This window comes from Lepus europaeus, chromosome 2 (assembly GCF_033115175.1).
Source record: "Lepus europaeus isolate LE1 chromosome 2, mLepTim1.pri, whole genome shotgun sequence".
NCBI lineage: Eukaryota > Metazoa > Chordata > Mammalia > Lagomorpha > Leporidae > Lepus > Lepus europaeus.
Window position 1 is genome coordinate 127583516 of NC_084828.1, and position 72089 is coordinate 127655604.

The 72089-nt window shown below is 37.7% G+C and overlaps 1 pseudogene; it reads right to left on the minus strand.

The window, feature by feature from the left end:
- Positions 1 to 48150: 48150 nt before the first annotated feature.
- Positions 48151 to 49817, minus strand: LOC133749235 (poly(rC)-binding protein 2-like; annotated as a pseudogene).
- Positions 49818 to 72089: the final 22272 nt, after the last annotated feature.

A 72089-nucleotide genomic window follows, 5' to 3' on the forward strand; every position in this document is an offset into this window, starting at 1 on the left:
TTCCCTTTTGTATTTCAATTTTATTACAATAGTCCACACTCCTGAAATGACAATGCTAATTTTTCACATAATTCTTTCATGTGTTTTTTCCATTTTTTCCAAATAAATATTCACTAAATTTTGCCTATGGTTCATTAACCCTCAATTGCATAGCTTTATTTTTTCCCTTTGAGAGCTATAGAATCAGGTATGCTGTATTTCTAAATAAAGCTCTTTTTGACTGCTCATTGTGCCCTTTCCCTGAAGTGTATAATTGGATTCTTCAGTCATATATCTCAAAATATGCACCACCAGCTGAGTTGGGAAAATGTAGCATTTCTAAGTTTAAATGTAACAATTCTGTGCATTCAAATAAAATATTATACTGAGAAGATGTATTATCTTAGTTTGCCAGAAAGCCACTTTAGCGTTTCACACAACAAATTGCTCATGGTACATTTTCTACTCCAACATATTCCAGATCTGAATAAAAATAAAAGATACAGTTTTGATTGCTATCACTTACAATTTGCTTCTTTTACGGCACATTTTAAGTCTTCTTTGTGTGGGTGATTTAATTTCACAAAGAAAGTACATTTTATCTTAGTGTCTATGTGTGCCTTACCTAACATGTTTTTCTGCAGTTATGGAAAATTGAACGGATGTGAAGTATAAAATCTCATATTTTTGAATCAGTGAATTATAATTCACGGCTCATTTTTTTTCAAGATTTATTTATTTGAAAGGCAGGATTTGCAAGAGGGGGAAGAAAAAGAGAGAGAGAGAGAGAGGAAGAAAGAGAGAGAGAGAGAGAGAGAATCTCCTATTTGCTGGTTCACTCCCAAATGGCCACAACAACTAGGGCTGGGCCAGGCCAATGCCAGGAGCTTGGAACTCCGTCAGGGTCTCTCACTTGGGTGGAAGGGGCCCAAGTATTCAGCCATCTTCTGCTGCTTTCCAAGGGGCTTTAGAAGGGAGCGGAATCAGAAGTGGAGCAGTTGGTTTGCCAGCATTGCTTGTTAAATCTTAATTAATGGGGCCTGCGCTGTGGTGCAGCGGGTTAACATCCTGGCCTGAAGCGCTGGCATCCCATATGGGCGCCGGTTCTGGTCCCGGCTGCTCCACTTCCCATCCAGCTCTCTACTATGGCCTGGGAAAGCAGTAGAAGATGGCCCAAGGACCCAGAGGGAGACTCAGAGGAAGCTCCTGGCTCCTGGCTTCGGAACAGTGCAGTTCTGGCTGTTGCGGCCAATTGGGGAGTGAACCATGGGATGGAAGACCCACCCCCCTGCCTCTCCTCTCTCTGTATATCTCTGACTTTCAAATAAATAAATCAGTCTTAAAAAAAAAGGCTTAATTAACGCACTACACCACATTGCTGGCCCCTAATTTACAGATCTTTAAATTGTGGAGATAGTGGTAAGAGCAGACACCTTAACATCAGACTGCTCCTGGGGTCTCATCTCAGCTTCGCTACTGGCTAGGCTTGGGAAAGTCATAGAGCCACCTTTGGCCTGTTCCCTTATTAGTAAAGTGGTGATAATCATATCACTCACCTCATAGGAATATGTTCAGCTTTACATAAGAAATATGTAGCAAATAGGAAGATCAAATACTGTATAAGCAATAGCTATTTCTATTTCTAAAAATTTATTTTATATCCAAAATACTTTTAAGAATTGTCAGTAATTGTCATCAAGATACAATGGTCATCTGCATCCTTTCCAGACGGTCTGAATTCTAAAACTGAATAAAAGGTAGGAGGTTATATATCTGACCACTTCTCACCAGCACCACTGCCACACCCTATTCTACCACTTCTAGCATCCAAACTGGCCGTGCTGTTTCTCCTTTTACCCCTACATTCTATTCTCAATTAAGTAGCCAGAAGAATTCATTTAAAAGATTGGTCTGATTGTATCACAGCTCTGCTCAAAACACATTGAGTGAAAGTTTAATTCCCGATGCTGCCTTACAACCCAGCCAGACTGACCTCCTCTCTATTTCTCTTGCTTCTTTATGCCTCATTCTGCTCCAACTATGATTGCCTCCTTGCTCAAAATATTAGGGGCTACTCAAGTTCAATTATTTTCTACACATGAAAAACAATAGTATGAATAGCAGTTCACAGTTCTTCCTTTAACTGAAAATAAGTACTTTAAGGCTAACACATTTGGATTGTAGCCCAAGAAGATGCAATGTAATACAGAAGAAAAATCACGTGCATGAAGCCATGTAGACCTTTTGGTGAGCTCCAACTATAACAACTTGGATTATGTGATGTGGGAGGAAGACTTTAGGTCCATTGATTTTCTTTTTTTTTTTCACTTTTAAAATAAGCAAAACAATTCCCATTCTATAATATTACTGAAAATATCACTGGTAGAATGAAAAGAAATGAAGTGTATACAGAAATGCAGTCAGCTCAGTAAGTAAGCCCTTAGTGCCGGTTAGGTGAGGACTTCGTCTGCATTTCACTGTCAGTCCTTTCACCAAGCCCATGGTGGTGACAGCAGGATTCTTTCTGTCTTGTGGAAGAGTAAGTTGGAGCTTAAGAAGGTTAAGAGAAACAAGCGCTCATTGACCTCCATTTCTCAAATTTTTATAACATTGCTTAGAAGTTGAATAACTTCAGCAGATTTCTAAGAATAGCCTATTGGTCTAATTTTCTCCAACAAAAATAAAATTTAAAGAAACTGTTAATGTAGTAGAAATCCAATCCACAAAATGTTCCATTTGGTTTTAATTTAGATCAATGTATATTTCATGTTATACTATTTGCTACTTTAGCTTTTCAACTTATACCTTCTTTGTAAATGGGTAGATTACTTTACAACTTGTGATTATCTCTGCTTTTGTAATTTGAAAATCACTTCACTCAAGGCGTCTTATGGACTCAAAACAGTTCAAAAGCCCCCCAATTTTTTTTTTTAAATAAGCATGAGAGAAGTGTTTTGTCCACTCTGGAAAAGACTCAGAAGTCAAGAAAATCACAGCAATGAATTGTTGAAAGTTTGTTTGTGTAAGGAAATTAACACAGCATTTGTGTAAATTCTTATTAATCAAGAAAGCAATATTTTTCTTACTTTACCTATTGTTTATGATACATGCAGGCGTGCTATGGAATGAGGGCAGATTTTTGTAATTTTGTCAGAATAACATTCTAATATTTGTTCCTGAAAGCACTTTGACATAATCTGGTGCAAACTTCTCATTTTATAAATGAGAGCTCTGGTTCCTAGGGAACTGAATCATTCCAAAGGCCATCAAATCAGTGACTGGCAGCTGTAGATGAAGCAATCACCTCTCCTGGCTGCTTTCCTACCCTGTGTAAACTTTCTGCAACACTTCTTAATTCTTGAGTTCAAGGCAGGCTTCTCATTGGTCAGGACAACAAAAGAGAAATATGATGATCAAAGTCAAACTTGTGAAATGTCAATAAAGGCCATTCTTCATTAAAAAGAAGGAGGGGGAATGGAAATAGCTACACTAGAGACTTCCAAATACTCTGAGAGGCCCCTCTTGACTCTTGTCAAATACAAATAAGACTCTCAAGCTTGGAAGACACAGAAAACACAGGACTTGGTGCATCAGAATTTCCCTAGAAGAGAAAGGCTCCAAAATGCTGGCCCTTAAAAAGAGTGAGCTAACTCAGGCTCAGATGTATAAAGATGCCCAAATAGAATAAAACACTTTATTTCACTCTTTTAGCCTGTGAATTCTTGAGGAAAAGGTCTATGATCTTTGTGTTCTAACACTCAAGGCCTTTCAAAATCTTTTCTTCTCAGAGAACCCAATCATTAATTATGCAATAAAGAGTGAGCCCATCCATTGCCTCTGACACAGATGGGCTGTGTGCAAGTTGTTCCAATAAATGATAATATCAATTTATTAAGACACTGCTTTATGCTTTTAGCCATCATGCCAGCTCCCCATTTGGTATTTTCCATTTAAGAAAAATTTGCCCTACAGTTTGGAGATTGCTCAGAAAACTGAAAACAGATCTACCACATGACCCAACAATCCTATTCCTGGAGATTAACCAAAGGAAATGAAATAAGCATATGAAAGAGTTATCTGCACTCCCATATTTATAATAGCTCAACTCACAATAGCTAAGATTTGGAATCAACACTCTTGTCCATCAACTATGTTGGATAAAGAAATTACAATGTATAAATACCAGATGGAATACTACTCAGCCATGAAAAAGAATGAAACCAGTCTTTTTCAATAAAATGGTTGCAATGGGATGCCATTATGCTTAGTGAAATGATTCAGTGCCAAAAAGTCACATATCATTTTTTCCTTGATTCTTGGTGACGAATATTCAGAGTACAAAAATGTAATATATATGAGTGAAATTGACATTTTGAGATTTGATTATTGTTTATAACTGTTGTCTATAAGAAAACCGTGGTTTCCCTTCTCACTCCTTGTTGAATTATTTATTTAGTGGAGACTTAAGCTTGTGATTATAAATTGAAAGAATGTTATTGTAAAAATTAAAACAAAAATAAGAAAGGAAAGAAGAGGGAGGATGGAAGAGAGGGAGAAAGAAAGGGTAGGGTAGAATGTATCATTATGCTCCAAAAGCTATATATGAAATACATGAAATTTATACTTTTTAGTAAATTGAAAATAGTACTTAAAAAGCCCAGTCCTAGAAACCATGAGTATAACTCGTCACTGAGGTGCTTGCAAGCTGTGGTAATTTTATCAGCCTTCAATTTCCCTCTGTGAGGAGTCCAAAAAAAATTCAGGCTCCTGATTCCACCAATCTGTAAATATTCTAGTTCAAAAAACTCCAGCATACCAAATTTCAAACTTTATAATAATAGATAAATTGTGGGTGTGTGTGAAAACTAATTATTTTTCCAGTATGCTTTCCAGGTGATTTCTTTAAAAATAAATTTGTTTAATGTGATGGAGTATGAATAACAATATGTAGTCCTCAGAGTTAAGGCTCAGGAGAACCCCTCCTCCACATTTTTAGTAAGCATCCTGGGGTCTCACAGCTATATTTTGTTAGTGTATTTATAATATGTGATCAAATATATGCATGAAGATACTTCATACAGAGAGTGGAAATATAATTTTAAAAGTTTACTTTAGCATAAAAATTCTTGAAATCCATACATTTTTCATAATATGTATTTTCCAGGAACTTTTTGAAGATATCTTATGTATTTTTTTTAAAGATTTATTTTACTTATTTGGAAGGAAGAATTACAGAGAGCAAGGGAGAGAGAGAGATCTTCCATCTGCTGGTTCATTTCCCAAACGGCAACAGCAGCCAGGGCTGGGCCAACCTGAAGCCAGAAGCCAGGAGCCAGGAGACTCTTCCAGGTCTCCCACATGGGTACAGGAGCCCAAGCAATTGGTCCATCTGCTGTTGCTTTTCCAGGTGCACTAGCAGAGAGCTTGCTCAGAAGCAGAGCAGCTGGGTCTTGAACTGGCGCCTGTATGGGATGCCAGTGCTGCAGAGAGCAGCTTTACCCTCTCTGCCACAGCACTGCCCCTCCTTCTGTATTCTTTAGCATTTATTTATTTATTTATTTATTTATTTATTTATTTGAGATACAGGGAGAAACCAGAGATAGAAAAAGAAAGCAGTGAAACGCCGGTTTACTCCCTAAATGTGTGTAATGGCAGGGATGGGTTTTGTCTGAAGCCAGGAACTGGAAAAGCAATCCAGGTCTCCTCTGTGAGTGGCGGGAACCCAATTACTTCAGCCATCACCACTGCCTCCTTTGGTCCTCATTAGCAGGAAGTGGGAGTAAGGAAAAAGAGCCAGAGCGAGGGGTTGAACCCAGGTACTCTGATGTGGGACATAGGCTTTCTAACCAGTTTCTAACCTGCACAACAAAATGCCCACATAACCTCTGTATGTTTATGGAGGCAGAAGTTGTATAAAGTACTTGTTTCTCTGCCGTCTGTAACATTAAATCTTCCTTTCTTCTGAAAAAGCAACAAGCTCTACAATCAAAGACAAGAAATCCATTGCTAACTGTTTGGTTTCAGAAAACAAAATGTACAAATTCAAGCTTAATTACATCAAGTAAGACAAAATTTGGATTAATGTTAGCATTAACATGGTTGTCAGAGAAAATTGACCTCAAAAGTCAAAGTATTACAAATGAAATCTGACAAATGGTCCCTTTAGAAAACCCAAGAGCAACAGAAGGAGAAACCTTGGACTTGTGTGGTCAAGTTGAAGTGAGACTTGCTGCATGTCAAAGCAATGAAGCTGGCTGTCACATTTTATTGCGAATAAACAGAGTTCAACCTGTATACTGCTAGAATGATAAAAAGTCTCTAGCCACTGAGTTCTTCTGGTCAAATTTGTGTGTCTATTCTGGTCAAATTTGTGTGTCTATAACTACAAACAACATAAGGGTTATTAATAAAAGACATATTATATATGCATAATCTGTCTTGAGTTTGAAGGAAATGCACTCTCATCAAAAGCAACCATTATCTGATACTGTTCCTGATATTGTTGTGATATTGCTAATTGTTTTTATATAATTCTGAAAACTGCTTTTTACATTTTTCAAAGGCATTTAAGATAATTTGGAAAAAAAATTGTCACACTATAATGTAATCTGCCATAACTAATAGCTTGTACTTCATGAATATAAAATATCACCCTCAAGGGAAATGGGAACAGGTGAAATAATACATCATCATTTTGAATTATTCAGGGGGGAAAAAGACATGAGAATTAATTCCAAGCTTTGTTGTTATTTGGCAGCAATAAAACACAAAAATTTCATGAGAAATAGAACAATGTAATTACATTAATCTTGAGCAATATCCTGTACAGAATTTTTCAAAATATAGTTTCTTAAACTCATTGCCTGTGTAGAAGGTACCAGAGAGCTCTCAGAGATGATTGGAGTCTTTTGTTTTTGTTTTTGTCTTCAATGTTACTGCAGTTTTAACAAGAGAAAAATGAGAGTTGAAAGCTATCTTGATTTCAACTTAAAATATTTATTACTCATACATCTGAGCATGACAAGAGATTGTGGCTGGTAATATAATTTGGTGGATACAAAGCTGATTAAGCAAGAAAAATTCAAAACTTAAAGTAATTAGCCAATGGCAGTTTGGAAGGAAGTTACTAGAAACAGTCCTTGCACTCTGACCTTGGCTTTTTCAAGAGTGGTATGATTATCTGATGGCAAATCACACACACACACACACACACAAAATAAAAGTGAATATCTCATCCATTCACATAGAGAATATATGAGTTCAACAGTCTTAAACAACAGGCAAGGTTAAATAACATATAACATAGAGTAGGGGCTGGCACTGTGGTGTAGCGGGCAAAGCCACTGCCTGCAGTGCCAGCATCCCCTGTGGGTGCCAGTTCAAGTCCCAGCTGCTCTACTTCCAATCCAGCTCTCTGCTATGACCTGGGAAAACAGTGGAACATGGCCCAACTCCTTGGGCCCCTGAACCCACGTGGGAGACCTGCAAGAAGCTCTTGATTTCTGGCTTCAGGTCAGCATAGCTCCAGCTGTTGCGGCCATCTGGGAAGTGAACCAGTGGATAGAAGACCAACCTCTCTCTCTCTCTCCCTCTACCTCTCTGTAACTCTGCCTTTCAAATAAAATAAACAAATCTAAAAAAAAAACAGAGTATACAAACATGAAGTTCAGTTTGAAGACAAAACCTGAAGATGAACAGAATGTAGATGATGTCTACCAACACAATTAGCAAAATGAGATTCACTCTGCAGTTTCTTCTAGCCAATGCTGCCTAGATCACATTATTAAGTAATTGCCTTCTTATATATCAAAATGTTTTAGAACTTTACCTATTTTACTTAACTCAGTGCTGGGCACTGGACCCCATGATGCAATTGTCAAACCTGAGTATATGCCAATAAGAATGACCAGGTGATAGGTGGAGTTCCAATTGTATCACACTATGAATTCTGGAAGAAACGTGGATGCTCAAGTGCAAAAGCTCGAGAATGATTCATAAATGTTGAATTAGACTTCCTTCAGTGTGTCCTAGTAGTGTACAGAAATAGGATTCAAGGGGAGAACTTGAAAAAAAAATAGATTTAATTTTGATGTAGGTAGAATTTTTAAATGCATTGAATAGAGTGATAGACAACTAACACGGTTCAGCAAAGTCCAAACTCAAAATAGTAGAGTCCATGGTACTGAAGTATCACATCAAGTAAGGTTGTGTACCTCTGGGGGAAGCAGAAGAGAGGATGAGCTGATTCAATAGAAATCTGGGGTCACAATACACTATGGGTTTGGTTTCCTTTTAAAAGTTGTGTTTCTCCCCCTAAGCTAAAATGTCCATTGTAAAGAGAAAAAAAAGTATTAGATAAGACAGTGATGTAAGTCAGTTCTATATTCTACATTTTCACAACAACTGAAATACATTTGAAATATGGTAAAGCTATCCACAAAAAATACCTACTCTTAACAGTTTCAGAAAATCCCATTCCCATATTGCATGTATGGACCCTCAACTAACACATACAGGATGAATGAATGTACTGATTTTAAGAATCCTCATCTCACAGGGTTAAACAATGACTTTGTCTGCTGATTTGTCTCACATATCCAGAACTCATAGTTCTGATCCCCTATTAGTTTTTAAAAAAGTATTTTTTCTCTTATAGTTTAAAAATTTAAATCATATGTGCAACTAAACTAAATATATCAAATGCCCAGTTATCTCTTCAAGGTCACTGAGGGCCTCAGGACTACAATTGTTAGTCTAGTTCTGCATCACCAGACGTAGAGTGATACTAAGGAGAGACTCAAGTGAGCCCAAAGCTCACAGGAATTTCTTTTAGATCATGATAATATGTGAGTATGCATTTTTGCAATTCAAAGCAGAATAGCATATTAAGTGTGTGTTTTATAATAATATCTATAACTCAGTGACAAATCACTTATTGTACAGTAGAATTATTTAAAACAGAACCAAGCAAGTGATAAATATATAAGTACTCAAAATGCATATTATTTCAACAAATTGTCATTAAACACTGTCTATGTGTCAGGCATAGTTCTAGGCCCAAAAGACAAAACAGTAAGCACTGACCTCATAAAGATAATGTTATCATGGAGATATTTAGATAACTTATAGATAAATCATTGTTGGGTTGTGATAAAGTGCTATTAAGAAAGATAAATAAGTGTCATTGTCTAGAGAGTAGTGAAGGCTGATATTTCATATGGGTGCAGCAAAAGGTTAAAGTTAAGTGCAAAAACAAACAGGACTACAATCAAGACACTTGTGCAGAAAACAATAGGTGGCCTATTTTCATAATATCCGTCATGTTTCAAAAGTTTAGGGAGAGCAATTCTCAACTACCTTCTCAGCTCATCTTTCCCCCGTTATTATCTTGTACTTTGTGGTTGGTGTGGTTTCTATTTGAGGTCCTTAAGGTGTTTAGCCATCTTCAGGACTGTGTTACTCACAACTTTTTTTGCAATTGACTGGGATTCTGCTAAAAATAGAGCTGTAACATAGTTTTACTTCTATTCTTTTTAATCAATTTTGTGTTTTCGCTTGAAACTTCTTTCTCATGTTACATGCAATTTTCCATTTACAAGCATTTACTCCAGGGCAGGCATATGACACAGTGAGTTAAGCCACTGCTTGTGACACCAGTTTTAATATAACTGACCACTGGTTGGAGTTCTAACTGCTTTGCTTCAATCCAGATCCTTGCTAATGTTCCTGGGAGAACAATGGATTATGGCCCAAGTACTGGGTCTTTGCCGTCCACAAGGGAAATCCATATGAGATTCTTAGCTCCTGGCTTTGGCCTGGCCCAGACCTGGCTGTTGTGGGTATCTGGAGACTGAACAGGTGGATGAAAGATTTCTCTGTCTCTCCCACTCTTTCTTTCATGCTACTTTGCAAACAAATACATAAATCTTTTAAAAAATTTATTCTCATGTTTTCATTTTTTAGTGCTGCATTAATGGTGTCACTGACATATGATTTTTCTTTCTCTTCCTAATATAGTAATGAATAGGTTGGTTGTTTCCTTATGAAAATACTAAAGATCAAATTTATTTTTTTCAAGTTTGATAAAAATTGTTTTTAAATGATAAATCCAAGAAATTTTGTGTTTTTCCTGAAAAAAGAAATCATTAATTTGATTTTTCTACTAATATCTCAAAATATATCACTGTACTAATTAGGAATTTATGTAGAGAATGAATGATTATATCTTTGGAAGACAGGTGCGTAAGCATTACAACAAACTGTATAAATGGTATCATTGATTATAAAACCAATTCTTGGTAAGATTTGTTTTAGATATGTGATGGAAAGCAAAGTTCATATACAAGTATACCAAACTTTTAAAGTGTGTCTATAATCAATCACTCTCTGTGTCTTCCAAAGCCTTCTCTTTTTTAAATACGCTAATTTTATTGATTTTTTTGTTTTTTATAAAGCTTTTATTTAATAAATATAAATTTCATAGGTACAGCTTTAGGAATATAGCAGTTCTTCCCCCATACCAGCCCTCCCACCCCCTACTCCCATCCCACCTCCTACTCGCTCTCCCATCCCATTCTTCATTAAAATTCATTTTTAATTATCTTTATATACAGAATATCAACTCTGTGCTAAGAAAATATTTCAACAGTTGCAGCCACATAGACACACAAAGTATCAAGTACTGTTTGAAGACAAGTTTTACCATTAATTCTTACAGTACAACACATGAAGGACCAAGGTCCTACATGTGGAGCAAGTACACCTTGACTCCTGTTGTTGATTTAACAATTGACACTTTTATTTATGATGTCAATGATCACCCAAGGCTCGTCTCCTGAGCTGCCAAGGCTATGGAAGCCTTTTGAGTCCACAAACTCTAACATTATTTAGACAAGGCCATAATCAAAGTGGAAGTTCTCTCCTCCCTTCAGAGAAAAGTACTTCCTTCTCTGATGACCCCTTCTTTCCACCAGGATCTCACAGAGATCTTTCATGTAGGTAATATTTTGCACAGTGTTTTTGAAACAGCTTTCCATGACTGAAATGCTCTCATGGACTTTTTAGCCAGTTATGAATACCATAAGGGCTAATTCTGAGGCAGAGTGCTGTTTAGGGTGTTTGTCATTCTTGTGGCCTGATTCCCATGTTGAATCATTCTCTCCTTTTTAATTCTATCAATTATTATTACCAGACACTTGGTCTTATTTATGTGATCCCTTTGACACTTAATCCTGTCTTTATGATCAGTTATGAACTTAAACTGATCACTTTAACTAGTAAAATGGCATAGGTACCTGGCAACCTAATGGGATTTAGAGTCCCATGGGGGCCGGCGCCCCGGCTCATTAGGCTAATCCTCTGCCTTGCGGCGCCAGCACACCGGGTTCTAGTCCCGGTCGGGGCACCGATCCTGTCCCGGTTGCCCCTCTTCCAGGCCAGCTCTCTGCTGTGGCCAGGGAGTGCAGTGGAGGATGGCCCAAGTGCTTGGGCCCTGCACCCCATGGGAGACCAGGAGAAGCACCTGGCTCCTGCCATCAGAACAGCGCAGTGTGCCGGCCGCAGCGCACTACCGCGGCGGCCATTGGAGGGTGAACCAACGGCAAAGGAAGACCTTTCTCTCTGTCTCTCTCTCACTGTCCACTCTGCCTGTCAAAAAAATAAAAAAATAAAAAAATAAATAGAGTCCCATGGGAAGTTTTTAGCTTTACACTAAGGGGTAAGTCCATGGGAATGTATGCCAAACTGAACATCTCCTCCATCTCTTTATTCCCACTCTTAATTTTTAAAGGAATCAATTTTCAATTGGATTTAAACACCTAAGAATTATTCTGTGTTAAGTAAAAAGTTCAACCAATGCTATTAAGTAGAAAAAGAAAACACTAAAGAGAATAAAATAGTAAGCTGCTCCTCGACAGTCAGGACAAGGGCTGATCAAGTCATTGCTTCTCATAGTGTCAGTTTCACTTCTACAGGTTTCCTTTTAGGTGCTCAGTTAGTCATCACAGATCAAGGAGAACATGATATTTGTCTCATTGGGACTGGCTTATTTCACACAGTGTGATGTTTTCAGATTCATCCATTTTTGGGTTTTTTTGCAAATGAATGGATTTAAATTTTTATAGCTGTGTAGTATTCCATAGAATGCATATCTGATAATTTCCTTATCCAATCTTATATTGACAGGCATTTAGGTTGATTCCATGTCTTTTCCAGGTTTACGAATTAAGGTGATATCAGCTTCATAGAAAGAATTTGGGAGGATTCCCTCTCCTTCGATTGTTTTAAATAATTTGAGAAGAACTAGCGTTAGTTCTTCTTTAAATGTTTGGTAAAATTCATCAGTGAATCCATCTAGTCCTGGGATTTTCTTTATTAGGAAGGCCTTTATTACTGATTCAATTTTTGTCTTGGTTATGGGTTTCTTTAAGTTTTCTATGTCTTCATGGTTCAGTTCAGGTAGGTTGTATGTGTCCAGGAATCTATCCATCACTGCTAGATTTCCCAGTTTGTAGGCATACAACTCTTTGCAATAATTTCTGATGAGTCTTTTTATTTCTGTGGTGTCTATGGTTACATTCCCTTTTTCATCTCTGATTTTATTAATTTGGGTCTTTCCCCCCACCCCGTTTTTGTTTTTGTTTTTGTTTTTGTTTTTGTTTTTTGGTTAGTTAGGCCAATGGGGTGTCAATTTTGTTTATTTTTTTCAAAAAACCAGCTCTTTGTTTTGCTGATCTTTTGTATTGTTTCTTTGGATTCAATTTTGTTGATTTATTCTCATTTTATTTTTTTCTTTTCTCCTACTAGATTTGGGTTTGGTTTGCTGCTGTTTTTCTAGATCCTTGAGATGCATTGATAGCTCATTTATATGGTACCTTTCCAATTTCTTGATGTAGGCACTTATTACCATAAACTTTCCTCTTAACACTACTTGTGCTGTATCCCATAAGTTTTGACATGTTTTGTTGTCATTTTCATTTGCTTCAGAAATTTTTTGATTTCCCTTTTGATTTCTTCTATGACACAGTGTTCATTCAGGAGCATGTCATTCAGTCTTCATGTGTTTGCATATGCTCTATAGATTCTTGAGTTGTGATTTCCAGCTTCATTCCATAGTGGTCTGAGAAGATGCATGGTATGATTTCGATTTTTTTGAATTTGTTGAGACTTGCTTTATGGCTTATTATGTCTCACATCCTTCTTTCTCCCTCCATGCCACCCTCTTTCTCTCTCCCTCCCTTATTTAGTGCTTTTGACTATAGTATGTCTATCTTGATTGCATAAGTTATTTTGATTATTAAGCATCTGGAAAAGATGAAGAGACAAAATGATAACATGCAAATTTTTCATAGTGTTCAAGGCCTTTGATAATGTTTTGAGCCATGGTCCCTGAATGTTTTACGCAGAATGAAGCTAAATATCTCCACTTGGTTATAATTTTTAAGAGTCTGATGAAATATTTTTGTCATTGTTTACTTACAACTGACACCTAAACATTTCAGTATAAAACCTAAACAATTTGAGGTTCATTGTCTGCATTATCATGATGATGACTTTTAAAGGTTAACATAGCAAAGCATATCTGTTATTAACAATATTTATGTTATAATTTGTGGTATAGACCGTGCATTCTCAAATAGCCCTCTAACATCTGTAGCCTTAAACCATTTGACTCTGATCTTTCCTACAACTGCATTTTGGTACAGGAAGTAGTCAGCATATGAAAAGACTTAAAATGCCATTTAAGCAGGTCATATATTGGGATGAAAAGTGCTCTGAAATATAAATAAAATAATAAAATCAAACAAAGCCTTCAGATTAGGCCTGCCAGTGCCATCATTATAATTCATTGCCATTCCAGGAAACTCATTTAAGACCGTTAGAGCACAGATCCTCATAAGTTTCAATCCAAGATGATAGTTGCCAATGCTTCAGAGACCAAGTAAATGTGGGAGTGGCCAGGGTCACACAAAAGGGGCAGGAATTGGTGAACTGGAGACTACCTGTCCTTTCTGAAGGCATTCAATTCAAACTGATGAAATGCACTGATAAGTGTACTGTACCATTCAGTGCTTTTGAGTTGGGTTCTCAGATAAAATCAACATGTATTTGTTAGATATATACAGTGTAAAACCCTGTTATGACTTCAGAAGGACAATACAAATGTGCATAAAGCTTCTGCCTTGGAAGCATACAATTCAATCATAAAAAGACAACATAAAGAGGCTTGTTGAAAAGACAGAAAAAAACCACACAAATTTTACGCAAATGTTTTTGCCCCCTGTGAAAAACACAGGGCTGTGTCACCAAGTGCTGCAATAATTTTATAAATGGCAATAGCTTCTAGCATGAGGAACTGTTGTAAACCTTCTCTGAAGAGGTGGAACTCAAGTTCACCTTTCAGGTGTTAAGGTCTGGACTGAAATAGAATGGGGTCACACAAAGGGAGTCTAGGCTTGTGGAGACCCAATGCAAGTGCTAGTAAGGATCTCACTTTTTTGTGTACTTCTTAATTTTTTAAGTTGAAGATTCTTCTTAAGGAAAATTAACAATACAATTGACACTTAGACTCTTCAGAGTGTTTTTTGTTGTATTCTGAAATCAGCCTAACATTTGGTTTTGTGATTGTGGTGTATACATTTTGGTGCTAGAGCTGGAAAGTTTAGCACAGCTTTTCTTACTGAGCAAATATTGTATTTGATCACAACAAAATAAATTTATCACCATTGTATTTGCATTTTTTTCTCTCAGGCATCTGTTTTCTGTACACTTTCATTTTTAGTTGTAATTTTTCCTCAGCAAAACATCTTTCACCAGTGTCTCCAAATGCTGGGTATAAATGTAGATGGTGAAGCAGGATGGATTCAGATGCATGGACAAATAACAACTAATATTGGTATCGTGCTTTTAGGTGCACAAGCATTTCAATATGCATGTTAAGTATTTGTTCCTTTTGACATTCAACAGTATAGACTTTATTATTCTTCAGTGTACAATGGAGAAAAGAAAGTGCAAAAAGATGTTATTTCCTGTTTATTAAGTACAGTTACAGTTACAGCACACAGTAGGATTGCCACAAAAATCATTATACTTAGACCTAGAAGATAGCAGTCTGTAGCTCTCATGTCATTCATTCATTTAGTAATTATTTATTGAGGAAGTACAATGTACAACATGCTGTTCTAAAATTACAAATATAGAGTAGTGAACCAAACAGACAAGGTAATTGCTTTCTATACTTTACAAAGGAGATCTACAAACCATCAGGCTACGTCACCAAGTGTTGCTGTCGTTATGGACACTGGTGGAAGATGTTTTACAGTCTAGAACCCAGACCTTCTTGTTTCTAAGCTGTGCTCTTTCCACTACTCTGATTCTGTAGCTACACTTGAGTTTGGTTGAATTCTTTTAATGATAATTCAGGAAGTAATTCTGATCCCTGGCAGATGGGAATTTAAAAAGTTCCTATAGTGAGAGCTGTGAAGCACATGTATAATGTAAGTAAAATCTCCAAGATATATTTATAAAAGAATAAACATGCAAGGCAATTCCAACTGCCTAGAATGGGTTTTATTTGCTTTGATAGTTGTGAACCAAAGAACTGCATACTTACTTGCATGTCCTTCTATGTCAAGCTCTTGTTATATTATACCTCTCTTTAATTTAGGAGTGCTATGTTACATAAAGAACACAGGAGGGGGCTGGCGCTGTGGCTCACTTGGTTAATCCTCCACCTGCGGTGCCGGCATCCCATATGAGTGCTGGGTTCTAGTCCTGGTTGCTCTTCTTCCAGTGCAGCTCTCTGCTGTGACCCAGGAGGGCAGTGGAGGATGGCCCGGGTGCTTTGGCCCCTGCACCCACATGGGAGACCAGGAATAAGCACCTGGCTCTTGGCTTTGGATTGGCGTAGCTCCAGCCATAGCAGCCACTTGGGGGTGAATCAACGGAAAGAAGACCTTTCTCTCTCTCTCTCTCTCTCTCTCTCTCTCTCTCTCTCACTGTCTAACTCTATATGTCAAATAAAAAAAAAAAGAAAAAGAAAATCAACTGATTTAAGTTTTAAGAAAAAAAAGAAAGAAAGAAAGAATGCAGGAGACTGTGAAGCAGGCAACATGAAAATATAAGAAATGAAGGGACTTCAGGGGCCTGTGTGTGGTACAGTAGGTTAATCATCTGCCTGCAGCACCAGCATCCCATATATGCGCTGGTTCTAGTCCTGGCTGCTTCTCTTCCAATCCAGCTCTCTGTTAGGGCCTGAGAAAGCAGTAGAAGATGGCACAAGTCCTTGGGCCCCTGCACCCATGTGGGAGACCAGGAAGAAGCACCTAGCTCCTGGCTTCGGATTGGCGTAGTCTGGCCGTTGGGGCCATCTAGGGATTGAACCAGAGATGGAAGACCTCTCTCTCTGTCTCTTTCTCTCTCACTGTCTATAACTCTACCTCTCAAATAAATAAAATCTTAAAAAAGAAATGAGAGAGAGAAATAAAGGGACTTCATGCATGCATATGCGTGTGTACCTGTGTGTGTATAAAACTGTCATAACAATGATTCTGGATCTATCCTTGTAGTTATTTCACTGAAATAATATAATGAAAGGTAAGTATTATTACTCAAAAACAAATGACAAAAATAAAAAATGTAAAGAAAACAGTTTAAATATAACTAAAGCTCACTCTGGGATTTTTTCTGCTGAATAAGCATATAGAAAAAGTATTTTGTTACTTCAATCACTACAGCAAGATCACACCTGGTGCTAGGTGCATGGTTCAAGAACTTCAGTGCATTAGTGTGACTGTTGAGTTATTAATCATGGATGTCAAGTTCTTTCTGCTAATTAACCTTAATTGAGCTCTCTCTTATGATAGCACCATTTTCAATGAAGCAACTTAGCAATGATACCAAAATAACAGAGCATGATAAAGCCTAAGATTAATGTTCCTTCATGTATTTGAATATCAATGCCTAATGCACTTAGCTGTAATAGAAAAATCTTACATGTTCTATAAAAGTTTAAAAATTCCATACAGCAAAAAAATTGGTAGACTATATATAAAATTTGCATAATAAAATAATTTAGGAAAGCATTTTGACAAAACATATGTCTCCTCATTTCATATTTACTTAAAAGCATCTAAAACATACCATTTATAGTAAAAATATGAATTTTAAAGATTCAAAAATTAAAGTCTCAAATTATCCATAGTTAACATGAGTCTGAACTTACTCATGCTTGAAAGTGAATCTTTGTTTCATTTATATTCAGTATTACTTCTAATAGTAGCACAAAATGTCCATTAGGATAGAATTCTGCTGAAATAGGTGGCTTTATTAATCTGCCTGGAGAAATGCAATGCAATTAATTTTAAATTTGATAGCCAGCAAACACTTCAATATTCAATAGGTTATTTATTAAAAAGCAAATCAAGAAGAAATAAGCTTTACTACCGATGAACATAATGCTTGGATTTTAAAATGTCCAGAAGGCTGCTGGTATTAATAAGTTTTGTCAAATTCATTTTCAGACATGCATGGAGGAGCTTGTGCTATTTTTCTGTTCATGTCACAGTTTCTGTCAAGAGGAGAGCTCATGTACCTTGGAGAAAGCCTCCCGGTGTGTGTGTATTTCAAAATAAAATGGCAAAGACAGACATTTGACCAATTCAGGAGGGAAAGGAAGCACCTGAAGAATCTTGAGAAAAACTTAAGCATTAACAATAAAAATAGAAAAAGCCCAAACCATTGAAATAAATTCAAGAGAAAAAAAATCACAAAATAAAAGTTTTAGTTACAAAAGTAAGAGAGGCACAATCCAAACTCAGCATGGATAAGGACTTACATTCTATGAACAGGAGAAACCAGCTATGAGGTCATGTGTCTCATGCACCATTCATTTGTGCTGCATTTACAGAGGCAGGAAGCAAATATATTGTAAATAAGCCCATTTAATTAGATTATAATACCTGCTCTCAGCACGCTTATTCATCAGCACTGAATGTAATATTATGTAAAGAACATGCATCTAAACAGAGGTTCCTCCACTCAACTACTGTGTAACCGTGGACAAATCCCTGAAGATACGTCATCAACAGACATTTCTGTGATGATGGACATATTCTCAGTCTAGAACATCAGGAAGTTATCCATTAACCATACATGGCTATTGAGCACTTGACATCTGAGCAACTGAAGAGCTAACTTTCCAATTGTAGTCTGTCTAGTAATTTTCATTTAAAATTAGCTAGTGGCAACCATATTGAACAGTGAAGTGCTGCCTTTGGTTTTTTTCCTCTTCTATGATTTCGGTAGAAAGAGAATTGAAACGAAGTTCAAAGTTTTAATAAAAGGAATGTATTAGCTTATTTTAACCGAAATGTTCAGATTTAGGGACTGTCAGGTATATTTCAATCAAAGCTTTCTATTTTTTTGTTTTGTTTTCAAAATTCTTGTTTTACTTTTTGTTGTGTCTGGACTTTGTCCTTATGCTAGTTTCTCTGATGCTCAAGGATCTGAATGCCAGAAACAGTTGTGATTCTCTTCATTTAAATCTAGCAGGAAAGGAAAAGAGGGGGGCGGGGAACAAGAGCATTGATTCCAACAACCATTTAAAACCCTGCTTTTCACTCTGATGGGATTAATCTGAAATGATCAGTAAGGCTAGGAGAAAGCTATGTACTGTTTGGTTTGTACCTTGTGTCCTGCCTATCCCCAGACTAATCACTCTGGCAAGTGAAAGAAGATTTTTGATGAATATTTGAATTTAGAATTAGAATGTTCCTCAAAGAAAAATCTGGAAGCTGTTAGGAAGTAGAATAGGAATGGGCACTGAGTAGGCAACCGATAATTTTTATCCATATTTGCTCAACAAATCATGAGAATAGTGGATGATGTAATGTACATAAATCATCTAACTGCCTGATATATTACAGCCCTTCTCAGTCTCTTCCCTCACTCTGTGTGTACCCTAGGCAACCAATTTAACTCTTTAATGCATTGGTCTTTTCATACGGTAACACATGAATGTTAAGCTTCCTGCCAGCACCAGAAGACTGTTCATGATCCCCACTGCTGATTTTAAGTAAACTCAAGCCATGAAATAGGTATATCAAAGGAAAATTAACATGTTTAAAGACAAAAGATGACTATAGCTAACAAAATGTCGTTGGCGCTTCCTTTAATTAACCTGCAGAAGTATCCTGATGCAAGTACTATAATGAATTCAGGAGAGTGTAATATATTGTGCCAATTTCTCAGCTCCAGCTTCCCCAGGACCCAGGCTCTCCCAAGATGACCCCTGCCACCCTAAAGCAGATGAGATAACATGATGGCATGGTAGACTTACCTGACCTAGCACTGGTAATTCATGTTTGAGTGTCCTAGGCTGGGACTTCAGCATACATTTTTTTAAATGAGATTTTAAGGGCAAGAATCTGATCTAGCAGTGGGGATGCTGGTTGAGACACCTGTACCATATGTCAGGGTGACTGAGATTTGTTGTATGACTCTGCACCTGGCTTTGCCATTGTACTGATGGTGACACTGGGAGGCAGCAGGTGATGGCTTAAGTGGTTGAGTCCCTGCCACCCACATGGGAGACCTGGATTGAGCTCCTAGTCTCTAGCTACAGGCTTTAACATGACCCAGCCCTGGACATGGCAGGCATTTGGGGAGTGAACCAACAGAAGGGAGAGTTCTTTCCTTCTCTCTCTCTGCTTCTCAAATATTTATATAATAATATACATAATAATTATATAATAATATATAAATGAATAATTTTGAAAGGTAGATTTAACATGTAGCTATGGTTGAAAACCACTACTCCAGTGATTTTCAAATAAACAAGAAATGAAATCAGAAAAAAAAACACTATTTTGTGTCACATAGCAAGTATAGCAGGACATATTAAAATGATGCAAAGATAATAAGATAGAAAAATAACCAATGTTAGTGCTATGTAAAAATCTTCAAAAAATAAATAAATAGTACAAAAATAAATAATTTTTTCATCTGGAAACAATATATTCAGGTAACTGCTTCTCACTCTTAAAATTTTAAAATAGCTTGAATCCTACGGGAAATAAAGATTGTATATTTCTTTAGCAGAGCTAAAGTAAGAAATTATGGCAGGAAATGACGTCATAGCAGATACCAAAACCAAGTTGGAAGTAAAAGAAAGCAGATTTCACAATTAGAAAGTGAAATCAGTAAAACAAAAGCATTTAAAAAATAGCAGCATGGGGTGGTGCAACAGGTTAAGTTGCTGCTTAGGGCACCCGCATCTCATCTCAAAGTGCCAGCTCAAGACCTTACTACTTCACTTCTGAGTATGCTCCCTGAAAATGTTATTTGGAAGCATCATACAACGGCTCAAGTACTTAGATCTCTGCCACCCTTGTAAGAGACCTGGATGGGATTCCTGGCTTCTGGATTCAGCCTGGTCCAGCCCTGACTTTTGCAGCCACTTGAGAAATGAGTCAAAATCAGTGGATGTTAAGATGTACCTCTCTCTCTCTCTCTCTCTCACTCTGCCTTTCAAATAAATCTTTTTAACAATAGAAAAAAAATAGCCCAATGAAAGTTACTACAAAGGATAAGAAATTGAGAAGACCAACAATGAAAAGCCACACAGGAAAGGAACAGGACATAGAGAATAAATAAATTACATTGGTTACAGTAGAAGATGATGTTCATGAAATGAAAAAAGTATATGTCTTTCGATTAAAATAGGCTCATCATGTACTGGAAAAACATAAATGATTTCAGAAACTGCAAATAATGAATTATACCTTGCAAATATATTATAATCAAGGATAGCAAAAATAATCTTCAAGCCCATAGATGCCTTTTCCCTATTATATTTCCATTTATCTAGGCTTCTAACTTTCAACAAATAGATTTCAGATAAGAAATTATTAAATAAACATATAATAACAAGATATTTTATTAAAGAAAAACAGGCTGAAATATTAGATCACTCTAACAATGGATGTTTAATTTGTTTTGTAGAAGGGTATAAATCATCTAGAAATTAATACAGGATTTTTTAAAAAATTTACTTATTTATTTGAAAAGCAGAGTGATACAGAGAGGAAAAAAGAACAGATATTCTATCTTCTGGTTCACTCCCCAAATAACTGAAACTGTGGAGCTGTACCAGGCAAAGCCAGCAGCCCAGAACTCCATCCAGATCTCCCACATGGGAGGCAAGTTCTCAAGTACTTGGGCCATCCTCTGCTGCCTTCCCCAGCACTTTAGTAGGGAGAAGGATTGGCAGAGGGGCAGCTGGGACTCAAACTGGCACTAAGCTAGAATTTTTAATCACCCATGTTTATTAACAAATAGTTTTTCGAATTGGTAAGAACTCTGTAATAGAGTTTATACAGTGAAATTGATTAGTTATCTGTATGTTCTATATGTAGTTAGATGACATGATTTTCTGTATATAAAGAGAATTGAAAATGAATCTTAATGTGAATGGAAGGGGAGAGCAAGCGGGAAAGCGGAGGGTTGCGGGTGAGAGGGAAGTTATGGGGGGGGGAAGCCATTGTATTCCATAAGCTGTACTTTGGAAATTTATATTCATTATATAAAAGATTAAAAAAAAAATAAGGTTTACAGCTATCAGCTATGCCTTAGCCATTTCAAGCTGATACTCAAAGTCAATCATCATGTTCTCACAAAGCAATCACTTATTCACATTTTTGTGTAAATGTTAAATATTTTCTAGAAGTTCCAAGTGTTATCCCTTTGATCTCACATAATCTACCCATTAATATCAAGCAGAAATGTGATCATCCTCTATTTACACCCATCATGGTTTATGTCATGTTTTTATTTGTTTATTTTCATTCATTCATTCAGAGTGGCAGAGAGACAAAGAGATGGAAGAATGAAAGATAGCTCCCAAATCCCAGTTCACTTTCCAAATGCTCACATTTGGGGCTGGGCCAGGTTGAAACCAAGAGACTGGAATTAATCCAGGTATTTCAAATGGGTGACTCATCTATTTGAATCATTATCTACTGCCTTCCAGGGTGTGCATTAGCAGGAAACTGAAATCAGAAACAAAGTTAGGACTCAAAAATATGTACTCTAATATGTAATGTGGATATCACAGTCTTCCCCACCTGTGTCTCAACTGCTAAACTAAATGCCCCCTACTTCACCTTATTGTTGATTTTTGAGAGATTTGTTTATTTATTTGAAACAGTGCCAGCTAGAGAGAGAAGGAGATATACAGAAACAATCATCTTCCATCTGCTGATTCACTTCCCAAATGCACACAAAAGTCAGGACTATGCTAGGTATAGCCCAGGAGCCAGGAACTCCATCCAGTTCTCCCACATGGATTACAGGAACCCAAGTACTCAGGCCATCATCCACTGGCTCTCAGGCACATTCTCAGGAAATTGGATTGAAAACAGAGCTGGGACTGGGCCCCAGACACTCCAAGGTGGGATGCGAACATACCAAGTGGCGGATTAACCCACCATGCAACAATGTTCATCTAACGCTATTGGTTTTAATCATGCCCAAATTGGATTTCTGTTAGCCAGAAGGAAGTATGGATCACAAGGTTACATCAAGATGTTTTTTAAAAGATGGAATTAAAAGATAAGCTTATTTTAAGATAACAGCAATACCTAGAACCAACCTTACAAATAATAAAATACATCCATATATTCAATCTCATGACATTTTGCATATATATTAGACAGGCCATATTATATACAGAGATGTATTATTTATGTATATATTTACATATGCATGTATATGCATATATCTGTATCTACATATATGTGTATGTATATATGTGTGTATATATGTGTGTGTATATATGTGTGTGTGTATATATGTGTGTGTATGTATATATATGTGTGTGTGTGTGTATGTATATATATATGAGAGAGAGAGAGAGAGAGAGAGAGAAAGTGAGGTCTTCCATCTGCTGTTTCACTCTCCAAATAGCCACAATGTCCAGAGCTGGGTCAATCCAAAGCCAGGAGCCAGGGGCCTCCTCCAGATCTCCCACATGAGTGTACAGGCCCATGTACTTGGGCCCTCCTCTACTGCATTGCCAGGTGCATTAGGAGGGAGCTGGATTGAAAGTGGAGCAGCTGGAACTTGAACCAGTGCCCATATGGGATGCTGGCGCTGCAAGCAGTAGCTTAGACAACTATGCCACAATACTGACCCCATGACATTACATATTGCATATAATTTTGTAATTATAACATACAGTAGCATATTACATCTATTATAAATTTTATACATGATATATTTATAAAATCTCATTAATGATATTTATGAATCTTCTCCAAGGTTATGTCGATCTTTTTGTCTATTCAATCTAGGAAAACCCAGAGAAAAAGTATTAAGATTTCTAATTACTATAAAATCTCTGTATTTCCTGTATTTCTACTTTATCATTTGGGAGCTTTATCAGTGTTTGAGAAAAAGAGAGGTTATTATGTAGAGAGAATTTATATATATAGGTTATTATACAGAGAGAATTAATATAGTTCAAATAAGAAACATCAATAACAATTATATAATTTCATTTATGATAAAATGTGTACATGTTTAAGTAAATAAATAGAAAATGTTCTCAACAAATGCACACAAAGGTGATAGTCATGATTACTTCTGAAAAGAATAGAAATAAGGTAAGTAGTAGAAGGAAATTATATTTTATTCTATATTCTGCTTTAAATCTTTACCATGAAAATGTAGTCATACAATTATTTTTAAGTGATTTAAAATAAACATATAAAAATAGCCAGGAGAATTTTGTAAGTGAAGAGCAGTAGGATGGAAAGGATTTTCCTAGTAGATATTAAAATAGTATACTTAAGAAAGACCAAATAAATAAAGAAATCCATTCATGAAAGAGTGAAGTATATAGTCAATTTAGTAAATGAAAAACATAGAATTTACATTTTGTCTTTAATACCATATTATTTTTAAACCACTGAAAAAGCAAAATGCTTTTGAAAAAATTATTCACTTACACTCTAAATTCCAGATTTATCAAATATATAATTATAATAATATAGTTATAATAATAATTATCAAATATATAATTATAATAATAAAACTAAAATCATAGATTCCTAGATGCACTGTGATGGATAGGATAAGTTCTTTTTTTTTTTTTTTTTTTTGACAGGCAGAGTGGACAGTAAGAGAGAGAGAGACAGAGAAAAAGGTCTTCCTTTACCACTGGTTCACCCTCCAATGGCCGCTGCAGCCAGTGCACTGTGCTGATCCAAAACCAGGAGCCAGGTGCTTCTCCTGGTCTCCCATGGGGTGCATGGGCCCAAGGACTTGGCCCATCCTCCACTGCGCTCCCGGGACACAGCAGAGAGCTGGAATGGAAGAGGGGCAACCGGGACAGAATCCGGCGCCTTGACCAGGACTAGAACCTGGTGTGCCAGCACCGCAGGTGGAGAATTAGCCTATTGAGCCGCGGCGCTGGCCAGGATAACTTATGTTTTCTACTACAGTGTGATGATTTAGATCACAACAACTCTATTGATTTTTTTTTAGTTCTTCTTGCTTTGTTCTTTTTATTTTTTTGGAACTTTTTAATTAATTTTAATTAGTTTTTAACAGATTCAATGTACTTTGTAGATACAATTCTAATAAAATAATATTATCTTCCTCTCTTCCCTTTTCTTCCCACTCTCCTGCTTTCTCTCTTTTTTTTAATTTAGTTTTTGAGATAACATTTTAAATTTACATTACAATAAAAAGGCTTAATACTTGACTGAGTAAAAAAATTAAGAAGTAAAGAGCAAAAAGACCCTGGATTAGCGGGAATATAGATAAGGGCTATAAAAATAATTGAATGGAAAAATGACCATTTCATATATATACAGTAAATTTTAAAAGAATAATAGATCATTAATACTATAGTAGTATAGCATTATAAGCCATTGGTTTCACAAAGTTTTAAAAGAACAATTTACAAAACTATATTTACAGCAATAATGATACACCAAGACATTTATTTATTTTCTTTTCTTTTTTTTTTTTTTTGTCTGTCTTTTAAATTTTACCTCCCACATATTCAGGGAGAACATGAGATATTTGTCTTTCTAGATGTGGCTTACATGACTCAAATGATGTCCTTCAGGTGTGTGTTCATTTTGTTGCAAATGGTAGAATTTCATTTTTTTTAAAAATATTCATTTACTTATTTGAAAAGCAGAGTTACACAGAGGCAGAGGCACAGGGAGAGAGAGGTCTTCCATCTGCTGGTTCACTGCCCAAATAGCTGCAAAGGCTGACACTGAGTCAATCCGAAGCCAGGAGCCAGGAGCTCCTTCCAGGTCTCCCATGGGGGTACAGGGGCCCAAGCACTTAGGCCATCTCCTGCTTTCCCAGGCCATAGAAGAGAATGGGATTGGAAGTGGAGCAGCCAGGACTTGAACCAGTGCCCATATGGGATGCTGGCATTGCAGGTGGAGGCTTAGCCCACTGTGCCACAACTCTGGCCTCAAATTTCATTCTTTTTTATAGCTTGATAATATTTTATTGTGTATATATACCACATTTTCTTTATCCATTTATCTGATAATGGACACCTTGGTTGGTTCCAGATTTAAGCTACTGTGAACCGTGCTGCTATAAACATGATGGTGCAGGTATCTCATTAATACATCTGTTGAAGTCTTTTGGGTATTTACCCAGCAGTTGGACTGCTGGATCATATCAAGTCTATTTCTAGTATCTTAGGGAATTTCCACACTGTTTTCCACAATGGCTGCGCTAATATATATTCCCACTAACAGTGTATAACTGTTCCCCTTTTTCTACATGCTCACCAGCATTTGTTACTTTCTGTGTTTGGATTTTAACTATTCTGACTGAGGTGAAGTTATATCTTATTGTGTTTGACTTACATTTCCCTGATGGCTAGTGATGTTGAACATTTTTTCATATATTTGTTGCCCATTTGTATTTCTTCTGTTGAGAACTGCCTATTGAAGTCCTTTGTCCATTTCTTAACTGGATTCACTGATTTTCTGTTGAGTTTTTTAAGCTGTTGATATATTCAGGATAGTAATCCCTTGTCAGATAAGTGGTTTGCAAATATTTACTCCCATTGTGTTAGATGTTTCTTCACTCTTGATCATTTCTTTTGCTGTGCAAAATCTTTCAAATTTGATACATTCCCATTTGTTTAGTTTTGCTTTTCTTTCCTGTGCTTTGTGGGTCTTATCCAAGAAGTCATACCCTACACCAATATCTTGGAGTGTTTCTTCTATGTTTTCTTCCAGTAACTCCGTAGTCTCAGGTCTTAAATCAAGGTCTTTTGTCTATCTTGAGTTGATTTTCCTACATGATGACATAAACAGGTCTAATTTCATTCTTCTACATTTATAAATCTTGTTTTGCAAGCAACATCTGTTGAAGAGACTATCTTTACTGTATTGTAAGTTTTGAGCTCTTTCGGTAAAAATCTATTGGCTGTATGTATGTGGATTAATTTCTTGACTCTGTATTCTGTTCCATTGATCTATGTATTGGTTTTTGCAAATATCAAGTTGTTTTAATCACTATTGCATTGTAGTATGCCTTGAAGTCAGCTATTATGATGCTTCAAGCTTGATTTTTCTTGATCAGGATCACTTTGGTTATTCTGGGTCTTTTGTGATTCCACATGAATTTTAGGATTCCTTTTTCTAGTTCTGTAAAAAATGACACTGATTTATTTTAGGGATTTCATTAAATCTGTAGCTTGCCTTAGGTAGTGTAGACATTTTATTGATTTTTGATTCTTCAGATCCATGAGCAAGGAATATAGTTTCATTTTTTCTGTCCTTCATGACTTCATTCATCAATATTTGATAATTTTCATTTTAGAGATTTTTCATTTCTTTGATTTAAATTTTTTTGGTGGCTACTGTGAATGGAATTTCTTTTTGGAGTTCCATTTTTGTGAGTTCATTGTTAGTATACAAAAAAGCTACTGTTTTATTTATATTTATGTAACCTGGGACTTTACTGAATTAGTTTATCAGTTCTAATTGCTTTTTTGGTGGAGTGTTTAGGTTTCTCCATGAACAACGTCATGTCTTCTGCATACATGGATAATTTAACTTTCTCTTTTCTAAATTTAATGTTTTATTCTTTCTCCTCCATAATATTGTACTTCCACTGATATTGGCTCTTTGTGCCTTTATAATTTTGAGGAATTTTCCTTCGATACCTAATTTGTGTAATTTTTTTTTATCATGAAGGCATATTGAATCTCATCAAATGCTTTCTTTGAATCTATTGAGATGACCATATGGTTTTCATTCTTCATTTTATTGATGTGATTTATGACATTTATTGATTTGCAAATGTTGAATCACCCTTGCGTTTCTGGGACAAATCCCACTTGATTGCAATATATGTAATCCTTTTGATATGGTTTTGGATTCAATTTGCTAGTATTTTGTTGACAATATTTGCCTCTGTATTCATTAAGGATATAGATTTGTAGTTTTCTTTTTGTGTCATGCCTTTCCTTGATGTTATTATCAGAGTGATACTGACCTCATAAGGAGAGTTTGGCAGAGTTCCATCCTGTTCAATAATTTGAAATATTTTGAAGAGTATTGGGTTTGCTTTCTCTTTGTTTGGTAGAAAAGCCATCAGGTAGTAGTAAAGCCATCAGGTCCCAGACTTCTCCTTAATAGAAAAGTTTTTATCACTGCTTCAATCTCATTGCTTGTTATGGGCCTGTTTATGTTATCTATATAAAATGTCCATTGATCAAAGTGGGGTGTTGAAGTAACCCACTATTATAGCATATAAGTCTCTCTCTCTCATATATATATATATATATATATATATATATATATGAGAGGTATATATATATATACCTGGAAAATAGCTTTGCTGGATATAATATTCTTGGTTGGAAGTTTTTTTCTTTTACAGCTTTGAATATATCATCCCACTCTCTTTTGGTCTGAATGGTATCCACTGAGAAGTCTATGTAACTTAGCACTTTTCTCTTACTGTCTTCAGTATTCTCTCCTTGTCTTTACTTTTAATAATTTGACCACGGTGTGCCTTAGAGAAGACTTTTTTTGGTTGAGTCTGCTTGGGGTTCTTTGAGGTTCTTGTATCTGGATGTGCATATCATTTTTAAAACCTGGAAAATTTTCAACTGTTATTTCACTTAGCAGGTTCTCAATACTTTTCTTCTTTTCTTCTTCAGGAATAGCTATAATATGACTATTTGATTGTTTAATGGTGTCCCATTCTTCACATTGACTTTCTTCATTCTTTTTAAATTCATTACTCTTTGCTTTTAGTCTGATTGGGTTATTTCAAATCTTGTACTTAAAGTCAGGAATTCTTTCTTCTGCTTGGTCTATTTTGCTGTTTAAGCTCTCAATCATATTTTTTATTTCATTGATTGAAGGTTTCATCACCGAAATTTCTATTTGGTACTTCTTTTATGAGTTCTATCTCCTTAGTAATATTTTTTTTGGTTTAGATATTTCTTTTTATTTTTTAAAATTTATTTAATAAATATAAATTTCCAAAGTACAGCTTTTGGATTATAGTGGCTTTTTCACCCCATAACCTCCCTCCCACCCACAACCATCCCATCTCCCGCTCCCGCTCCCATCCCATTCACATCAAAATTCATTTTCAATTATTTTTATATACAGAAGATCAATTTAGTATATATTAAGTAAAGATTTCAAAAGTTTGCACCCACACAGGAACACAAAGTACTGTTTGAGTACTAGTTATATCATTAATTCACATAGTACAACACATTAAGGACAGAGATCCTACATAGGGAGTAAGTGCACAGTGACTCCTGTTGTTGAATTAACAATTGACACCCTTGTTTATGGCATCAATAATCACCTGGGACTCTTGTCATGAGCTGCCCATGCTATGGAAGCTTCTTGAGTTCGCCCACTCCAATCTTATTTTTTTAAAATAAATAAAACTTTTATTTAATGAATATAAATTCCAATGTACAGTTTATGGATTACAATGGCTTTTTCCCCCATAACTTCCCTCCCACCTGCAACCCTCCCCTCTCCTGCTCCCTTTCCATTCACATCGATTCATTTTCAATTATCTTTATATACGGAAGATCAATTTAGCATATATTAAGTAAAGATTTCAACAGTTTGCACCCACACAGAAACACAAAGTGTAAAATACTGTTTGAGTAATAGTTATAGCATTAAATCACAATGTACAGCACATTTAAGACAGAGATCCTACATGAGGAGTAAGTGTACAGAGACTCCTGTTGTTGACTTAACAAATACTCCAATCTTATTATGTAGACAAGGCCATAGTCAAAGTGGAAGTTCTCTCCTCCCTTCTTTGAAGGCCAGTTCTTTCCACTGGGATCTCACTCACAGAGATCTTTCATTTAGGTCATTTTTTTTTTTTTTGCCACAGTGTCTTGGCTTTCCATGACTGAAATGCTCTTGTGGGTTTTTTAGCCAGATCTGAATGCCTTAAGGGCTGCTTCTGAGGCCAGAGTGCTGTTTAGGACATCTGCCATTCTATGAGTCTGCTGTGTATCCCACTTCCCATGTTGGATTGTTCTCTCTTTTTTAATTCTATCAGTTAGTATTTGCAGACACCAGTCTTGTTTATATGATCCCTTTGACTCTTAATCCTATCATTATGATCAATTATGAACTGAAACTGATCACTTTGACTAGTGAGATGGCATTGGTACATGCCACCTTGATGGGATGGAATTGGAATCCCCTGGCACGTTTCTAACTCTACCATTAGGAGTAAGTCCAATTGAGCATGTGCTGAACTGTACATCTCCTCCCTCTCTTATTCCCACTCTTATATTTAACAGGGATCACTTTTCAGTTAAATTTAAACACCTAAGAATAACTGTGTGTTAATTAAAGAGTTCAACCAATAGTATTAAGTAGAACAAAAAATACTAAAAGGAATAAAGTATTAAGTTGTTCCTTGACTGTCAGGACAAGGGCTGATCAAGTCATTGTTTCTCATAGTGTCCATTTCACTTTAACAGGTTTCCTTTTAGGTGCTTGGTTAGTTGTCACTTATCAGGGAGAACATATGATATTTGTCCCTTTGGGACTGGCTTAATTCACTCAGCATGATATTTTCCAGATTCCTCCATTTTGTTGCAAATGACCAGATTTCATTTTTTTTTACTGCTGTTTAATTCATGCCACTCACTGATTTCTTCATTTCTTTAATCTGTCTATTTGTATTCTCTTGCATCTCATTGAGTTTCCTTATTATCATTATTTTGAAGTTTATAGATGTCACTTCATAGATTTCCTTTAGTTCAGGATCTAATTCTAGAGGATTATTATTTTCTTTTGAAGACATCATGATACCTTGCTTCTTCGTGTCTCATGTGTCTGTTCATGGATATTTGTCCATCTGGTGGAATCATACCTTCTATTGGGGAATAGGTTTTACTGGAAGAGTTTATGGTTTGGCCAGAATGCAGGATTTCACTTGGCTTGTTGCTTTGGCTTTGGTTCTAAGTGAGTCCAGGAGTGTAGTCTCTGAGTGTTTTCTTAATCAATATCAGCTGTGTATGTAAGTGACACAGTGGACTATTCTACTGAAGTTCATAGGCATAGAAGTATAGATTTGAGATGAATAAGGGTTTCTTTGGGCGTACATATTTGGCCCGTAGAGTTTGGTATCAATCTCCCTGGTAAATATTCTAGCTGGGGTCTTGTTCTTGGTGCTGAGGGAAACAAGAGTTGCTGCCCACTTGTCCTGCTGTCAAGCCTCAGTGATGCCAAGGCTCATGGCACCAATTGTTGTGGCTCTAGGATTGTGTGATACTGATGGACCCTTCCTCAGTCTGTGCCAGGAGAGCCCAATGATGTGGTGGTTTATAATACCACAGCCCTCATCCTAGGACTTCAGGATGTGAAGTGAACCTTGTTCCAGTCCTACAGGGTGACTACAAGGTATAGATTTTACTGTGGTGGGTATGAGTCTAGAGAGGTGAAATGCAGGTAGGTTCTTCCCTGTGTCCTTTAGGTAGATACCAGTAGCACCAAGAAATTTTAATGAATTGTTATAGTCCTGGTATTGCTGGGTATAGTGAGGTCATTACCCAGCTCTCCCAGAGTGGTTGCAGATTTTTTTATGGGATGCTTCTGGTGTTAGCTCCCAGCAAATTAGGCAAGTCCCCTGGCTCATGCTGAATGCATAAACATAGTTCTGGGGCTCATGACCAAAAACTTTCACAGTTGCAGGATGCAAGGGATCTGTCCTTTGCCCCAAACATTGCTCTAACTCTGATGACAAATAGCAGCACACTGCTGGAAGTTGCTCAGTCAGCTCTCTTAAGTCGAAGCAAAAGTCAGTAGGTGACTTCAGAATTTCCTCTCAACTAAAACTGAGTGGCGGAGCGCACAACAATTTCTTCCTCTGGTAAGGTGGTAGGATGGCAGTTCACATCTGGCAGCTGGCTGTGCCATGTGGCTGACTGCAGAGCTGTCTCTGTCTTCTATCCTCTTGTCCCACAGAGCCTTCATTAGAGTTTTTTCTACTTCTTTGCCAAAAATTTATGACAGACCCCTGAAACACAGTCCTTCCTTTGTCTTTTCATATCCCAGAGCAGCTTAAGGTAGTGTGACTATAACCTATTCAGCCATCTTGGATCTCCTCCCCTTTATTGATATTTATGATTAACTAGGAGAAAGGAGCTTGAAACCTCCAAAAATAAAGTAATGAGGAAATGGAGATGTGAATTGCCCTGGCTTGATAGATAAACACACACACACATACACACACAAACAGAGAGAGAGAAAAGGATATCACACTGTGCCCAGAAATATGTACAATTGGTATGCATTATTATAAAATTATAATCAACTAAGCTGTAAAAAAGCATATAAAATCAAGAGAGAGGAATACATCTCATTACTGTAATAATTTGGGGCTTTGAATGATCTTTCTCAACATGGAACTAAGCCAGAAACCAAAATTACTTTAAAATTACAAAGTTACATATAAAATATGATTTTACTACTAAAAATAAAAACATTTTGCATGGAAAATAAATATGCTGCATTAATTTTAAGACAGAAACCTGTTAAAAGTACTTATAACTACAAATAATAAAAGGTTAATAACCCAACATACTAAATGTTCTTACCTGTTAATAAATAAAAGATGAACGTGCTAAAAGGGGACATGTTTTGTGAGCATATAAAGCTATCTATCTTCAACTTTTCCATTTTTGTACTTAAATATTCCAAGATTTTACAGGCATTGGTCCCAATGACCCTATGACACTATGACTCACAACCACTAACAGTATCTACAATTCAATCCACATAGATTTTCATAATTTTTTTCATGAAAAGATTGAACTGTGGAAGACTTTTGCTTTACACACATTTGCTCTTCCCTACTCAAAGCCTAATTTGGCAGCAGAATTTTTTGTGAATGAAGATAAAAGGCAAAACTTTCAGGAATTAATGTAAGCAAATATTGCCAAATGCTATTTTCACATTTTCTCTGATCGTTGTAGAAAGTTTATGTTGGGAAACTGAAAGCAAACATCTTTTCCTCAGTGATGCCTTCCTGCATTTGACAAACAATGCTGAACTTAGATTCTAAGGATCAGTGCAGTTTCATTATACTCATTCCCATTTGGATAGATATTTTCCCAGAAAGAGCAAGTTTACCCCTTTTAAAAAATTCCTTTCTTTGTTGTTTCAGCAAAATGCTAATGAAGTTTACTTTCAATAACTGTTGAATTTGGTCAAATGTTTTTAGCAAGTCAAGATGTTAGGGAAAGTGTAGAACTCAGCCCCCAGAATTGAAGGGTTTGCTTGCGAAACATTTAGGGATTACTACTTAGACATTTCCATAGCAATAATACATTAATCAGTAAAAAAGATAGGAACTGGATTAAACAATTATGATTCAATGAATATTTATTATGTTCATACTGTGTGCCAAGTCCTGTTTCAAGCCATGAGAAGTCAGTATGGGAGAAAACAGCTCCCAACATTTGTTGAGTTTCATTGTTATAGGAAGAAGCAGATTGTATAGAAGTAAGCATATTTTTAAGGGAGCTATCAGATGGAAAATGTTGTGGAATTGTATGGATGCCCAGGAAAAAATGTCAGTTTTAAGTAAACAGCATTTATTATCATTTTTATGCTTCACAATATTATCTACATACATATATACTTGCAAATATTTATAGAATGTTTACCAAATAAAAGGTATTTTTCAGTCTTTTTTATATATATTATTTCAACCTCGTGGTAATCTTAAATTGATAGGTATAGCTTCTGATGGAGATAGATTTTGCATGAATACATTTTGATAACTAGTGTTATTATTCATTCAACTTATAATCTCATTGAGAGAAGAAACCATGTATTATTATTTGGGCTTTTTTGATTCTTCCTTCTTTTCCTTTTTTGTTTTAAAATTTAATCACCACTCACCATCCACATTAAATAGTTCTTCTCCCTGTATTCCTCCTCCAATTTCTAGAAAATATCAGTGCCAAGTTTTGGGAGAGACAGCCAGTTAAATTTATATGCATTTACATAAGTTATAATATTTTAACATTAAGTATCTTTTAAATAAGAACACATTAACTCATAGCATTTTTTTATTTTAAAAATTATTTATTTATTTATTTGAAAGGTAGAATTACAGACAGTAAGAGAGACAGAGAGAAAGGTCTTGCTTCCATTGGTTCACTATTCAAATGGCTGCTACGGCGAGAGCTACACCGATCAGAAGCCAGGAGCCAGGTGCTTCTTCCTGGTCTCCCATGCAGGTGCAGGGGCCCAAGCACTTGGGCCATCCTGCACTGCCTTCCCATGCCACAGCAGAGAGCTGGACTGGAAGAGGAGCAACCAGGACTAGAACCCGGCACCCATATCGAATGCCAGCGCCTCAGGAAGAGAATTAACCTAGTGCGCCACAGTGCCAGCCCCATCATAGCAAGTTTTATGTTTGTTCCCCAGAAACCTTTTATCTAAGGTATACAAACTTCACACATCTTATAAATACAACTTAAAAAACAGTGATTCTTCCCACTGTACCCACCCTCCCACCTGCACTCCCACCCTTCTTCCTCCTGTTTCTACTATTCCCATTCTCATCTTTTACTAAGATCTATTTTCAAGTAAATTTATACATATAAGATTGACTTTATACTAAGTAAAGAGTTCAACAAGTAATATGAAAAAAAATATGTTCCTCAACAGTCAAGAAAGAGCTGTTCAAAGTCATTGCATTTCAAAGTGTCAATTTCACTTCTACAGATTCCCTTTTAGGTGCCTTAAGTTACCACAGATCAGGGAGAACATATGGTATTTGAACTTTTGGAATTGGCTTATTTACTAAGTATAATGGCTTACAGTTTCATTCATTTTATTGCAAATAACTGAATTTCATTTTTTTTTTACTGCTGTGTTTTTAGCTCATCCTGCGAGGCCCACACTGTCGGGATGGTGGGGTGACAGCATCCTTCCACAAGAAGCACCAGAGACAGTTTCAGTGAACATAACATTTATTAGCAGTTAGGCACAAGCTTTTATAGGGCAGGCAAAGGGAAGTAGCTAGCTCAGGGTAGCAACACTAATTCTACAGGATAAAGCTGATACTGGTGCTGCTATGCTTCTCCAATCAGCTGGAGGGTCACATAGCCTAGGTAATCTTCCAGGTAGTCTTAGGGGTCTGGGCCACACCATGGAACTGTTTACCTAGTTAACAATTACAAGATCCTTCAACAGGAAGTGGGGGTGGGGGAAATGTGCCTTGGGCCCTTGCCATCTGACAGCAGTAAGGTCATATATAGGGGTCTCGGTGTGCTGAACCTTTGACCAGGGTTTTTCCCCAGGAGCATGGTGTGCCATGCCCTTTTAATCTCCTGCATGGGCTAGGTTGGCACTTACCCAGCCAGGCACAGGATTATCTACATTGTGCAGTATTCCATGATGTACATATCCCATAATTTCTTTATCCAGTCTTCAATTGACAGACATTTGGATTGATGTCATATGTTAGCTGTAGTGAATTGAGCCTCAACAAACATGGAGGTGGGTACAGGTAATACTTTCATATGATGATTTCATTTTCTGGCAGGGTTTCCCCAATGTTTTCTAACTATTGGATGGTATCAGGCATAGCTTTAAGTCTTTGATGCGTTTTGAGTGGATTTTTGTGTAAAGTGTAAGATAAGGTCTTGCTTCATATTTCTGTCTGTGGAGATCCAGTTTTCCCAGCACTATTTGTTGAAGAGACTATCCTTGCTCCAGTGATTGATTTTAGCCCCTTTGTCAAAAATAATTTGGTTGTAGATGCAAAGAGTCCTTGGAAAAGACCCCAAAGAGGCAATCAAAGCCAAAGTTGGCAAATGGGATTGTATCAAACCGAGAAGCTTCTGTACTGAAAAAAAAAAAAAAAAAAAAAAAAAAAAAACCCTAGCAAAGAGGCAACTGACAGAATGGGAGAAAATATTTGAAAACTATACAACTGATAAAGGATTAAAAATCAGAATATATGGAGAGATCAAGAAACTCAACAACAAAACAAACAACCCAGTTAAGAAATGGGCAAAGGACTTAAACAGGAATTTTTCAAAAGAGGAAATCCAAATGGCCAACAGACACATGAAAAAATGGATCAGTAGCTGTCGGGGAAATGGAACTCAAAACCACAATATTTCATTTCACCCCCATTAGAATATCTTTCAGACAAACAACAAATGCTGGCAAGGATATAGGGAAAAGGGTACCCTAATCCTCTGTTGGTGGGAATATAAACTGTTAAAGCCACTATGGAAGACAGTGTGGAGATACCTCAGAAATCTGAATATAGACCTACCATATGACCCAGCCCTCCCACTACTGGGAATTTACCCAAAAGAAATGAAATCAACATTTGAAAGAGTTATCTATACCCCCATGTTTATTGCAGCTCAATTCACAATAGCTAAGACATGGAATCAATCCAAATGCCCATCAAATGAAGACTGGATAAAGAAATTATGGGATGTGTATACCATGGAATATTACATAGTGATAAAAAAAGTGAAATTCAGTCATTTGCAACAAAATGGATGAAGCTGGAAAATATAATATTTAGTGAAATAAACCAGTCCCAAAGGACAAATACCATATATTCCTCCTGACCTGTGATAACTAATAGAGCACCTAAAAGGCAATTTGTAGAAGTGAAATTGACACTTTGAGAAGCAATGACTTTGAACAGCTCTTGTGTTGACTATTGAGGGACCCTTATGAGCATTTCAAGCATGGAAAGCCAAGACACTGTGGCAAAAAGTGTCCTATATGAAGGAAACATCTATGGGTGAGACCCCAGAGGAAAGAAGTTGTCATCAAAGAAGGATGTACTTTCTCTGAAAGGAGGAGAGAACTTCCACTTTGTTTCTGAACTTGTATAAACACTGAAGGAGTTTGTGGGTTCAAAAGGCTTCCATAGCCTAAGCAGCTCATGTCAAAAGCCTCAGGTGGTCACTGACATCATGCATAAGATTTTAGCTCCTTAAATTGTTGTTAATTGTTAAATTAACAACAAGAGTCACTTTGCACTAACTTCCCAAGCAGGACCTCTGTCCTTGAAGAATTGTATTATGAAAGCTAATAGTAAAACTTGTTCTCAAATATTTCATTTTAGTGTGTTAAGTGGAGGATATTCTTACATCTCACAAGTGTTAGATAAGCCCAAGTGCTCAACATCATTGCTTATTTTCTTAGACGCTTCTTCAATTCATTATAAAACTTGTTCTCAAAGAAAAAATAACATATTATCACAAAAATTAAAAGAAAACTAAGAAAGGTAGTAGAAAGAAGGGTGAGAGTGGTGAAGGATGGCATGGGAAGTATCATTATGTTCTTAAAACTATGTAGGAGATACATGAAATTTGTTCCACTTACATAAATTTTAAAATGCAATTCAAAAAAGTACTTTAGCAGGAAGCTGGTTTGGAAGTAGATGCAGGATCTGACCCTAGACATTCTAATATGGACTGCAGGAATCCCACATGGCAACTTACCCCACTGTACCACAACACCCACCCCATATGAGGTTTTTTTTTTTAAATTTTATTGCCATTTGAAAGCTTTTAAACTGAAGTTCATATTTCCAGTGTAAGTATATATGGTCACATTCCTTTTTTTTAATTGAGTTGTGTGTTAATATCTTTTACTCATAATTCTTACAGTATTTTTCTCTTTTTTTAAGGGAAATGTTTTATTGGTGGGGAAACCTGACAGACTGGAGGGAAGGGGTGAAAAAGGAAAAGAGGCAGGAGAGCATAAGAGAGTGAACAAGAGAGAGTGAGCGAGAGAGAGAGATCATGAGACAGAGAGAGATAGATTGAGAGAAGTATTTTTTTCTTTACAACTTGTTATAATTTTTTTACAATTTTTGATCTTGATCCTATATAAGTTCAATAAGTTATAAATATTTTTTCTCAACATCTTAAGAGTATCAAAACCTAGATAATATTTCCTATGAGTCTGGAACTGTCCTAGGTTCTTTTCATATTAATTTGTTTATGGCTCAAAGTAGTACTAGGAGGAACATGCTACTATCTGCATTTTCTAGATAGGACTCTGAAGCATAGAGCAATTACATAACTTACCCAAGGCAATATAACCAATTTACAGAATTAGGATTGAAACCCAGGAACTCTATCTCCAAGTTCTGTAATTTTAACCCCTAAATTATTTTCATGGTATCCATTAGAAAATTCAGAAACTGTATATAAAAATAAATTATTTTTTATTTATAACTTTGAGTATTGAACCTCTTATAAGAAACTTTTCACAGCACAGAAGTTATCAACACATTTCACACATGTATTTTATAATATTGGGTTATTTAATGCTTAGATATTTAAAGTATGCAAGGTGTGGAAATGATTCTATTTTCTCCAGGTGCATAGCTAATTGTTCAAAACAATTTATTCAGTAGACTATCTTTTTACTACCTATCTGAAATTGCCTTTATATTAAAGTAAGAATTAATCTAAACACAGGGATCTATTTGTATACTCTTTATTATGTGTCTTTGGCTTATTTTTCTATTCCTGCACTAAAACTGTACTATTTTTATTACTGTAGTTGATAGTATGCTAGACATAATAATAGAGGAACCATTTAGTATAATTGTTTCTTTAAAATTTTCTTAGCTTCCCTTGTACATTTATGTCTTCATTATGCATTTTCTTTTTAACTTCAGTGTAGTCTATGAAATCCCATTCTGAATTTTAGAGAAATGTGCTCACTCTATATATTAATTTGGCTAAAACCATAAATCTTCCTGATCAGACATGCTATAAATTTATTTTTTAGATCTATTATATGCTTTAGAAAAGTGTTATAATTTATATTCATGTATGTTTTTCATGTTTATTATTAGTGTTATTTCTTTGTTTCTTTTTTTTTTGTTAGTTTTTTTTTTTTTCTTATGATGGAAGTCTCACCTTCTTCATTAGAGTTTCAAACTGGTTATTAGGCATTTGGAAAATTCTTTTTATGCCTGTTTATCCACCTTATTAGCACTAAAAGCTTTTGACTAAATTCTCTTGGATTTTCTTCACAACTTATATGAAGATATTGCAGTTTTTTCTCTGCTTTTCAAAACTTTATCTGCATTCCTGTTTTACTGTCCTTTAACTGCATTATCTAGAATCTCCTCTATATCACCGAAGATCATAAATGATACCAAACATCTTCATCACATTCCTGACACTAATGAGAATGATTCTAACATATTAGAAGCCAAAATTCAATGTAAAAATTCTAATTATAAATGCCTAATATATCAAAATTAAGCATGTTGTTTCTTATGGATATCTAGAAGGACGTTTCATTTTCATAGAACTTTATTAGATAAACTGGTTGAAAAATTGATGATCAACTGATTATTTTTATCAAATGCATCAAAATCAATTACCATATATTTTTCTTTAATCTGTTACTGTAAAAAATTATAATAGGATATCTCCTAATGCTAAATTGCATTCACTCTTGGAATAAACCATCCTTTACTAGCCAGACTAGAATTGGAATTTTTTGCATTTTTATTTATAAGTGAGGTTGTAAAAATAATTTCCATTCTCATGTATTATATTCAAGTACTTTGGTACCTCAAGTATATACCAGGACAATACTCATGAGAGAATATTGCCAAATACCATGGCATAGCTTATGTTTCATTTCTCAATTTTAGTTTTATAATCTTTTCTTTTTATATCCGCTTTCCCTCCAATAATTGGAAAACACTTTTGTTTGTATATCTGATTACTTATAAATGAACAACAAATAGACTGTCTTTATAATTTAAATGTTAATTTTATCTGTCTCTTTTATGTCTAAGTATTATGTTATGAATGATGATTATTATTCCTGTAACATTTTTCCACAGCTCATTGTCAATTAAATATCCATGCAATCTAGTTTATTCCTTTTAGTGTTTCACAGTATTCCATTTTCTGCATTTATCATATTTTATTTTATTCTGACACTATGTCATGGCCATCAGTTTGCACGATAAGTGGTGGTTCATAGAACACGATGAGGCACATGTTCAAAAGTATCCCTGTGACATATACCTAAAAATTGATTTTTTAAGTCGACTTAATATTTCATTTATTTACTTTTGAGAAATCATTTTAATTTACATTGTACTAAAAGTTTTAATGGCTCTACTAAAGTAAATCCATAGTACAGCAGTAAAATGGCAAAGGCTATAAACAATAATCAAACAAAAAGATGTTCAACTTCACTTTTATTTTCGAATTAGGAATGTTCACCTGTATACCATTGTCTAGAAAATGCCAAACTTAGTTGTTTAAAACAATAGTCCCCCTTTTTTTTTTAATTTCAAGATTTCTATGTGTCTGCCATGTGGTAACACATCAATTGGGTGCTTTCCTCTCAGTATAACCATAAATTTGCAGCGTAGCTATTAGCTTAATTAATAGTTATTTTAAAGTTTTACTTAGGAAGGATCTATTTTCAAGCTCATTCACCTACCAGTTGTCCAGAGCCTTCAGTCCTTGCCACAGGGACATCTCCATAAGGCTGCACACAATTTGCAGCTGAAAGCCCTCAGTTAGAGTTAGTTGTGATCTAGACACTGCACCATCAGAGAGCATCCAAGACAGAGACTCCACTCCAGTGTTTTGTAAGTAAATCTCAGAATTAATTCTGCTGCAGTATTTTTGCCACACAGACCAACTATGGATCTAGGGTGATCAACTGTCTTGGTTTGCCTGAGACTGAATAAGTTCTCGGTTTTAAAATTTTAGATTTTAAAATTAGGTAAATTTCATGCGCATGTCAAAAGCTGTTCACCTTAGCTGATACAATGTAGAAGGAGATGATAGAGGTCATAACTGTAAGGAGGAGGATGTCATTGGGTGTTCTCAGGGAGACTGGCGTCACAAGGTCATAGATTACTCCCATATACAGTTTAAAAATTATTTCCAGATTACTTTCCAGAATTTTTATATTCCCACTGATTGTTCAGGATCCATATGTTTTGTTTTCCTCAAGTCCTCTCAAAAACTATCATATATCTGAATTTCTATTTATTAAACTTTAATCTCACTTTATTCTTTTTATTTATTATCAATACATTCTGGGAGAAGTTCTTACTATTCTAGTATAATAATTAACTCTTTATTTGTGTATTTCTGCTGTTCAGACATTCTTTTGCATAAGGATGTATCAAAACTTAAATTCTGCCTTTTGTCAATGCATAATATGTAATATGTAATTCATAATCTAGAATTACAAACCATATGGTCTCAATATCAGCAAATGTGTGAAGTGAGCCTTGCACATCCATATAAGGAAAACAAATATTGAAAATATATAAAATGGCTGGCACCATGGCTCAATAGGCTAATCCTCCGCTTTGCGGCACCGTCACACCGGGTTCTAGTCCCGAACTGGGTGCCGAATTCTGTCCCGGTTGCCCCTCTTCCAGCCCAGCTCTCTGCTGTGGCCTGGGAAGGCAGTGGAGGATGGCCCAAGTCCTTGGGCCCTGCACCCGCATGGGAGACCAGGAGAAGCACCTGGCTCCTATCATCGGATCAGCGTGGTACACCGGCCGCAGCGCGCCTACCGCGGCGGCCATTGGAGGGTGAACCAACGGCAAAGGAAGACCTTTCTCCCTGTCTCTCTCTCTCACTGTCCACTCTGCCTATCAAAAATAAAAAAATTTTTAAAAAAATTTTAAAAAAAGAAAATATATAAAATGAGTTTTCATCCCAGCAAGAAAAAGTAAAAGAATAAGCCCAAATAAACAAAAGGGAAACATGATAGAAGTAATTGAAGAGATCAGTGAGTTGAATCTCTGTTACAAAGAGTGAGAGAGAAGAGGAGAAAAGGAATAGATAGGCAAGGTTTAACAAAAGTGAAAAGTTTGGTTTTGCTTGTTTGTTATAATTCATTCACTTGTAAACCTCTTTTACTTCAAAAAACATGGCAACCATTCTGTTCTGTTTAACTTGAGTTCTTTTATTTTCTACATTTCTCTATGAATGTGGATCCCCCGCATTTTATGTCTATGTCCTACCTCTGGGTGTATGTTCTACCTCTGGGTATTTTTATGTCTATATCTCTGACTTAGTCTCCTCCCACATATACCAGTGCATTAAAAGTTCTCTGTTCTTCCATCTATCTAGTTATCAATGTCCATCAATTCATCATCTATCAACTGTGTGTGAGTTGGTATTATGCACTGAACAGAATTTGAATCCCCAAACTCATGCAGCTGTTTCAAATCTGAAGTCTTAATGTTGAGACTTGACAGATTAAGAGTGGAGACTTGGTCTAATTATGGCATCTGAAAGGTGGGTCTGTTGGGAGGTCTTTAGGTCACTGGTAGTTCTCATAAGACGGTTGATTATTGAAGTTGTGTTTGCCCTGGCTTCTCTGTGTTTCCTTGCTCATCATTTAATTTTTCTCCACACCTGCTGCATCATGGCAGACTCCAACATACGACAAACTAACAGGGCCACCCAGTTCTGAACTGTGAACCTTCAAACCACAAGCCAAAAAAAAAACATTTTCCTTCCCAACAAGGTCCTCTCAGGTCTTAAAGTAAGGAAGAGCTGACTAACAAAGGCTGAGCATATACCCAGAGGTAGGAAAGTAGAATTTCTGAATCACAGGTATTTCTGCCCTGAGTTTGCACATTCCATGCCACATTGATTTCCATAAGGGCCACCCAGACTGCATTCCCCTCAGCAGTGCTTGGATTCCCATTTCTCCTTATTATTGTCAGTACTTGGCATTGCCCAGATTTGCCAATCTAATAACTAAATAATAACGCCCCATTTTAAGTCAGTTTTTATTTCTGTGATTATTAATGATGTGGTGTATCTCCCTACATGTTTCTAGCATTTTAGACATTGTAACATTTCTTGGTAAGATAGTAAATGGCACAAAATCCTGCTACAATTGATCAAAATAAAAGAGAAAATGAAAATAAATATAATACAGATTAGAAAGATGTAATACTGGGGGATAGAAAATTCTCAAACTTTACAAAGAAAAAAATCATTCTAAAAAAAGAAGGGAGGGAGAAGGGAGCAAGGAGAGAGGAAGGAAGGAAGGAGGAAGGGGAGGGAGAAGGAAGGAAAGAAGGAAGGAAATCGGTTTGAAATCCCTCATTTTCTTTTTTCATTAAAGATTTATTTATTTATTTGGAAGTCAGAGTTACACAGAGAGAGAAGCAGAGTCAGAGAGAGAGAGAGAGAGAGAGAGAGAGGTCTTCCATCCGCTGGTTCACTCCCTAGGTGACTGCAACAGTCAGAGCTGTGCCTATCTGAAACCAGGAGCCAAGAGCTTCTTCCGGGTTTCCCATGTGGGTATAGGGGCCCAAAGCCTTGGACCATCTTCTACTGCTTTCCCAGGCCATAGCAGAGAGCTGGATCGGAAGTGGAGCAGCCGGGACTCGAACCACTGCCCATATGGGATGCCCACACTGCAGGCGGCAACTTTACCGGCTATGCCACAGTGTCAGCCCCCTCAAATTCCTCATTTTCAACATGAGACACAAGCAGACAATGTAGCTACACACTCAATATTTAGAAGGAAAATTTCATGTGATTCTAGAATTCTGTCCTCTACCTAATCATCCTTCAGTTGTGAAGGCTTTATAAAAAAATAATTTTCCTAAGTATAAATCCTGAAAAGATTCACTATTTCCATGCCCTCTCTGAAAGCATTACTTCTGAGTGACTAGCTCATAGCGCCTGCTTGTATGAATCCTTCCTCTACAGAATGAAGCTTCTGTAGCTTCAGAGCATCCACAACAAGGTCCTTCACAGTAGCTGATTTTATTCCAAACAACTATATGCCTAGTCTCTCAGGTGAAGTAATATAGCTTAATCAAAAGGGGTTTTTTTTTGACTCTTCAACTGGCTATTTCAAAATCTGGCATTCACCTGCTTGGCATTCTGACATCTTTGACTTGCCGAGTTAGTATCCTCGACTTGTGGAGTTAGTATCCTCTACAAGTCCTGCTCTGAGCTGAGATCTTCCTTTGCAGCTTCCACACAGAGGATGTCAATGAACTTTAATGGGAAAAAAAAAAAAAAACTGCTTTGCATTTGACAAAGTCAAAGGGAATTCTTTTGTGTAGGATTTCTCGGTCTCTACTGTATTAGTGTGCACATGTAAATTCTTTCCCTCATGAAAATAAAATGGCAATACAAAGATAATCAGGTGGATTTGCACACAGAGCCCTTTAAGAGCAGGGAAGAATCCTGTAGGTTCAGAGCTTTGTAAATCACCCTAGAAAACTCTGTTCTGGATTTTGATGTCTTCTCCTTGACTCTTAGAGTATGTAACATTCAGTTTCAAAGCATTAAAGTGCCAAGCTTTGTTCCCCCACTCAATTCCTATTAAACAGGCATTTACTGTATACATCCAATAAATGTTTTTCAATAAAATGATAAAAGTAGTCAAGGTATTCATTGTTTAAAAAAATGCTCTAGGAACGCATTTGATCTTGGTGGTAAGCCATTTGTTTCTCTTTACTCTGTAGAGTGATTTCACCCAGAAACTGACAGCTTCAAAGGGAAACAAAAACATTACCCTACTTTTTTTTTTCTTTTTTTTTTTTTTTTTTTTTTTGGACAGGCAGAGTGGACAGTGAGAGAGAGAGACAGAGAGAAAGGTCTTCCTTTTTGCCGTTGGTTCACCCTCCAATGGCCGCCGCGGTAGGCGCGCTGCGGCCGGCGCACCGCGCTGATCCGATGGCAGGAGCCAGGTGCTTCTCCTGGTCTCCCATGCGGGTGCAGGGCCCAAGCACTTGGTCCATCCTCCACTGCACTCCCGGGCCATAGCAGAGAGCTGGGCTGGAAGAGGGGCAACAGGGACAGATTCCGGTGCCCTGACAGGGACTAGAACCCTGTGTGCCGGCACCACAAGGCAGAGGATTAGCCTATTGAGCCACGGTGCCGGCCCATCACCCTACTTTTAATTTGATGGCACTGCCCATGAAACAAAGTTCACTGAAGGCGCCTCATCTTGTAAGTTTAGCAGACTCCCTCAGCCATGTTTGCTAGCTTTCTGTTGCAGAATTCGGTAGCTGTTGTCCTTAAGAAGTGTCAGGCCCAGCACACATCTGGGTTTAGGCTTTATCAGCAAACAATGCATATTTATATGGGTTTATATTGCTTCCTTGTTTGAGTATCAAATGTACTTACATTTATTAAATTGACCTAAGTCAAGTTTAAGATGTTCTATTTTTAAGAGGCAGAGTAGTTAGTCTCTGTTGCTTCTCTTATTGTATAGTCTTCTCATCAACTTTCACGTGATTTTTAAGAATGCTCATCTTTGTGTTGGTTAATGGATGCAAATAAATGTTTTAGTTGTCTCTAAAATGGAAAAATACAGACATTAGGCTTTAATAAAATGGAAGGGATGTTGTGATATTCAGAGAGTGATTATAATAAATTCTTTAGCTATCCATCTGAAAAATAAAATTTACTAGTGGTGTGACTACCAAATTATCTATTTTTTTAGCAATAACTAAAAAATAACCTTAAATTAAACAGCTTAAATTCATGAATTTGCTGTTTCTGAAATTTGTCTTACAATGCCCCCTTTTTTAAAAAAAACACTGAACATTCTTGTTTCTCATCACCAGGGAGCAGGTAAGGTTTACAAACCTATAGAATGAACCTCAAATGTTTTATTTTTGGAGTTTACAAAGAATATTTTTCTTCCTGTGAGTTGTAAAAATATACACATCGCTACTCACTTCTCACGTTTCTATTGACAATGATTACACAAGGTAAATCACATAAAGTGCATAACTCTGCATGAACACTCTAGAATTATTACTTCTTCCACTTTTCAAACATCTCTATCAACAGTACCTATTCTAAAAGAATATCTTGGTAAATTGTTTACCATTTATTTTTAAAAGTAGCTTACTTTCTTATAAAGATTCCCTTGCATATTTTAAGCTTTCTTATTGCATTTTTTTTATTATTTGAATTGCATTTGGAAAAGAAATCTTCACATAAAGTATCTTTGTGTTTTCTCTTGCTTTCAATATGTTATTTGTAATGACTTTAACATAAGTCATTTCAACCTTTCATTATATTTTATTTGCCGTTTAAACAATCTCAGCATTCACAAAGGATCTAGAACCCTAACAATTGGGGCTTAAATTTGAAAATTATCTACTTTCAAATATCCTCACTTCTCTTCAGTTTAGGCATTTAAAGTCATTTCTTCAAGTCTTTCTTTACTGAAACAACTGAATGTTCACCAAAATATGATATATCATGATAAATTAGAGTAGAAAAATTGCAACTAAGAAAGCTTCCCATTGGCTTACATACTATTGAATGAATGTGTTATTGACATGAGATCTTACAAAATGGTCAGGTATGGTGTTTTGAATTACACTGCCCAATTTCAATTTGATTCCTCTTACCAGTTAAAAACTTCATGCAGCAAAGACTCGCAGCTCCACTTGCAGAGACTATCATCTCCCCACTCTCTTCCAACAAGAATTTCTGACACATGCAGCTCTGGAATCCATGTGTGCATATGAAAGGGAATTGGGGTGAACAGGAGGAATAAGTAGAGTAATGGAAGGAGATGAGAGGAAAGCAATTGAAGAAAGCATTTTGGTTTAGAACCACATAAATTACTAAAAATGCATCACATTTTGTAGTTGCAGTGACATGAGGGATCTTTTATGCTTTCCACACTCAAGTTAGATGGAAAAGCTAAATGAAGACATTTTCCTTTAGAAAAACCACAAATCATTTTTTCAAAGCATGAATTAATAAGAGTCTTTGTCACAATATTTCTTTGTGACTGTTCAGTTTTCAGAATGGAAATCTGTAGAATGTCAGTTCCTTTTCAGGTAGAAGAAAAAAAATGACCACATGAAGCCTCTTTTAAAACCTTCCACAAGCGCAGGCATTTTAAATAATTTTTCAAAGGAAAGTACCTCATTCTGAGTGAATAGCATGACATTATGAACTGCATCTAACATAAGATTTTGCTTCGACAGGCCTGTCAATGCACCTTAGTTCCACTGTAATGAAATGAAAATCATGTGAGCTTGGAAGAAATCTCTTCCTCCCCCTGATGCTCTGTATTAGCCATGGAATTGTACTTGTTTTTCACCATGGCAACAAGAGCACTCAATAGAGTTAGCTCTCACCTTCTCTGCACAAGGTGAGTGAGAAAACAGCAACAAAGAAAAATGAAACAAATAAAAATTTCACGAAGCAAAGAGTTAAGGAAGCCATGAACAGAGGGCAGTGTAGCCATTTCAGGCAAATTTTGCTAAATGAGGTAAGATGAACCAAAGAAAAGATTCAGTTTATACTTGATTAAATCTCAAAATGGGTGGTTTAAGTGTCAGCTGGTCAACTGAAAAAGCAACTTAAATGGTTTCATTTTGCAGAAAGGTTAATGTCAGTGAAAAGCATAGATTGACCAGTAATCTTGATATAAGGTGCGGAATTACTCATCTACATTATCATTAAAAAGTAGACATTGTTCCCAGCAGCACAAAGAATTATTTTAGTAATTTTTAAAGAATGAGGATTTGCACTGTGAGACATTTTAGCCATATTTTATTCTTCCAGAAAACAAAATGTTATTTAAAATGTCAGATATTCTACATTCTGTTAAATTTACATTGATCAGGCCTATGCTGCGGCTCACTTGGCTAATCTTTCCCCTGTGGCGCCGGCACCCCGGGTTCTAGTCCTGGTTGGGGTGCCAGATTCTGTCCCGTTTGCTCCTCTTCCAGTCTAGCTCTCTGCTGTGGCCCAGGAAGGCAGTGAAGGATGGCACAAGTCCTTGGACCCTGCACCCACATGGGAGACTAAGAGGAAGCACCTGGCTCCTGGCTTAGGATCAGCGCAGCACTGGCCGTAAAGGTCATTGGGGGGTGAACCAACGGAAGGAAGACCTTTCTCCCTCTCTCTCTCTCACTGTCTAACTCTGCCTGTCAAAAAAAGTTACATTGTTCAACATATTCGAAGTTATTCACCTTCTTTGATATCCAGAGGTTTCTTTTTTTTTTTTAATATGTTTTCTTGTTATCGAGAAGGACTATAAATGAAATCATTAAAAACAAAGAGACTTAAAATATGCAGGCTTAAACAAAGGCACAGACATTCCAAAGAAGGTGAATTCCAGTCAGACCCATGTACTCCCAACTTGTGTTTGATGAGAGCCTCTGACGAGCGTCCTCCCCTCCTCCCCCACCTGGTGGGAGCACTTGCCTGTTCTAAAGTCAAGTTTTTCTTTTGGGCACAGGTTTTAACAAGGGTTAACCAAATGTAGGGTCACAGGAAAATAAGACCAACGGCCAATAAAAAAGATGAGAGTGGTCAAACAGAAGAAAATAACTGGAAGTCGAGCCTTCTATTCAAAACCCAAGCAGGGTCCTGTGAGGGATAAAGGTACAAAAATAATGGCAGGACAACAGGAATAAAACCCACATGAATCACTGTGGCATCCAGTTTCTATTCACAAAGAAAAAGCTCCAGTCCATCTTTTAATGTTTTTGAAAAATTCCTGACATTACAGAACTAAACTGAAATGTATTAATATTCCACTCTTACATTTCCATGACAAACGGAAAAATTCATGAGCCAAAAAAAAAAAAAAAAAAAAAAAAACCACGGGGAGAAGCTTATAAAACTAAATATGGATCTCAGCATTAACAGCTGAACAGAGAAAGGAATTAAAATGCTTTTAATTAAAAAATCACGAGTGGATGATAAAGTGTGTAGAAACTGAAAATTTACAAACTATTTAAAACCTGGAATCGCTGACTGTTCAGAAACTACACAGATGGATCATGGGTGGTGGTGAACAGCAGAAAGGGATTATGGGTGAATCTGCATTGTTCTAGCTGCTCCCCATGCCACCCGTCTCCGAGGAAAGCCTGACATTGATTAGATATTGAGCCAGGCTGATGCTGGCAGCAGATCTGGTGATGGTAACCTGCCTATCAGTAGATCCTTCTACTGGGTTCGCAATTTTGATCTGTGCCTCAGACATCTGAGGGATCTCATTGATTTTGGCGCCTTGACACCTGATTATGCAGCCAATCAAATCATTTGGAATGGTGAGTTCATGAGAAGTAGTCTGAGCAGATGCATCCAGACCTGCACTGAATCCGGTGTTGCCATGGGTCATGGGAAAATGAGACTGTTGCATTGCCAACTGGTGCAGCTTGGTCAAATCTGGCTGTGGAATGGCATACTGTCCTTGAATGGTATAGGCCTGACCACCTGCAAAGATGACCGGAGAACTGGACGGCTTGGGCTGGTACGGGATGGTCACGCCCTTTGGGGGGGACTCCAACATGACCACGCAGATCTGTTTGACACACTCAGTGATGGATTGCGGGATGCCAGTGAAGGACCCAAAGCTGGCGGGGTCCTGGGTAGCACCCTGGGGACCCAGAAATTCAGACTCTGGACACCGGCGATGCAAACACAAGAGGCGGTTTATTTATGTTTTGTGCAAAACGGACCCCTCCCTCCTGAGAGAGTGAGGTGCCGGACGAGGGTACAGGCAGTATTTAAAGGCAAAAACCACAAAATTATCTTAAGCAAGTGAATGCAAAGGGGAACAGGGTTTTTGTTTACAGCAGTTTCACTTATCTTAGTATACAGCAGTTTTACTTATCTTAACCATTGCACAAGGGGGGTTTCCAAACTGGTATTCCCTGTTATCTGCTAAGTTGCAGTTTCCCAGAAACTAAACTTTCTTGAAACTTTCTAACTGACCTTTCTTGAAACTTCCTTGTTTTTCAGCAGGTTAGGCTCTGGTAAATTTTCACAAGTCCTTCACCAGCAATAGTGATGGCCCGCTCAGTTGAGTTGGGGAGCATATCCCCTGCCACCTGCACCTGAGCCCCTGTACTCTCTCTTATTTCCTTGATCTTGCAACCACCTTTCCAATGAGAGAGCCACACTGACTAGCAGGAACCACCAGCCTCAAGGTCACCGGAGGTCTGCTGGCAGCTGTGCTATTGGTCATTGAGCTGCTAATGTCCTCTTCCAGTTTGTCAATGATCATAGCAAATGCTTTGAAAATGGCATTAGTGGGTCCAGCCAAAGTGATAATTCTCTCAGGACAATTCCCTTCTGAGATGTTGATAATGCGCCACTCTCCTCGCGCATCTTCTTAACAGATTCTCCTTTCTTTCCGATGATACTGCCAACTTCCTTGCCATGCATAAGTAGCCGGATGGTGAGAGTGACATTTAATACACCTTCAATCACACTGGTGTCCATTTCGAGCGGTGTTCTTGGGAGCTGGACTCTGGTCAAGTCTTTGGTCACTGGTGGGGGTGAAGCCAAAACTGCAGGCGCTAGGCGACTAAGGGGGAAAGGGGGAGCGGGCAGGAAGGGGAACGGCGGGAGGCCGGGGGCGGAACAATAGGGGCGGGCGGGAAGGCGAGGGGGGCCCCCGCGGGCAGGCAGAGGAGGAACGGGGGGGGGGGGGGGGGGGGTGGAGGAGGAGGAGGAGGAAGGGGGAAAGAGACCCCGGGGGCGGGTGGAGGGCGGCAGAGGGCGGGCGGGCAGGCGGGAGAGGGCGCAGGCTGCTGCCTCTGCTGGTCTGGGACGATATCCAGAGGTTTCTAATGGGTTGTCTCTCAATAGGACATGCTTGTACAGGCAAAACCACCAGAAGTGGAGCTGATTGATAATTTTCTATTCAGGAAAAAGAAAAAAACAGTCACAACATAATTTCAGTGTGTTGCCTGAGCTGCACTGCAAAAAATAATAAAAAATTAATACTAGCTAAATAGACATCAAATCATTGCATTACAGTCAGAAAGTTGAGATGTGGTGGAGGTGGGGAGCAAGTCAGGGAATTTGACCCATGTGTCATTTTCAGAATTAAAAAAGGAAAAGAAGAAACAGCAAATCTGACATATATTTTAAATAAATGATAACTCACATTTGTTCTTAACACACAGATAACTTTAGTATCCTGTTTTCTTTAAAAATGTTGATGGAGTGAGTGTTTAACCTAGTAATTAAGATGCCTGCATCCCACAGTGGAATTCCTGTATTCAATTCCCAGTTCTGGCTCAGTGCTCCAGCTTCCCAGCATTAGAGATTCTGGGAGGCAACAGTGATGGCTCAAGTAGCTGGGTTCTTGCCACCCACATTGCAAACGTATTACAGGCATTTGGAGAGTGGGAGTTAATTGGAGAGTGAACCTGGATGGAAGCTTGTGTTCTCTCTCTCTCTCTCTTTCTCTCTCTCTCTCTCTCTCTCTCTCACACACACACACACACACACACACACATACTTTCTCTCCTAATTCCCTCCATCTAAAATAAATAAAAACTTTTTAAAAAGTTAGCATTCATGTTCAAACAAAAGATTCAAAAGAGTGTATTAGAAATACAGAAATAGCGGACAGCATGTGGTGCACTGGGTTAAGCTACCACCTGTGAAACCAGCATCCAACATGGGTATTGGTCTGTGCCCTGGTTCCTCCAATTCTGATCCAGCTTCTTGCTAATATGCCTGAGAATAGACTATGGCTCAAGTGTTTGTGTCCTGACACCAAATAGGAGACCCTGATGGAGTTCTGGGCCACTGGCTTTGGCCTGGCATAGCAGGAGCCATTACAACCATTTGAGGAGTGAACTGGAGGATGAAAGATCTCTCCTTCTCTCTGTGAAACACTTCCATTCAAATAAATAAAATAAATCTATTTTTTTAAAAAAATGTAGAAATAATTTGGGAGTACTTCTTGGGAAGGTGATAAACTTAATACCCATGTAAATAACTGCCTTCTTGGGAAGTGAATCAATAGATAGGAGTCCTCTATGTCAGTCTCCTTCTCTTTCTCACTCTCACTCTTTCCCTATATCCATCTCTCTCATTTTATCCCTCAAGTAAATAATTTTAAGAGTAATTTATTTGAGTTAGAGAGAGAGAGAGAGAGAGAGAGAGACCTACCCCTCGCTGGACCACTCCCAAATGGCCACAACAAAACCTGGAGCCAGGGGCTTCACCTGGTCTCCCACATCATCGGCAGGGTTCTGAGCACTTGGGCCACCTTCCACTTCTTTTCCCAGCCATTAACAAGGAGCCAGATTGGAAGTGGAGCATCCAAGAGACAAACTGATGCCCATATGGGACACTGACATCACAGGCAGCAGTTTTACTTATTAGACCATAATGCCAGATCCTATAAATCATTTTTGAAATACAAAGACAGTTCCACCAATATTAATACATGTGATACTGTAAACATCAAAAAATTTAGTTACAAGATACTACATAATTTAGAGTGAAGTGAATGTGTACATTAAATGTCAGCACATATCTCCCATAAATGAGAATTCAATGTGGAATTTAGGGAGCTGGTAAAGAAAAGGGTACTAGCACTACTGCTTGTTCAGCCATCACTACATGCCAGGCAAGTTCTAAGTGCTTTACCAGCATCATTTTAATGATTTCACTCCCAGAGTTGGTGCTATGATCATGTTCATTTTATAGATGATAAAACAAATGTCCTTGCCCAAAGTAACAAAGATGCAAAGTTAATAATTGGGTAAAATGGGATTTTTAAATTAATTTCATTTTTTATTTTGAGTTACTTTTAACAGATTCAATATGTTTATAGTTAAAGTTTAATAACATAGTGTCATTTCCTTCCTCCATCTCTTCCTGACACTATCCTACCATCCTTTCTTCTACAATTCTTTGTGTCTTTTTTCATTTCTTAAGATAACATATTCTAAATTTATATTACCATAGAAAGGCTTAATACTTCACAGAATAAGAAGCTTAACAAGTAAAAAGCAAACAGATCCTAGTATAGTAGGAATATAGTCAATGACTATAAACAACAATTAAGGGGGTCGGCACTGTGGCACAGGGCATTAAAGCCCCAGCCTCAGTGCCAGCATCCCATAGACCCAGAAAAAGCTTCTGGCTCCTGACTTCGGATCTGCTCAGCTCCAGCCATGTGGCCATTTGAGGAGTGAACCAACTGATGGAAGATGTCTCTGTGTGTATGTGTGTGTGTGTGTGTGTCTCCACCTTTCTCTGTAACTCTTCCAAATAAATCTTTTTAAAAAATAAATAAAAATAAAAAATATAAAAATATAAAAAATAAATCTTTTTAAAAAGATTTTAAAAAACGAAATAGTTGAATGGAAAAGTGACCATTTCACCCATACACACTTTTTGTCAATTAATCATAATTTCTTTCAAAGAAATAGAACCAATGATCATGGAACATCTAAATATTTCCTGTGTTGTTGCAAGATAATAAAGTTCATCTAGCCATTCCCTCTCAAGAGTTTATGCTTTGATTGCCTGTGATTCTGGGATCTTTTCCAATATGTCTTGCAGAGTTTCTCTAATATTCTCCTCTAGTAATAGGAGGTTACCAGCTGACAAAATTTAGATCCTTGATGCATTTTGTGTTGATTTTTGTATAAGGTGTAAGGTGGGGTTTTCTTCCATACTTCTGCACATGGGGATAAAATTTCCCCACCACAATTTGATGAAGAGACTGATCTTGCTCTAGGTACTGATTTTAGCTCCTTTGTGAAAGATTAGTTGGTTGTAGATATGTGGATTGATTTCTGAGGATTTTGTTTTGTTCCATTGTTATACATGGAACAAAGGTTCCAGGCTGTTACCTACCTGGTAGTATGTCTTGAAATCTGGTATTGTGATGCCTCTGACTTTTTTCGTATAACATTATTTTAGTTATGTGTTTCATGTGTATAGTTTCTTGTATTTCCATATGAATTTTAGCATCATGTTTTCTATATCTGAGAAGAATGTCATTTCTGTTTTTATTGGGATCACATAAATCTGTAAATTGCTTTTGCTAGTATGGAAATTGTGCTGAGATTAACTCTTCAAATCCGCAAACATGGAAGATTTTTTTCATTTTTTTGTGTCTTCTATTTCTTTCTTTAATGTTTTGTATTTTTCATTGTAGAGATATTTCATCTCATTGGCTAATTTATTCTGGACTATTTATATTTTTTTGCTATTGTGAATGGGACTGATCTTCCAATTTCTTTCTCAGCCATGACATTGTCTGTGCATACAAAGGGTATTGATTTTTGTGTGTTAATTATATGCACTGCAACTTAACAAACTTTCTTATGAGTTCCAACAGTCTCTTAGTTGAGTATTTTAGCTCCCCTATATATAGAATCATTACATTTCCAAGCAGAAATCATTTGATTTCTTCCTTTCCAATTTATATCCCTTTAATTTCTTTTTCTTGCCTAATGGCTCTGGCTAAAACTTGCATTACTAAATTGAATAGCAATAGTGAGACTGGGCATACTTGTATTTTTCCAGGATGCTGGCCATGGGTTTGTCATAAATAGCGTTGATCATGTTGAGGAATGTTCCTTCTATACAAAATTTGCTTTGGGTTTTCATCATGAAGAGATGTTGTATTGTATCAAGTGTTTTCTCTGCATCTATTGAGATAATCATCTGGCTTTTGTTCTTTAATTTGCTCATGTAATACATCACATATATTGACTTGCATATGTTGAATCAACTCTGCATATCAGGGATAATTCTTATGTGGCTAGGGTGAATGATCTTTATGATGTACTGTTGGATTTGATTAGCTAATATTTTGTTGAGGATTTTTGTATCTATGTTCTTCAGTGATATTGGTCTCTAGTTCCCCTTATTTGTTGTAAATTTTTCTGTTTGGGAATTAAGGTGATGCTGGCCTCATAGAAGGAGTATTGCAGGATTTCCTCCCTTTTAATTGTTTTAATAATTTAAGAAGATGGCATGGCACTGTGGCATAGCAGGTAAAGCAGCCAACTGCATTACGGGCATTCCATATGGGTTCTGGTTTGAGTCTTTTTTCTGCCTCACCAAGTCTACTGTTATGGCTTTATACTGTATTTTTTATTTGACACATCGAATTATTCATTTCAAATATTTTTGTTTGATTTATGTTCAAAATCTTGGAGCTAACACTGTATCCAAAAGGGTTAAGCTTCTGCCTACAGTGCCAGACTACCATGTGGGCACTGCTTCAAGTTGTTGTTGCTGTACTTTGGACCCAGCTCCCTACTAATGTGCCTATGAAAGCAGCAGAGCATGGCCCAAGTCTTTGGGTCTCTGACACCCATGAAACACCTGAGAGGTTCTTGGCTCCTTGCTTCAGACTGGCCTAGCTCCAGTCATTGTGGCCACTTGGATAGTGAACCAGCAGATGGAAGTCTTCTTTCTCTCCGTCTCTTCTCTCTCTCTCTCTCTCTCTCTTTCTCTCTCTCTCTCTCCCCCAACTCTTTCAAGTACATAAATAAATCTTTAAAAAAAAACCTCTCTCATGAGAAAATTTTTCCTCCATGTCACGTATAGATTTTTTAAAAAGACTTTATTTATTTATTTGAGAGGTAGAGTTACAGACAGTGAGAGAGAGAGAGACAGAGAGAAAAGTCTTTCTTCCATTGGTTCAACCTCCAGATGGCTGCAATGGCTGGAGCTGTGCTGATCCAAAGCCAGCAGCCAGGAGATTCTTCCGGGTCTATGATGCAGGTGCAGGGGCCCAAGCACTTAGGCCATCTTCTACTGCTTTCCCAGGCCACAGCAGAGAGCAGGATTGGAAGAGGGGCAGCTTGGACTAGAACCAGCACCCATTTGGGATACCAGCACTGCAGGAGGATTAACCTAGTACACCACGATGCCGGCCCTTGGATATTTTTAATCATGGATTCACTTCTCATTGCTTCTGAGTAATCCTATGATCATTCTTTTTTTTTTTTCCTTTGTAGACATTTCATCAATCTCTTCATCTTAACTTTCTAACATTGAAATGTTGTGTTCCTTTGGGGTGTCATATTGTCTTTCTTGATCTCATTTCTTATATTTCTGCATTTATTTTAGGCATTTGTGGAAACTCTTGTTGGTTTTCCCCACTGATTTTTTTTCTCTTTAAACTATTCCTCTATTACTTAGTGGAGTGACTACTCCTTCAGTGAATACCCAGAAGCAGGTATTGGATGTGGCCAGGGAGCTCTGGTCAGTACTTAAGGGTGGAATGAAATTCCAGGATGACACCCAAATTGGGAATGGTAGATCTCTTCTGTTGTCAACAGAGGGCAGGGTATGCTCCCACATGTTGGCATAATCACAACCTCACCTCCTCTCTTCCAACATGATCAATGCTCAGGGTTAGCCCACACTGGACACAACCCTCACCATGCTGGCGTATGAACCACACAAAACATCTGCACAGTCCTCAGTGTTTGCATGGACCTCCCTGCAATGAGCCACCTCAGACAGTAAGGGAGCTCTGAGACTGATGTCTGACACAGTGATTGCACAGGGACCCAGCTACACCCCACACCCTATCTTGCAGTCATAGGATTGCCACAGTCACAGCACACAAGGCTCCCACAGCCATGAGGTACAAAGGAGTCCCTTTCTGCCCCACGAGCCACCCCTGACCACAGAAAGAGCAGAGATGTTCCCAGAGCCAGCTGCCTGTGGGTAGTCCACCTTGGCAGTTTGAGCTCTGGAGCCTGTGATAGGATGACAGAATGGAGGTGCCTCACAATTCTAAGTGGGTGCCCAGCCCCCTATCCACACTCCCAGCCAGACTCAAAGTTAATGGGAAATTAGGACTTTTCCCTCTGATAAAATCCCCTGTCACAAGTAGGTGAGCTGACACAGCCTCTACCAGTGTCAGGATAAAGGGTTGCAGGGCACTCCTGTTGGGGATGGAGAGAAAGAAATGTGTTTTCCTTCACTGGATTAAATGAGTATTCTGCCCCTCACTAGGGCTCCAGGCTGGACTCAACGTTCAGTGTATTTTGCTGGATTCTCCCTCACGAAATATCACCAATGGCATGGGCTGCACAATCTGCCCTCACCTCACTCTCATAACCTGACATCTCCTTCAGCCTCTGGCTGTGGGATTCATGTGTGATGTCCCTGCTCACTGCTGCACCCCATGCTGCTCCATGGGATTCCTCTTCTTTCTGTAGAATTTCCAATGGAAACCTCACTCCAACTGTCCCTGGGAATACATTCCCTAAATTCTTCTGCTGTCTTCCCCTGGTCAGAATCAACACATCTTTCCCCTATTCAGCCATCTTGGAATCCTCTGAGATAGGATTTTTTTTAGATTTATTTAATTATTTGAGAAGTAGAGTTACAAAAAGAGAGAGGGAGAGACAGAGAAAGCTCTTCCATCTGTTGGTTCACCCCCCTGAAATGGCCACAACAGCCGGAACTGGGCCAATCCAAAGCCAGGAGATTCCAGGTCTCCCACGGTGTGGCAGGGGCCCACACACTTGGGCTATCTTCTACTGCTTTCCCAGGACATATGCAAAGAGCTGGATCAGCAGAGGAGCAGCTGGGACACAAATCAGGGCCCATTTGACATGCTGGTGTCACAGGCAGAGGCTTAGCCAACTATGCTACTACAGTGCCAGCTTTCTGAGATAGGATTTTTTTTAGCCTTCAAAACCCTGAGGTGGATGTTTGGTGTAGTGATTAAGGTTCTGTTTGGGATTCTCACATCCCATATTGAAGTGCTTGGGTTCAAGTCCTAACTCTATTTTCAATTCCAGCTTCCTGCTCATGAGAAGCAGCAGATAATGACTCAATTACTTGGATCTCTGTCATTCATGTGGGAGACCCAGATTCAGTTCCTTCTCCTGGCATCAGCCTGGCCACCTTTGGCTTTTGCTGGCATCTGGGGAGCGAACCAGCAGATGGGAATCTCTCTCTCTCTTTAAATGCATACAAAATAAAAACAAACTTACTCCAGAATGACTTACCTATACAATTTCCCCAGAAAGAAATTCTGGAATACCAGATTATCCTTAACTTGGAAGAAGAAAGTTGTAAGTATTGTACACAGTGTAAGAAAGATTACCCTAGCACCAAGAGAGTCAGCAAATTGGAGAAATGTAGAAGGGAGACAAAGCATCAAATGCATTTTTATTTCTTTATTTAGTATTTTTGTCTAACCAGGAAAAATTGGGCCTGGCAATAATCTAAAACTAGAGTAAGATACAAAAGAATTGGCCAGGACTCACCTTCTGAGTCACAGACCAACATGATCTGTTCAAAGAAAACCTGTCCTGAGCAACCAAGTATAAGCCTATTCATCTATGAGACATCAAAAGGATATGGCCTTCCCCAAAGGTGCTGGCTTGACCAGAAAGTCTGAAATAAATTACCTGTTTTAGGGGTACACACAGGTTAAGCTGCATTCCCTAATGCAGTGGGCCTGGTCTTGGGAGCCGAGTTTGAGAAGTGTATGAAGTATTGGAAGAAGTTATTAGATTTTGGTGGTTTATTCAGATTCCAGGTTGGGTGGTGCTAGGCAGCTCAGAATCTCTTGCAGTGAGTCCCGTGAAGCCTGAACTACCCTCTTATTTAAGAAAAGTGCAGAAGTTGTTTCTGATCACAGTCATGGTGTCAGTAATTCACCTTATTGACAAACTCCCATTAGTAGTTCAAGCCTCTATTTCCCAGTTATAATATAAGTAAAATACTTTTAAGCTCTACAGCACTTTCTAACTCAAAATTTCTGTGATTCCCTTAGAATTAATAAGGAATTCATGTGAACCCATGGACCAACTAGAATCATCCACCTATCAAGGGAGCCTAAAGATTTTCAGGGTTAGGCCTGAACTGCGGAAGATACGACAGTGAAGCTTCAAGTCAGAGTTGTGACTTGTAATTACACAGTGCCAATTATGAGATCTAAGAGGCAATGTTTAAGTGTTCATTGTGCCCAGTGGCTTTATTATAGCTCATCATTAACTTGCACCAGTAAGAAAGCTAAGATAAACTCCAAATGTTTTTACTCATGAAAGTGGTGTGCATTCACTGTATAATATTTAAAAATTGCTTCTTTTCTTTGCCCTGGCCTCAAGCCAGGAGGGGGCTGGCTGCAGCCCTGCACCCCCAGGGCGCATGGCCTTTGGGCCACCCGCCCTAGGCTGCCTGGCCTAGATGCTCCTCCATGTGGCTGGTTCCTGGTGCTCAGTATGAACCCAGAATTACCTCTCTCTTAGATAAAGCTCTCACTCTCCTATGCATCTTTCTCACTAAATAAAAGCTTAAAATGTACCATGCTGCCTCATTTATCTGAGCCAATATTTAGGATTCTTCTCTAAACATTAGGCAAGAACCCTCTCAGGCTTATTAATATTGGGGATTTATTAATAAGCATATGGTGATATCATAAGGCACCCCAAATTCTGGTAACATGTGACATCCCAGATGGTGCTTCTAGGAATTTTAAGGGCCACATTTCCATATAGATTTTAGGGGGTCATTCTCTGATATCTTATGGCAACCATGAAGGGACATAAAATGTGAAATTTTTAAGAAGGGATTTATAATTTTTAAGAAGGGACTGGTTTTTAAGAAATTTTAAAACTAGGCAGCATGGTGAGAGCGGACTTCCTGTGGCTTCTGACCCTATCTCTCTGCCTGCACCCTCTCTCTCCTCCATCTGGGTTGGTGTTTTCCCCCATGCCCAGCCACGGGAATGCAGAGCTCTAAAGCACCTGCCCTGGTGGGTTGCTCTCACACACTTCACTGGGGATGGGCAGGTCTTTTTCTTCAGCCCTGGTGCTGGCTGCAAGGCAGGGATAGAATGGCCAGACCTGCAGTACGAAGTGGCCCCAGATCTGGGTGCCACGGGTGCCCTGGATCTGGCCTCCCAGTTTTGGGTCCACCAGAGGGCGACCCACAAGGAGCTGCACTCCCACCTGTGTCTCGAGCTAGCTGCCCCCCCTCACTGGAGTGTAAAGGCGGCAGCCATAACACACTCATAGCAAGCTGAGATGGGTGTAGGGAGAGGAGCCTAATGCGGTAGTCGACCACATGGAGTGAGGCTAGAGCCACCCCGCCCTGGGGGAGAAGAGCAGCTTGCTCACGCAAAAGACAAGCGAGATTTTTTTCTTTCTTTCTCTTTTCTTTTGTTTTGCTGGTAGCTTTCAAAAAGGAAGGCATGGATTGTTTTTTTTTCCGCAGTTTCTGGCTTTAAGGACTTTGGTGTTGTCACTAGTGCAATGTAATAAGAGACAAAACAGATTTACATGGAGGAAAATCTCCTAAGGATTCTAGATTGGTTGTAGTGTGTTTCAAAGAAAATTTACATGCTTTTCTAAGGTTAAGCTTTTTTTTTTCATTTATTAAACTTTTATTTAATGAATATAAATTTCCAAAGTACAGCTTATGGGTTACAATGGCTTCCCCCCTCCCATAACTTCCCTCCCACCCACAACCCTCCCCTTTCCCGCTCCCTCTCCCCTTCCATTCACATCAAGATTCATTTTCAGTTCTCTTTATATACAGAAGATCAGTTTAGTATATATTAAGTAAAGATTTCAACAGTTTGCCCCCATATAGCAACACAAAGTGAAAAAAATACTGTTGGAGTACTAGTTATAGCATTAAATAACAGTGTACAGCACATTAAAGACAGAGATCCTACATAATATTTTTTTAAAATTTAATTAATTTTCTATGCCATTTCCAATTTAACACCAGGTTTTGTTTTTTTTTTTCATTTCCAATTATCTTTATATACAGAAGACTGATTCTGTATATAATTAGTAAAGATTTCATCAGTTTGCATCCACACCTACCACAAAGTGTAAAAATACTGTTTCAGTACTAGCTATATCATTACTTCACATTGGACAACCCATTAAGGACAGATCCCACATGGGACGTAAGTACACAGTGACTCCTGTTGTTGACTTAACAATTTGACACTCCTGTTCATGGCGTCAGTAATCTCCCTAGGCTCTAGTCATGAGTTGCCAGGGCTATGGAAGCCTTTAGAGTTCGCTGACTTTGCTCTTATTCCGATAGGATCATAGTCAAAGTGGAAGTTCTCTCCTCCCTTCGGAGAAAGGTACCTCCTTCTTTGATGGCCCCGTTCTTTCCACTGGGATCTCACTCCCAGAGATCTTTCATTTAGGTCTTCTTCTTTTTTTTTTTTTTTCCCATGGTGTCTTGGCTTTCCATGCCTACAATACTCTCAAGGTTAAGTTTTTAACTAGCATCAGCAGCTTAAAAAAGTTCTAAAACATTTCTCCTTGTCCCTGGGCTTTATCATACAAGCTTTCAATTGCTAATTTCGAGTTGGAGAACTTGTCTGGTTGCTTAGAAACATGCTAGCATCAGGCAGGAGGAGCTTCAAACATGTAGGACACTCTACTTCCTGTCATGGATGGTAAGACTTCTGCCCCAAGATGGCGGCCCCCATGGCCCACCACATGCTACATGCCTGATTAATAGAGCAATGTATATTAAATCATATTTTTATTTTAATTTATTATTTTTGCCTTCAGAGCAGATCCCACTTATTATATTATTAATATTATTATATTATTATTAATTATAATATGTAATGATTATTAATATTATATTGATATAGTATTAATATTATTATTAATAATTGGAAGACCCTTCAACTAGATTGGATTAAGGAATTATAGCTAATACAATGTATCCATCTAAAATGCTTAAGAATAATTAAGCTCATGAAGAAGACCTGTGTCTTTATTTTCTCAGGTCCTACAGGGAGACTGTAAAGCTGTATAGCTCTACATGCATTCTTACGGACTTACTTCTAAGGGTGCAGTTTAAAATTTGCTATGGGATCGCAAATCCCCTTGGGCTAGATGGTAATGGTAACATCTTAAATTTTAAAGTGATCATATAGGTGGGATTAAGTGCTAAAGTGATCATGTCAATAGGATCGTGTTAACTACTAATAGTAAATAAAGTTAAAGAGGTGTAAATGCTCCAACATGGGAAGGAGTCCATACAGCAGACTGAGAGTGGCAATTGATATAAGTAGCACTCAGTGACCTCAAAATCAGCCCTAAAGACATTCTGGTCTGACTAAGAAGCCCACAAGAGCATTTCAGGTGTGAAAAGCTGGGACACTTTTTAAAATGTGTCCCTACATGGAGAACCTCCCTGAGTGAGACCCCAGTGGGAAAGGAGTGGCCATCAAAGAAGGATGTACTTTTCTCCAGAGGGAGGAAAGCACTTCCACTTTACATATGGCTCTGTCTGAATACTGATAGAGTTTATGAAACTCAGAAGGCTTCCATTGGCCGGCACCAAGGCTCACTAGGCTAATCCTCTGCCTGCAGTGCTGGCACACCGGGTTCTAGTCCTGGTCAGGGTGCTGGATTCTGTCCCGGTCGGGGCACCGGATTCTATCCCAGTTGCCCCTCTTCCAGGCCAGCTCTCTGCTGTGGCCTGGGAGTGCAATGGAGGATGGCCCAAGTCCTTGGGCCCTGCATCCGCATGGGAGACCAGGAGAAGCACCTGGCTCCTGCCTTCAGATCAGTGTGGTGCGCCAGCCACAGCACGCCAGCCACAGTGGCCATTGCGGGAAAAGAAAGACCTTTCTCTCTGTCTCTCTCTCTCTCACTGTCCACTCTGCCAGTCAAAAAAAAAAAAAAAAAAAAAAAAAAGAAGGCTTCCATAACCTAGGCAGCTCATGTTGAGGGCCTCAGGTGATCACTGACGTCACATGTAAGAGTGTTAATTGTTAAATTAACAACAGGAGTCACTATGTACAAACTTCCCATGAAGAACCTCTGTTCTCAAAAGAGCTACAGTATTACCATTAATGGTAAAACTTGATCCCAAAGATTTGCTTTGTTCTATTGTGTGATATTATGCATCATAAGTTCTAGTTATGTCTAAGTGTCAAGCTCCAGTGCCTGTATTCCTAGGTATTTCTTTAAAGTTTAAGTGCCTCAAATCTAAAATCTGGGATACATGTCTCTCTGAAAAATTCCTTTCTTGTATGTTTTAACATAGGGTCAGATAGTAAAAGGCAGCCAAGAAGATTTCTGAGAATGGCAAAATTCTGTGGACTTTGCATTCCAAGCTTTTGTGTACAGCTTTAAAAATGCCCTGAAACAGACCCCATACTGAAAAGGGCAGCTGCAAAAGTTGTTCCAGAGAACTAAGGAGCTTCTAACTAAAAGCTCCGGTATTGGGAATTGCTGATGAAAGGATTCTTTGGAATTTCAATTCCAAAATTCGGATTCCAAACTTTTGTATATAGCTTTAAAGAGGCCCTGATGCAGACCCCATACTGAAAAGGGCAGCTAGAAAAGTTGTTATGGATTCCAGGATTTGGATTCTAAGCCTTGTGTTTGCTTAAAAACCTCTGAAACAGACACTGTGCTGGACAGGGGAGCGACAAAGGTGTTCAAGAAATCAAGAAGTTTTTAACAAAAAACTCCAACATTAGAAATTCCTGACCAAGCCATTCATAAGAAAATCCTCTTCAGATCAGCCTCACTGTAAATTAAAGGGACCTTACCAGGTGCTATTGAGCACGACTACCTCTGTGAAATTAGGATTAAACTTCTCTCTCTTAAAACTTCACAGGTGAATGTGAAAGACATGACTAACTGTTCCTATAAGCCGATCAGAAACCTTAAGTATCTCTTCAAAGCAAAAAGGATAAGTAAAGCTTTTGCCTTTGTCTCCTTAAGACAAACATACTGTACCTGCCTTCCTTGATTATCTCTGGGAACTGCTATTGATGATAAAGCTACCTAATGAGTTCTTCTATTATAATTCTCCATACTCAAGCTAAATGGATTTATAATCTACATAAGGGTAGACTATCCCCACTTATGATTGGTTTTGTTCCAGTTTTGCTTATACTAATTAACAACTTATGTTTCAGAACTATGCTTCTAGGAGTAGCTGAGCATGCAGGGGACACAGACGTTGGCAATAACCAGACTGCCCCAGCTCACAAAGCAAATTTATTAGATAGGATAGACAGAGACTTCCAGACCCTGGATAGGCAGGGCCTGCATTATGTCCTTCATAAGCAGGAAGCAGTTACAGAAGAGATGATTCAATGTCTATCAACTTCCCTTAGGATTAAAGGATGGAGTCTCTGAGGGGGGAATGGAGTAGGCAGGCATACAGGCTAAAATTGATTAGGTTTGGGAGCTGGAAGACCACGCCTTCCCCACGCCCCTACCTGGCCACACCTGGGTGTGCACCAGCCAATCAGGTTAATTAACCACTCCCCTTTGGAAGTGGGTTAAAAGCCTGGGACACGGTGTGTCCTGTCTTCTCTTCTTTGCCCTAGCCTCAAACCAGGAGGGGGCTGGCTACAGCCCTGCGCCCTCAGGGCATATGGCCTTTGGGCCACCCACCCTAGGCTTCCTGGCCTAGATGCTCCTCCACATGGCTGGTTCCTGGTGCTCAGTATGAACGCAGACTTACCTCTCTCTTAGATAAAGCTCTCACTTTCCTATGCATCTTTTGTACTAAATAAAAGCTTAAAATGTAAAAAAAAAATTAAAAACCATATATGCAGTGAAAGAATATGGACTGCTCAGCACTATCCCTGCTCACCATATTAATGATCTGATTTATTCCCATACAGTTTTCATACTTCCTGATTTCACTTATTAAACAGTCACAGGGATTTTGTTTCCTTTGTCTTGATAACATTGACATAGACAAGTGTTTATGCTTTCTTCATGTAGCAACAGTCAATGTTACCATTTTTTAAAGTTCTACCACTTTTCCAAAAACTCCTTTTTATCTTGATAGACCTAAGTTTTACCAAAACCCCAGTTAATATATACAAAATGTGATTTTGGCCATACAGTTAGGATTACATAATATAACACACTTTGTTAGAATTGTTAGATTAAATACTCCTATCCAAGGTGTCAGGGAACCTACCAAAATGAACATACTACTGATATGCATGATTACATCAATCAACCATAGGAAAACAGTTTTCAAAGTTGGAATGAATTGCTATTTTATAAGTTTTAAACATTATTCTCATACTTTATCTGACTTCTCAGTGCTTTCCTTCATACAGCCCAATTGTGGCCCCACTGCCAGTTCATCTCATCTTGTATCATGAATGAATGTGTATGAATTCCTTAACACGCGTACCATAGAGGAGGATGTAAGCATTTTGTGCCCTCAATATTTCAGGTGGTAGCTAGTTGGGATGTAATTCATTATAACTTTTTCCATTACATTCAATAAGAATATTTTAATAGGATGGATATTTTTAGGAATGCATTAAGGTAGATTTGTGAATTCTTTGATTGATGAGTTTTATCAAGAAGTCATTGGCCTTGGCTAAATATTAGACATATTGGGACTGAGGGGTTGAACCTAGGCACTTATGTTCATAGTTGACTCTCAGCACAAAGGCAGGAGGAAGTTTTATGTGGGATTGACCACTTGCAGGCAGACTCTAGATGCTGCACAAATCAAAGAAACAGATACCCCCCTCAAGCTCTCAGAAGGGGCACAGCTCTTTCAGCATCTTGATTTTAGTCTCATAAAATCCATTTTGCACTTTTGACATCCATTATTATATATTAATGGATGTACATTATTTTAAGCTATTAAGTTGGTGGTTATTTGTTAGCAATAGAAAAACTAATAAAGATTGTAACAACATACACAGAAGGACCTCAGTTGAGGCTTGATGAGAAAGTAGCAGTGTCCTGGAAAAGAGTACCTTTTCATACGGGACACACTCAGGAGGCTCCTGAACAGTCTGGTCCCAGGGAGATTTTGCAGGGACCTTGTACCCTGGGTTTTAATTAGGGATAGTAAGCCATCAAGCGTGTAATGTTATTAGTAGCTTGGCCTTATTCAACCCAGTTATGGAATGATTCAGACCTGGGGATATTCCAGTTATGGAATGATTCAAACCAACCCAACTAGTGAAAAAATTTAGTTGAGTCTTTAACCAGTTCCAGCTTAAAAAGTATGCTGTGTCGTTGATGGAAACAGTGTGTAATCTAGCAGCTTCTACTCCCTCCTCTCTAATCTACCATCTTCTGTTCATGGTTGCTCACTTGCCCAATAGGACAAATAGGACCTGAAAGTTCATGCACAGGCAAAAACCTATGCTTCACTTAAATACAGCAAGTTGGTTTTCTGACACTATTGCTTGTTTGAGGAGGTGTTACATAACTACTTATTTTTTTAAACTTTTATTTAATAAATATAAATTTCCACAGTACAGATTTGGATTACAGTGGCTTTTCCCCCCCATAACTTCCCTCCCACGCACAACCTTCCCATCTCCCGCTCCCTCTCCCATCCCATTCACATCAAGATTCATTTTCAATTATCTTTATATACAGAAGATCAATTTAGTATATACTAAGTAAAGCTTTCAACAGTTTGCACCCACACAGAAACACAAAGTATAAAGTACTGTTTCAGGACTAGTTATACCGTTAATTCCCATAGTACAACAATTTAAGGACAGAGATCCTACATAGGGAGTAAGTGCACAGTCATTTCTGTTGTTAAATTAACAATTGACACTCTTATGGCATCAGTAATCACCCGAGGCTCTTGTCATGAGTTGCCAAGGCTATGGAAGCCTCTTGAGTTCACCAACTCTGATCTTATTTAGACAAGGCCATAGTCAAAGTGGAAGTTCTCTCTTCCCTTCAGAGAAAGGTACCTCCTTCTTTGATGGCCCATTCTTTCTACTGGGATCTCACTTGCAGAGATCTTTCATTTAGGTCTTTTTTTTTTTTTTCCAGAATGTCTTGGCTTTCCATGCCTACAATACTCTCATGGGCTTTTCAGCCAGATCCGAATGCCTTAAGGGCTAATTCTGAGGCCAGAGTGCTGTTTAGGACATCTGCCATTCTATGTTTCCTGCTTCCCATGTTGGACCATTCTCTCCTTTTTAATTATATCAGTTAGTATTAGCAGACACTAGTCTTGTTTATGTGATCCCTTTGACTCTTAGTCCTATCATTATGATCAATTATGAACTGAAACTGATCACTTTGACTATGGCGTTGGTACATGCCACCTTGATGGGATTGAATTGGAATCCCCTGGCACATTTCTAACTCTACTGTTTGGGGCAAGTCCAATTGAGCATGTGCTGAATTGTAAGTCTCTTCACTCTCTTATTCCCACTCTTATATTTAACAGGGATCACTTTTCAGTTAAAATTTAAACACCTAAGAATAATTGTGTGTTAATTAACGAGTTCAACCAATAGTATTAAGTAGAACAAAAAAATACTAAAAGGAATAAAGTAGTAAGTTGTTCCTCGACAGTCAGGACAAGGGCTGAGCAAGTCACCAATTCTCATAGTGTCCATTTCACTTCAACAGGTTTCCTTTTAGGTGCTTGGTTAGTTGTCGCTTATCAGGGAGAACATATGATATTTGCCCCTTTGGGACTGGCTTAATTCACTCAGCATGATATTTTCCAGATTCCTCCATTTTGTTGCAAATGACCAGATTTCATTTTTTATTGCTGTATAGTATTCTATAGAGTATATATCCCATAATTTCTTTATCCAGTCTATTGTTGATGGGCATTTAGGTTGAATCCATGTCTTAGCTATTGTGAATTGAGCTGCAATAAACATTGAGGTGCAGATAGCTCTTTTATTTGCCAATATAATTTCCTTTGGGTAAATTCCGAGGAGTGGGATGGCTGGGTTTTATGGTAGGGTTATGTTCAGGTTTCTGAGGAATCTCCAAACTGACTTCAATAGTGGCTTTACCAGTTTACATTCTCATCAACAGTGGGTTAGTGTCCCTTTTTCCCCACATCCTTGCCAGCATCTGTTGTTGGTAGATTTCTGTATGTGAGCTATTCTAACTGGGGTGAGGCAGGCAGGGGGAGTGGGCAGCGCCATGGGCCCCATTTGAGCAGACATAACTATTTATAATACCATTATTTCTTCTATTAGTAAATAGAAGACAACACTGGAAGCTCTGTAAACATACAGCACTTTTTCTAGGTGAGAATTACTGGACTCAGTTATATGTATTTAGGAAAATATTTGGGTGAATGGAAGGGCATGGTCCTACATTGTCACTGATAATTATATTCTGGCTTCCAGTGCTAACACCAACTGGGGAAAGGTTAGAGGAAAATAGCATCATCTCATGAGAACTGCTATAATCCACTATATTATTATGATTCAATGATCTCTATAATACCTTGTTACTCTAAGCAGACATGCCACAATTTACAGAGGATATAATTATTCTCATGAGTGTTATAGCCCTTCTGAATTACAAAGCTTTGCAAACTATCCACTATTCCACAATACTTACTACTCACCTAATAACATCACTACTGTGTGCAGAAAATGAATTACTCGTTGCACCTTTGTTGTTGTTAACTCCCAGGCTAAAACAAACCATTGAAGCTAACAATACTTATAAATCACCCAAAATTATTCAGGGGATTTAGGAAAAAATTGCATATTACCCACACAAACTATTTTACACATAATGACAATAAAAGAATGCCATGTATGTGGTACTATATTTCCCATCTTAATAATACATCAAAACAATGACTAGTTTACTGTCCTATAAGTTCATCCCAACTGTCCAAGGAGTTACTAAAATAACATTTCCAGATTAAAGTATTTCTATGTTTCTTACAATTAAAAGACTAGGTCTCTTTTTTTTTTTTTGACAGACAGAGTGGACAGCGAGAGAGAGAAACGGAGAGAAAGGGCTTCCTTTTCCAATGGTTCACCCCACAATGGCCGCTGCAGCTGGTGCGCTATGGCTGGCGCACCACACTGATCCAAAGCCAGGAGCCAGGTTTCTCCTGGTCTCCCATGCAGGTGCAGAGCCCAAGCATTTGGGCCATCCTTCACTCCCGGGCCACAGCAAAGAGCTGGACTGGAAAAGGAACAACCAGGACAGAATACGGTGCCTCAACCAGGACTAGAACCCAGGTGCCGGCATTGCAGGTGGAGGATTAGCCTATTGAGCCACGACACTGGCCAAGACGAAGTCTTAAAGTGAGATATTACTATAAGGTATACAACTGGCCACAGTTTAGGAACAATAATGTCAAATGGGAACAAATTAAGATAAATAAGCATTTCTGCTTGAGTCTTAGTCTAATTCTTATTTTTTTTAATACCACAGATACTTTCTACATCAGGGTACATTAGATATACTTGCAACACAAGCATACTAATAGTCTTATAACTACTGGTAGAGCCATAGAGACTTGAAGACTGTGCTAGAAGCAATGACCAAATTCATACAGAATTTGGGAATTTGGACCCAGGAAATAGGGTCCAGATTTCTTTCCCTTTTCCCCTTAAGTGATACCTTGATCAGGAATGTGGCAACTTTCATTTTACCCCTAAGATAGAAATAACTGTTTGGGGCTGGTGCTATGGCACAGCAGGTTAATGCCCTGGACTGAAGATCCATCATCCCATATGGGTGCCGTTTCGAGACCCGGCTGCTCCACTTCCAATCCAGCTCTCTGCTGTGGCCTGGGAAAGCAGTAGAAGATGGCCCAAGTCCTTGGGCCCCTGCACTCGTTTGGGAGACCTGGAGGAAGCTGCTGGCTCCTGGTTTCAGATAGGCACTGCTCCGGCCATTGTGACCATTTAAGAAGTGAAACATCAGATGGAGGACCTCTTTCTCTCTCTCTCTGCCTCTCCTCTCTCTGTGCAACTATGACTTTCAAATAAATAAATAAATAAATAAATAAATAAATATCTCTTTGCTCCCTGACCTGTTCTGGGCCACATCTGAGTTTTCTCATACACCCCTCTTATATTTTTCCCAACATGTGCACAAACGCCAAATCAGACCATCAGCACATGGGCTAGCACATACTAGATGTAACATATGTGTGTTGAATGAATGATTTCATAAATATATGCATACATGAAATAAAAAATGAGTTTTCTTCTCAAATATTGTGCCATGCCGGAGATCCTTTTATTTTCTGATTGTTCTCTCTTGTAAATCATTGAACATTATTTTATTACCCTCCTTATTTTAAGTACAATATAGCTGGTAATATATGTGTGTGTGAGCATACACATTTGTGTGTTATGTGTTTGTATATATGTGTATTTGCATACACAAATATGCACATATGTATAAGTAGGCTATATTTATGTATATGTATTACGTGTGTGTGTGTGTGTATGTGTACAAGTTTCATCAGAGGAAATAAAAGAATGCTGCTACTTCCTTTTGTGGAAGATGACAAGAATGAACTCTAGAATAATGGAACACAAACTATGGATCTGATAGCCTTGGGTTTTAATTCCAGCTAAATCCCTATTCTGTAACATGAGCAAGTTACTTAACATCTTGTGTCTCAAATTCCTCATCTGTAAATGTGAGTATCAATACACACCTTAAATAAAGTGTCATCAAGACTATTCATTGACCAATGCTAAATCTAGCAGTTAATCTTCCTGTGAAAGGGGAAGGATTACAAGGCACACACACACCCCACCAACTCACAGAGGGGACAAAAATGTAGAACACCTATATTTCTAGAGAACTGATTTACTGATTGCAGGCATTCAGCAGAACATGAGAAAGAAGCTTTATGTCAGTATTATAATTAGGATTCTTTTTACATCAGAAATAAAAGTTCTAGTTTAATAAAACCATTCATGATAAAAACCAAAGTTGAAAACTATAAGTTTAGTAGAGCCTGAACAACATAAGCATGAAAATTTGACAGAAATAAAAGATTTTCCGTTAATCCTAGTTGATAAGAATTTTATCAATTTTTGATAAGAATGGCACAAAAACTATCTGAGTGCCAGTTATTATTTTTACTCCCAGAATTGCTGCTCCACACAAAATTATGAGAATTCCACTGGACTTATTATTTCAACCAAGTTTTGGGTTTGCCCAAAGCTATAAAATTAGTATTTTCCTTCTAAAATTTTCCATTTGATTTTAGTTCTAGTATCTCCAGATGATTAAGCTATTCCTAAGGCACAGAAAAGACTGTTTATGTGTTACACAGAGAATTTCTCCTTTTCTAGTTAATTTTAGGTTTTGCCCCAGAAATCAGTGAAAGGGATTATTGTTGTTAATGATATGTTCAAATATGGTGCTGAAGATGTCTTTCTAACGTTACGCTTCCAGACTCAAGAGTCAATACTCAGTTACTGAGGAGATGGTAATGAACCACCAGATTTAAGGGTTCACTCACTTGGTCAGTCAGTTAAATGACAAGGATGCTTTCAAAAGGTAATGATTCTGCCCCCCTTGAGGATATGGCCATATGTGGAGACATGTTTTTATCTATCACAGGGAAGTTGTTATTGGTGTCTGGGCCAAGGATGCTGCTAAACCTTCTATAATGCACACAGAAATTCCCCACTGCAAAGAATTATCTGGTCCAAAATATCAATGGTGCCAGGTTGGGAAATCCTATATTACAGTGATTGTGATGCATATAATTCATAGAAATCCCAAGATAGTCACCACATTAAATCCGATGCTTAAGAGAGTTACTTGCCTATTCCCCTAACTCAGGTGCTGCCTATATCAACTCATAGAAAGACTAGCTAATTTTAGACTTAGAAATTTACGTTAAATGAATATTATTCTGGGCTATAATAATTTTCAAAATGAGCTTCAAAATATCTTAAGCAAATATTACACTGGAATAACTTTATTATGTTCCGAAAGCTGGATCTCAAGTTGTAACACAGTCCCACTTTCCAAAGTGTTGTGTCCTGTAAACCTATGGAAGTCCCTTAGTATCTATGTGTTTCAAGGCCTGCAACTGAAAAATAGAAATGCACCTATATATCTGCCTCCCTCATGGAAGGTTTTATGCAAAAGTTTAAATGGTATCTGTAAATCACTTTGGGAAGCATAAAATAAAGGTAAAATGTTATTGTAACATTTATCATCGTAAAGTTCTTTTAGAATAATCAAACAACTGATTTTATGACTTTCTGGTTTGAGTTTGCAGAAAAATTACATCATTTTTTCCAGAGAATTATAAACCCCCACCAACTTCTAAAAGATTTGTTAGGATGCTCGCCCATACCACCAGCTTCACATTAATGAAAGAGGAACAGAAAGAGAAATATTAAACGAAATCTGTCAGGATACAGTCTATTAAGCACACTTGAATTTAAATAAGTAAATTGTAGCTTAGCTTTTATGCACCATGTTTTATTCATTTATTTATCTTTTTTAAAACTTGGATCCCCAAACCATATCAAATTTAATTTGCCAGAAAAGGTGACATTTTTTGAGACTTCGAACTACAATGCACAGAAAAACTAAATGAATGATATATATTTTGCAAAAAAGTTTAGTAGTTGTTCTAAATAAATGCCCATACACTCAAATATCTGTAGGTTATCAGGAAGATCATAAAATGAAAGAGAATCTTAAAAGAGAGCATGTGACTTTCCTCTAAGCTAATGTTGGTGGGTGGGAATATAGGGTACGTGTCTCCTGGTCTTAAAACATTTATAAAGAAATCAAACATTCTGATATTTATGTCAAATTTCCGTATTTAAAAAATATCTACAGAGAAAATTTTGCCTAATGACTGTTTAAGCCACTATCCCAAAGAGTTTCACAGGCTGTACTTTCACCCCAATATTCCAATCTTCCACAAAGAAAGAATTTTGCTGTGATCATTTCCATAGTGGGACATGGATTAGAGAAACCAGAAGTCTATGCCATGATTGTAATCAAAAACCCTTCTCGGCTCAGGATAAGTAATCAAATATGCTGCTGTC